We start from the raw sequence: 52886 nt of genomic DNA on the forward strand, positions 1-52886 counted from the left end.
GCGGGGACCCGGCTGCGTGATGCCCACTGCTGATAAGAGTTCGGCAACCTCGACTTCAGCTGACCCGGGGAAACAAGCGGGGCAAACCCAGCCCGCTGCTGAAGCGGGATTTTAGGAAGGTACTTTGCATGACAAAGGCAAGCAGGACTCTAGCAGCTCCTTACACGTGGAAGGCAATGATCCAACCCCCAGCCGTGCGGGGGGGCAACCTAAAATCCATCATTATTTAGGGTGAGAACAGCACACCTCGTACAGCAGCTGAACCTCATGTAACTGCTTCCATGAGGCTTAACACCAGAAACAAACAAACCTACAAGGGATTCAGGAGAACATTTCAAAGCACTGTGTAAAGTCTGTCAGATTGCTTCAGATCCCCTGGCTGTGACACACGCAGCTCGATGACGCTGATGCCAGTTCTTTCTGGGAGGTTTGTTTGTTTTTTGGTTGGGTTGTTGTTTTTTTTTAAAGTTTCCAGGTACAACGATATGTGTTAAAGTTTACTGCTGGGAAACACCTGAGCTAGCTGCATGCAGATGTTGCCTGTTAATCCTCCTGCACAGGGAACACTCTAATAACTGGATTGTAGCAGCAGAACAGTTTTTATATCACTTTTGGAAACACCACTCCAACTCAAAATGATTCCAAGAATGTCATCGACTTCCCCAGGTAAGTGTAGTGTGGTGCTTGCAACTTTACTGTAGAGCAGAGCTCCTCCACAGAGCATCACCCAAAACAGAGGTTTAAATATCATTGCTGGGCAAAACGTAGCATAGGAACTTTCTGCCAAATCCCTCCAGCACCGTTTGTGATGTGGAAAGGTTTTATTTTTAAGGATATGCAAATGACAGTATTAGTACCCTGGCGGCTCAGACTTTGTTGTAGTCTTTGCAAGCAACTGCCCCAGGGGAAAAGGAATTATTTTGCACATGTTCTTTCTCTTTACTTTTTTCTAAGCTTGACCAGGAAACAGTGAGCTCTATCAGGTTTTTATCCAGCTTGTAGGTAAAGGGTTACAGATTCTAGGAAGCATTAAATGCAAACTTTAAAGGATTTTATTTTCATCTACAGTCACATGATGCCTTAATAACCAATGACACTAACTACAGTGTCTCATTAAGAGGTCATGCAAACTCCCAAGCTAAACAAGGCATTCTTACATATTTAACATTCAAATGCAGAAGGCAAGCTAAGCCATGGAAGATTGTAATCAGAAAAAAGCTACACTTCCTGATCCACACAGAAGCTACAGGTAGGAAAAGTTGTTCTTCCTTTAAATTTGTCATGTTGTGCTTTCAAGAGAAACTGGCTAAAGGGAATATTTGGAACTCTTTTTCTTTTTTAGCTTTCAAAATACTCTAATAGTCTTATCCTGAAAATAGCTGATCTCACTTGTTCCACCTGTTGCAGAGTTACAATGCAGTAGGCTCAGCAGAAATAAAAAAAAAAAATAATTTTTTAAGCCTAATCTATTTTAAAAGTAATAATTTTTAAGATTGCTTAGTTATTGTAATGTTTGTGTTAGAGTATGTGGGGTGAACAGGGAGTTAATGTGTCTTTGATGTCTGAAACTAGGGGATTTAGAACTCTTCTGACTTTACTTATGCCATGAATTGTACATTGTTTGAGACACATAAAAGTATATTTTAAAGGGCATGGCTTCCTCACTGAACTACTCTGAGTTCTGATTTTCCCTCCTAGAATCTGGTACATTTTAAAAAAATTTTACAAAAAGTGAATGAAAGGCAGACGAGGAATATTACAGTGATCCATAAAATGAGAAAAAAATCTACAAAATAGGGAGTAAGATTAAAGTTAAAACTCAGTTAATTGAGAATTTTAATTACATTAAAGCATATCCATTTGCACACAGACTGATGAAGTTTCACTGACAATTGCTGACAATATTGCAGAAGTTCTTTTTTACTTGTGCTGAAGAATTTTTCCAGGGTATAGCGGTAGCATTTTTATCACCAGAATCTTTTTCTCATCACAGTTTTTCTTTAGACTGTAATTGTTTTCAGATAGTGTTCTAAATACTCATCCTTATAATACCTTTACAGGAAGTTAGTTAAAGACTATATTCTGAAGAGCTACAGGACCTGTATTTACTAAAAGACCCACAGTACATTGTAAGATTTCCACCCCCTGGGGATTCCCACTGCACAAAAGCAGCAAGTGGTGTCTATTGGTTTACTCCTACAAAGTCTGGATGGTGTTTGCAAGCAATGTATTTTTTCCTCAGCTTATTCTATAAAGCCCATTTTGTCTCCCTCTTCCCACATAATGATAGGGGATACTAAAAAGAAATGAAGAATAATAACATCTAGAGCAACTTGCTTCAGATAAGCTCTCAGCTTTCTTTGAAAAAAAAAAAAAAAAAGTGTTTTGTCATTACCAATACTTAAAATAAAATTTTAAAAATTAGAACCCAAACAAGTTTGCTGGTAATGCCACAAGAAATCAGTATTGTCGTTGCTTGCAGGATACCCATCTCAAAACATGTTAGGTCTGTTGTTGAGGAGGGCCAAGACCTTAGTATGGGCAAGTATGTTCAGCTTGAAACATCAGAAATCTTTTTAGAGAAGTAACTGTACTCCTAGCTTCCCAATAGAGTTACTCACAACTATGCTGGTGGAAATGGAGCAAAAAGCCACTGGTCTTTAAAATACTGGTCCAGATTTACTCTAACCGACCTCTGAACTTAAGTTATTTACCAAAATCTATTTGGAAACTTGTAGATAAGGGGCTTATTTGCTAAGCTAAATTTAAATCTCAGGGAAGTCAGGGGAATGCAGCAGCCATCCTATTACATGGGCTTTCACTGGGGAGGAGCATTGCACCTGACAGGATGGGAGCAGCCTGCCAGGGCCAGGATCTTTTCAGAAGTGTGTGTACAAACTGGGTGTGTCATGGTAAACCAGTGCTTAGCGCAGCAGTTAAACCTGTTGATTGTTAATTAAGCAAGGTATCTTTGTAGGATAGAAGGTAGAACAAATATTGAAGTTCCTCTGTGACCAGAAAGATGGACAGGGCACGGAATGAGAGGGAGCAGTGACTCCTTTCCTAAAGAAAGGAGTACAGATGAAGTATCTGCTGTCTAGCACTGTAGTAGTGCAGATGTTTTTTATGCCTGTGGTTCTACACTTGTTACATTTATTTGTACTGCTCTAATTATTACCTCTTTCTTTTGTCTAATTAAATAAACCAACCTATTCTGCCTTCTCATATAGAGTCAAATGTAGTGTTGTTTCATAGGGAAGATACACAAATCAAATACTTCCTGATCATAAACAAGGAAAAAGAGTGGTTCTTGGAAACTGAGATTACTGGAAACCTAAGAGAGTTTTTTTCACTTCGATGTTAGGGGAAGTCAAGATAATATAAAAATCAAAACACTGCCAGAAATTTGGAATAGTTTTTTCTTTACCCCAAAATCAGAGCTAAGACAAGCATTGGTCAAAAACCGATCCACATTTTCCAAAAGGCTTCCAAATCTCAAGAAACATGTACCATATTGAAGGCTAATACTGAAATAATCAATTTGATGATTTTTTAGCAGCTCTAGGCTGGTGGAAAGAGTAAAACCTGCAAGTGAAGGGAACTGTGGCTTCCCTGGAAAGTCCAGTTGGAAATGGTCACAAGGTAAACATTATTGAATGCTAAGGTCCTTCTCTAACCAGGCTGTTGTCTGTATCTGATTTCAAGGAAACAAACTTACTTAAAGTACCTGTTTGCTCTCAGGCTCTGAATAAAAGCCAAGAAAAGGCTTTGTTCTGGTCTTTCAGGAGGGGATGGTCTCTTGCTGTTTGCACAGGATCTGGTTAAACAAGGCCTCAGCACTGTCTGTATCTCCCGTTCATAGCACTTCACAAAAGACTTGGGGGGTGGACACACACAGCTCAACACATACAACGCAGGGAAACATGCTGAAACGTAGTCAGGTAATAAGTATTTGTTTGGAACTTACAATTTAACCTTCAGACCTGGTTTATACAAGAATTATATATGGCCACCTGTCAGCAGACCATGCTGGTGATTTCCACACAACAAGGTTGACATGGGGAGGGCACAGCTCATGCAGGGCAGGAGGCTCCATCACCAGCAGCACCTCATTGTGGACCCGGTCATGATAAAGAAGGTGCCAGTATCAAAACTTCAAGTCTAAGCAATGATGCATGGAAACCATTGATTTTGCAGAGGCAAAGAGGAGTGCTGGCAAGCAGGATGCATTGCTAAGGAGAATAGGTATAAAATACAATGTAGCTTTACTCATTAGAAGTTCTATGTCAAAATGGACAAAATGAGTTTTGGTAGAAAGGTCAAAAGAGATTACTGGAAAGAGCAGAGAAAAGGCACCAATTTTCTTATGAGATCTCCTCTGAGTCACTTTCACTTAGACATATGGAGGAACTTTAAAATTCTATTACGAGCAGAATACATTGTTTAGAAACTAAACATTTAATCACTTACAGCAGGAAGTGGGGGGGAAAAAGGTCCAAAGTTTTGTGTGTGTGTGTGTGACGTTTTTCTGTCTGCAATTTTTAGACAAGTTTATTTAACTTCCATTTTTTTGCTTTAACCACAGATGTTTGCTACAAAGCTTTCTGGTTAGAAAAATATTTGTGGTTGAATGTTCTATTACTAATTCACATAAGTTGCTTTTCCATTTGGGATAGTGAGGAGTAAGCCATATCCTTGGGACTTTTGGTGTTACCAACTGGGCCTGGCTCAACTTTGCATCATTTCCCAACTATTTAATATACTTGTGTATTTCTACAAAAGAGCAGTTAATTGTCTGATTTTATGTAAATAAGGTTCAATGCCTTGCTATAGCAGGCAAGCTGCTTTTCTGAAAGAGCTGAGTAACCAGGATAAGAGTATCTCATGTCAATAAGAACACACCCCCTACCCCAATGACTGAAAACCATTTCAACATGAAGTCCACCCTGGAAATGTTTCATACTAGCATCAGTGGGAACAGCATTAAATCCCCACACTGTCAACAGAAGCCAGGAGAAAAAGGAACAGTCTGATGCAAACTGTGCTGGTGCTACCCCACGCACCAGCACAACAGCAGAAACACCGTAGCAGCAGCACAGGTTTGCCTGTGCTGGACAGAAGCTTTCTGAAGTGCATCAAAATAGATCCTTTCACTTCTGCCCAGCCTCCTGTGCTCAGGACAGGTGCAGCCGGATATTAAGGTTTGCCCAGGCAAGTTGGCATTGATGTCCTCTTATGAAACACTCCCGTGCAGTCTCTGAAGGCAGCTTTAAGGCAGGAGAGGCAGGGAGTGTCCCAAATGAGTTAGATGGAGTCACATCTTTACAGTCCCAAGGACTTCTCAGGCTCCACAGCCTCTTTTCCTCCTCTGACCATCTCCCCTCCTTCATGGTATTTATTACAATGACTGCATTTATTGACCGAGCTGTATTTACTACACTTTCTTCCCCCTTCATCCTACACCCTCTTTGCAATACTGTTTTATCAACAGTAGCTGTGGGAGTGTCCAGTTTTATCTGCCTTATTAACCACCTGAGCTTTGTGCAGCAGTCCAGGATGCAAACCCACCCCTGCTACCCTGTGGGTCACTTCTGAGCTGCCTGCTCCCTCCTACAGCTGCAGTGGGACAGCAGCAGGGGCCTTCCCCAAAAAGGGGGTTTCCCTACTGGCTTTTACTCCTATGGTGGTGTGCGAGGTTGACAGTGATTCCATCTACATGAATTTAGCTTTACTGACTCCAAGGGAGCTGCTATTCTTATCTACTAGTTGTAAAAGAGGCATCTTGGGCAAATTCAGGCTTTTGAGGTAAGCAGGCAGTCCTGTTCACTTACAGCTCAGGGGAAAACAAGAAACTGTCTGCTGTCAGGAAGCTGAATAAAGCTTTGTTAAGGGCCCCTCTGCCTCCATTTTTGGTTTGGGTGTGGCATGGAAAAACCAATATTTACCATCACAGTAGCTGTGCCCTTTGTGTATTTGTTTCCATATTCCCTTTCCCCCTGTGAATTTAGCAGATGTTACACAGCTTGATTTTAGTCCTGCAGCTCTGTTGTCAGAGCACATCCATGTCTCCACTGAACATGAGTAATGAATGCACAATGTCTGTGCAGCAAAGATGTAGATTCAACTGCCAGGCACCATTTCAGAGGCAAATGTAAATAAAGATCAAAAATACCATAAAATTTCAAATTTTCAAAATTTCATCAGCCCTAAATGGGAGTCCTCCAGGGGTTCAAGAAGCTACAGCTATGTGCAATGTCCAATTTCTGTCCTTAAAATCTCATTTTAAATTAAAATCACTTGGGAATATTTTCCACTGCTGTGGATAAATGCACACAGATTACTAAAATGCTAGTCCATATGTACCAATGTACTTTAAAAACTAATGCTCGTTACAGTTATTTAAGAAGTGCAACTATGTCATTAATGGCCTTCTATAAAATCATTTCCATTCACTTTCTTTTTATTTAGAGCAAAAGCATATGGATGTGCTGCAGCACAAATGATCAAAAAAACTCCAAAAACTCCAAAAACTGTTTAAAAAAACAGAGCAAAGCCAAGGACAAATAGCTCCATGCCAGGGGAAGGCCAGCTCGCTGCTTTACAACCAATACCAGCACTAAGTATTCAGTAAACTACAGCTTTAGTTTGTTTTATTTCCCTGCCATCCCTGCATAATAAAACTTTACAGGGCAACAGTGAAATCAATGGAGCTGAATTTTCCTCCTGGAGAGAGTGAGGGAGCACCTGTTTAGCTCAGAGCACATTTTGTTACCCACATTTTGCAGGTGGGAAAGGCCAGGTTTGAGAAGCAAGGAACCAAGTCACCCCTGGGCTCTCTGCCGGAGACAGATTTTGAATCCAAGTCTCCCAAATGCTTCAAGAGCCAAACCTGCCTCTGGACAATAACACCCTTTAAAAATCCAGCCTAGTGTCAATAACCTTGTCATGGGGCAATCTGTCAGACTGTCCAATAAATAAAGTTCTAACACACAGGCAGCAGGTGTTTGCTTTATGATAGAACTACCTGAGACACCAGTTATAGCATTCCTGGCACAAACAACTTGAAAGGAGGAGTTCTGCCTGTTGCTAGCATCATTAGCACTACCAAAACACAGCCTCACAAGTCAGACTTAAACGTGCAATTTTCATTGATAATTTTGGTGAATACAGCCCATTCTTTTGCACAGGATTAAAATAAAAAAAAAATTAAAATAAAATTTAAAAAAAAGGAATTAGTAAGGTGGCTGAATGCCAGGCAACAGTTTTCTAAGGCAATGAATACTTTTCTATAGCTTTTAAGTATTGCTCTACTGAGAGACTGAAAGAGTTGCAATTGCATTCAAGATAAACAATTCAATAATACAACAGAAATGCAGATGTATTTCATTCGTATCTCACCATTACCATATCTTAGCCACATTTGGACCTTTTTAATGCAGTGGTCAATAATTTGTATCTGTCTTAGGTTGAGAAATAATTACTGTAATTGCAACATTAAAACTTCTGGTTCACAAAATCATTGTCTAATCATTCTCTTAGCCAACCATCATAACTCAATGTCTGTGAAGGAAATTGGATTAAAATAACCAAATGGAAAAGTTCACAGGCACTCTAAACAGCTCTAGATTATGTTATCTCCAAACTTTACTCATTAATCTAAGTGATGTATTTGAAAGGAAAACCCTTTGAGTCAAAAAGATCTCATATAATAGAAAAACTCACATCAGATAAAAGGGTCTAAATTAAGGTACTGAATCAGTTTTTCTTGAAGATTTTTCAGCGCGACTTTTATTGCTTTCTGTATTTTTCTGTTGTAAGAGTTTTGTCATCAATTTTCACAGGACTTTTTAACCAAGACTCAAATAATCCTCTGCTTTCCTGCTCCCTGCTGACCATTCTTCATATGAAATGTTCAGTAACAATGAGGTTAAAAATGCATCCTAGTGTGTTTCTCAACTTGTCATGTAGAAGCAGTACCATGAAGGGGAAACATTTTGAACAATAAAATTGGGGGAAAAGACCTCTCCCAAAAAAAGACCTAATGAAAAATAAATGTATCAGGTGTATTAACATCTTTAAGGTACTATCTGATCTGAGAATTGATACAGATACAACCTGACAAAGAAATTGATTTATACAACCTACACAGTTTTAGAAGGAATCCTATTTTTAGTGTATGTATTTGATCCTTCTCAAACATCCCTATAGCTGACTGGTCTAAGCAGCTCTATTTACAGGCTACAGTATCATCTCAGAAATAAGGAAGTGAGCCAGGCACATCATAGCCTTACCATTCACTGAAATTCCACATTCTAAACGTTTGGTACCTCTACATGCAAGGCATCCATCTGAGCTGTGGAACACCAGTATCTGACATAACTCATAGCATAACCATTTAGTTCCCAAAATACACCAGGTCTGCTCTCCTGACATGTCCAATTCTGCTGAGGAAAGAATCTTTCTCTGGCATCCCAACAAAAGTTATATTACTTACCTGGATTTCATGTTGTGATCTAATTATTTCTTATCCTTGTTGCTTTTTAATGATAAAAGTGATAAAATTGATTTTACCACAGTTTTCATACAGCACAACTGGGTAAGGGTAGTTAGAGTTTAAAGTTCATTTGTTTGGTTTTTAAGATGAGAAAAGTCATTTTTTTCTTTCAAACCCACTGACTCATCTGCACCAAATATATTGTTCTACAGGCTTTACATTTACTTCTCACACTTCATTCTTCTTTATATGCCTCAGCCCAAATGTTGTGCTCTATGCACAACCCTCTGACTCTCTGCTCTGCTAGCAGCCATGAAATTGTGCAGGAGGCCAAGTTGTTAATTTACGGTGTTGTCTTTCAGGCTTGCTAGGAAAACATATGTTTTGGCTGAAAAACAAACTTATGTGTTCTGGGGTCATACCTAGTCTTCTGTGTAGGATTCACTATCGGCTAGCACTAACAAACCAAGGATTTAACTCTTTCCACACTATTTTAAACAGGTTTCAGTCTCTCTTCCTTCTGTCTATATTCCAGTCTGAAGAGCCACTTATAACCTGGAATATTCTCAGATGATTTTTCAGTATACCAGCCACACAAAGTATTTTTTTCCTGTATCTACCTAAACTTTCTATGAACCAATGAAATCAACAACTCTTTCCCCTGTGGGTTCTGCTTGCCCTTCAAGGAGCTAAAGTTCTATGGTTTCCCTCCAAACCTATTGAGTTGCCTTAACCTTATAAGCTGCCACACATGTTAAATTAACTTTGTCACATGATTTTGAATTTTCTAAATCTTCATTTCTTCTAACTGTATAAAATTATTCTTCATTTTCTGTATCATTCCATCTTGATGCACAGGGATAAATCTGAAAAAAAATTGTTTCATAAGGCCAGTATTTTAGATGAGCCCCAGAAGCATGGCTTTGTCCAAACCTGTGGTTTGTACTCCTGTAACAGCTGCATTAAATGACTATTTGTCAGGATAAAGTAAATGTGACTGAATTTCTCTAAAGTGTATTTAGGACAGATAATCCAGCAGTGGTATGCTGCTCTCTGTGCTACAGGGATTGTACTGTTTAGTTTCATGGCACGAAAGAGCCTACATTCATATGGCTGACATGAAATAAAAAAATATAGACTGAGATTCTATTGTTCAGTAAACCAGATCTTTTTCTGGGCTGTTCAGTTCTACTTTACCTCACATTCCTATAGCCAGCAATATTTTTCTGTCCCAGACCTTACTGTGTAGTGCAGCTGAACATCTCACCTAGATACTGGCACAAATATTCTAATCCAAGGACTGAGTCCATCAAGAGCCACCTGTTTTCTAGGTTTGGCCTTCTGTTTACCAATCTGTGCAAGTCTGTAATGTAAACTGCAGGATTTGTACTTTATTCAGGTTATTTTGGTTTTTCTCACTTCCACAGCATCCCCAGTAAGAAGCATAATATTCAAATACACCACAAAAAAACTCTTTGGTGCACCAGAAGATATTCAGGTGTTTTTTTGAATGAGACTCAGGAAACTTTGCAAAAGAACTTACATGAGTATGTAAAAAGTCATGTTCCCTCTCCCAGACAAACAGAAGTGTTAAGACCATCGAGCTCTGCAGATTCCAGAGTCCTTCATCCTCAAAATGTCCTCATCATGATTCTTGCAGCTCATTTGACAAAAGGAAAATTTTGGCAAAGACCCAATTCATTTATGCCAAGAAAATCCCACACAATTTGGAATTAATCAATAGCACAGAAATTCCCTCCCACCGACCAAATGGAGCCCAGTCTTCAAAAATCTGCAGTGTCTCCCTAGGGGGGAGTTTGAAACAAACTTGTCTGCAGAACTAGCTTCACCCTCCTCCCATACCACCTTCCCACACACAGAGATCTTTCACTACTTTCCTTCCATTAAAAATACAACACACCTATGTGGCAAACAAAGGCTAGAACACCATAGAGCCTGGAAAAGCCTGATTTGAGAAAAATCTCCTTACTGAGCCAATACATTTTTCTCCCACTAAAACGCTGTATTTCTGGTCTAGAAAAAAACAGCACAAATAAGATCAAGCACGTGTCAATGAAGTCTTTTGAAAGGCCTGATAACAAAGGTAGCCTGAAGCCGGGCTTCATCTTTCTTCTTCCTCCAGGTGGCTATTTTGCTTTCCAGGAGGCCTGAAGATCCCTTTATGGAAGCAAAGATTGTAGTTGATTGACACAAAGCCTCTTTGAAGCATCCAGGTGAGATGCCTGGAAGACTCAGAGGTTTTTATTATTCACAGCGTGCAATTACCCATCTCCCATTATACTTCAGGGCTTTTGCCTCTTCCATTCCTCAGGATTCTTTATAAAAAAGGAAGCTCTAGGTGCTTTGCCTGGAGCAGATTTTTGCAGTTGTTTCCTTGTTTGTGTTACAGCAGCATCTACAGGCACCAAAAGTGATAAAGGCCTCATTGCTCTGGCTGTCATGGTGACACCTGATAAGATGTACCCTATTTAAATATTTATAAGATTCACAGATCCAGACTGAATCCAGACTTCTGGCATCTGCTTACTTTAGGGAGAATAAGGAAGCATAACCCAATCCCATCTTCCTTTTCAGTAAAGAATACACTATGCCTGAAAAATAAATGCTCTTTGCTGTAATCCCTTACACCTTTGGATCCAAGGGACACTTAACCATGGGTACCTGAAATCCCAAATTACATCAGCAGATAATTACACAATGTGTGGTAGTCTCTGCCTCATATGGCACTGACAGCAGTGGGGTTTGTTGTCTTTCTTGTGTGGGAGTTCACCCAGAGACATAGGTACTCTTCAAGGTCACAGAAACATTGTGTTTGTGAACCTTAAGTTGCTTTGAACAACGTAACTGCCAAGATGCTTTGCTTAGCCAGAAGGGTGCTTGCCCTGAGCACTTCGCTGTCAGGCCCAGTAACAGGAGTTTCAACTTACAGGCAGATTTTGTGGGGACAGATCATATACATAATAGGCACTAAAACCCCACACTGCTAAGGTGGGGCCCTTGTGCATTATTCTGCCATGATGTGACACTTGACTGCTGGAGCCAGACCAGAGCTGTGGCCTCTGGGCCACTCCTGCAGCCCAGCAGGAAAGCCTCAAACCAGGCTACTGGGTGTTGGTCAGGGCTCTTAATCACAGAGCTGTCCTCCCCACTCATGGCTCCACCCAAACAAGGCAACTAATTGCCATAATATTAATGCTTGCCACCTGTTTCCTTCTTAGGCTTGAGCTGCAGAGACATCCTTTACCTATGCCTAGTTCCCAGGTTTCCACACTTTTTTTCAAGTCTGTAAAACTTTCTGCTACCTGAAAAGCTAATAAAAAAAATATATCAGGGGATTTTCTAAAATAGCTTTTGCTAGTGCAGTTTTGTTTCTTTTGAGCAACAGTACACACAATGTATTCCTTTCCAGAGGCAACAACATGAAGAGTTTCCAGTCCCTCTCTCTGCAGGTTACAGCAGGGTTGGCATTTTCAAACAATGTCAGAACAGCACAGGTGTTGCAAATTAAACAGCAGACTTGTTGTGCACACTCCCTTGTCGTTTCTGGCTATTAAATACCGGCTGAATAAAGAGACTCCTTCCTCAGAGAAAGAAAGGAGGCAATCAACAGAGCTCTGCCTCTGTGTCCTCTCACCTCTGGGGAAAACTTCTCTGCCCCATTGCTGGAGGCCACCAGATGCTGCACACTCAGACCCAGTGCCCAAGGGCACACCTTTAAAACACCCTCAGCTCCAGCTGTTTTATGACAGTGCAATGGTTTCAGTGGGTATCAAGGTCACTGGTTCAGAGACTCTCACTGAGCTCAGATGAAGCTCTAGCCACAGCAGACCGGGTTGTTGTGTTTGTGGTTTTTTTCAGGACTTCCGTTCATCGTGAATATTCAAATTCACTTTCTTCCTTTTGAATACAGACAACTCAGCTTAAAGAATAGGTGAGAAAAGGGCTGTCTCTTGGCAGCAGTTCAGCATCACAGGAATTTAGCTATGACAGGAAATTACCCTACAAATTGTGTATCACTTTTGCTGGGAGGAATTTTTGCTACAGAGAAAATAAAAATAAAAGCTTGCTATATTTAAAGGATTTCAAGAGATAATATGCCAGATAGCACAGTGTGAACAAGCCTTCTTTTCTGTACAGGACAAAAATATTCCTTCAGACTCCTTCCTCACCTTATTACAATGGGCTGTGTAGACTGAAACTTGATCAGATAGCAGAAGGGTTAGAAAAGCACTGACTACATTTTTATGCAGATTTGCCAGTTCATCCTAGCTGAAATGAATTCTGGTGTCTTTTTGACATGAACAAGGCTGTATTTGATAGAACCTAACATCTCTCTGGGTATCCATTAGTAATTCAACCACTTCCCTGTCACTTCACCATCTCATCTTACCAACACTCTGACCCAAACTGGGCAAGCAGCTCGGTTCTTTGGAAATCTTTGGCAATCTGACAAGGAGCACATAAACTTAGCCCAGGGGTACAAGAACCTCCCTGCTTTCTTGAACTGGGAGAGATCACCACAAAGATCATCCTATTCACTTAAGGGGGAAATGGTTTTTTCACAGTTTTTTTTGTGCGTGTGTGTGGTTTCTGGAAACCAAACTTAGCATTCTCCTCTCATCTTTATTACCACATACTAGTTGAAAATATATTTGCAATAAAGGTGAATGTCTCTAGATGTCAGAATGTTAGGAAGTGTATCTGATGAGTCACCACACCAAGAGACCTAGAGCCCTGCAGTGCAAGGACAGCCCAGACCCTTATGGGCTCCAGTGTCCCCAGTCCATACAGACTTCCCTACCACTCAAACCTGAGAAACAGCTTAAAGAGTTGAAGGAAAAAAGTCCCTATTGTTAGGGATAATACTAATTTTTAGTGGCCATAGATCACTTGCATCCTCAACTAACGCTATTTTGTAAAAGAAGAGGACTGAATCAATATTGGCTTTAGGATGCATAATTGAGGTTCAGAATTTTAATTATAATTCATTTTAACAATAAAAAAATCTAAGGTTTGGCAAAGTTGGGAAAATATCCATTGTGAGAATCAAATCCCATGACTGAAGGAACTGTATCGGTTATATCTGATTACATTGCAGAAAAAGGAAGGCTTTGCTATGGTTTAACCATCCTTAGCAACCCAGAAATTTAAGTGCAGATCATTCAAGATCATCCCACTATTTAAAATTATCCCTTTGGTTTCAATCCTGAATATGCAGATTGTCAGTAAATACCAACACCTGGCAAAACACAAGGAAGCCAGACCCACATCAGGGCACTGCAGAGGTCTCACAGCACAAGAGATGTGAGAATACAGCCAGTGTTAAACACTTCAGCTCCAGAACCATTCCTTGGAACAGCTGATGGGAAGAGCAATGTGTACAACACACACAGCTCCAAAAAAAGAGGGTGTTGCACTGGCACAGTAGAACTGAAGCAGTTCTGTATGTGAGAGTGATGCTCTCATTCAATACGGGTTTAGCTTGATCAGTTTACTCTTGCTGTACAACATCACCTTTTCTGTAGGAAAAAAAGGCTTCAGTCTTAAGGTGATGCTTGGACTCGGAATCTCATAGGATTAGCAATTTTAAATTAAAGAATAGGTTGCAAGAAAAAAAATTTCATGCTTCAGAAAGAACTTTCATTTATTTCAAAGGCTTGAAACCTAGAACCATCACTCCATAATCTTATTCAAATGTTGATGTCATCATTGCATTTTAAAGCAGCTCTTAATTAAGTTAAATAAAGAAAACAGATGCTCCTGAAAAAATGACCCTTAAGAATTTCTGTTTCTAGATAAAACTGTTTTAAATCCAGAACCAGTTCTGCTAACTGTGGGATGTGATGCACACAGTTGAGTTTCTAGGTGTTTAGTTAGAGTTTTGTGCCATTTCATGTCACTGTGAGCAGTCAGCGCAGAGATAATTACATAAATACAGAGGAGTGGGCCTATAACTTCCACTTCTTCTAACTAAAGATGTATACAAATTGCATAAATCATAGCCATTTGCTCTGGGCTGCAGGAGCACTTAACTTCCTTCTAAAAAGTTTCATCTGCCCAAATCAAAAAGTCCTTTTCCAGTTTTCTTAGCTCAGATAAGAACACAGATGACACAGCCATTCCAGAAACATATTTTGTACTTAAACTCTGGCAATTAATGGTGCTGTAACCTAAGTCCTCATTCAGGCCAGAACACAGTCTTAAGGAAGTTTAATTGTACCAGTGTGGCAAACTGTAGCAGAGAGAGAATAAAAATTAGGTCAGTCTAATTGAATTGCAGCAGCTTGTCTGCAAACGACCTTTGCTACCCACTTTGGAAGACTTTTAGAGACCACAACAGGGAAATCTTTCATTGTCTTCTTCATTTCTGCCTGCTTTGCTCAGAGGACTCTGCTGATACACCCTCCTGAGCTGTTACTTGGCTGGAGGATGAAAATGATGCTAGCATTAAAACTTTCAAATGGGCCAGGAGCACCCAGCTTCAGTAAGATTTTATGTGCCTTTTAGGCCCTCAAATGCACATTAAAGCTTATCAAAATTGCCTAAGTTTCTCACAGAGGAACTACCCTACTGCAAACTGGTCTTGGTCTGGTTTATGCAGCATGCTGCCTGCACAGAAAACAGAGGGAAAAGAGGATAGAGCTGTTAACTGCTTTGGCAATGGTACTTTCTAGCCTTTGGGGACAGCTTTATATCTCCCTCACACAAGTTGAGCAACTTCGGGAGAAGCAGGAAGCCTCATACTAACACTTCACTCACCTCACTGACACCAACTCCAGCCTTGACTCTCCAGCATCAGGTGCTCCAGGAGCCCTGCAGACATCAGGATGCTGTCAGCCAAACCCCCTGAACTGCAGCTCCCATCCCCTACATGTTACAGGGTTGTCTGTGCTCTGGGTATTTCAGAAAAACTTGGGGAAAAAAAAAAAAAAAAAGGTAATTTTCAGCATGTACTGATTACACTGATTACTAAGATGAGTTACATAAATGTACAGTAACTATAAAAAAAGGGTCATCCATATGTTCCACTGAATATCATACTTCTTAAGCAAGAGAAAAAAAAAAAAAAAAAAAAGAAAGAACAAAACCTTGCTCGACCCTCTCCACAAAACTCCATTTTCCAAAGGAAAATATAGCCTGCCAAAACCAGGAAAAGAAGCAGCAGCAGCCATTTGAACTCACTTATCTGACTAGAGAAATAGAAACTATTAAAACTAAGTTTGATAGTTTAGGGCTTTCTACACACTAACCACATCAAGCAAAAATTAAAAATTTATATATATATACACACACACATATACACACACGCATATATGTGCATTTAATAAAAGTGATGGGTAAAACCTGGTCCCAAGACTGTGTTTGCTAGCACAGAATATTCATAATGTCATCTAAAGCACCCCTGGTTCCACATCAGTTCATTCTTTAGCTGTGTCACTGCAATATTTCCACAATTCTGAACTATAATGAACGAGTCTACTTTGAAGTTGGGGCCATAAAAGCTGCATATGTTAACCAAATATATAAGTGAATGTTAAGCACACTGGGGTTCTTTCAACCACAAATTTACATAATGAAAATTATTTCAGATGTTGCAATAGAAGAGTCATGGTCAACTAATTATAGCTCAGAACATTTTGCTACTCAAAAATGAAAGAAATACCAATTCTTCAAGTTCCCCAATTTTTTTAGCCGTCAGCAAAGTACATTTCTTACCTCCATTAGCATAATTCTTACTATTAAGCCATCTATATAAGTTAGTTTTTGACTGAATCTCTAATCTTCCAACTGACAGGATTATAGACATGATTTGTTTCCTCAAGGGATTTTTCTCCTTACAGAATCAATATGCAGTCTTCTCAATGTCTAAATTATAGCCCATGATTTAATGTCATCCATTTCTACATACTCAAAAATATGAATGGAGGGAAATCCCACAGGATTTCCACAGGAAGCTCCCTGTGCCTCTTTGCTGACAGAAGAACTTATGAGTCTATGAATGCTACACTTTTCAGAAACCTTTGTAATTTTTGTAGCTAAGTTCGATGTCTGCTTTGTCACCACTGCCTGAAAATAGACAGAAACTGGGAGATGGCTGGGAATACCACTTACAGAGCCAGGTCCTTAAGCAAGATAGCTGCAACCCAGCTGAAAGCTGGCAAGCCTGGCTAATCGCATAGATATATTTGCATCAGCTGGTGCATGCCACATCAGGCATTTTAAATTAAAAAGGTAGTGGAAAGGGAAGACATTCACAGCACACATATCTCCCCATCCTCTCCACCAGTAAATACAGGATTTGCTGTAAGAATGTAGACAACACGAACTCACTGGTAAGTTCAAGCAAGGCAAAGGTTTAAGGCAGGGCTGCAGAGAAGGGCTGCAGGGCAGCAGGGTGAGGCCAGGCTTACAGCATATCCTTGGCCAGATGTCAGTCACCTCTTACTGATAGGTGACACCACAGCATGATGGCAAAGCACTGAGCCTCAGGGTTCTCCAGTACAGCTCAAAAAGGCTGAAAACAAGCCTTTCCCTCAAAGTATGCCCATGAAATTCATGACACAACACTAAGACAGGCCGACAGCTAACAGCAAGACATGACTTGCAGATAACGCCCTGCCTTAAATTTGTTAGGAGCTTCAGCAATGAAGCAATAAAACAACAGAGCTATGTCTAACATTCAAATCCAAGTGATTCACAGTCCAGTTTTTATCAAGCTTGAGGGCTACACAAGTTTTTTCCCCTTGAAGGAAGGCCCACTACCACGGAAAAAACATGCCAGAAAATGCAAGCAATGGAGGCTAAACTACAATAATTTCAGTACACATAAATAAATGCTGTGAAACCTGGTAAAAAGAAGTGAGGAGATGCACCCTCTTCCACTTCCCCTATGCTGAAAACAGCCTCTCCCTGGCATGAGATGAGGCTGACAGCTGGGGATGATTATTTATTTTTTGAGACATTCCTATACAAGACCTCAGAGAATGCAACACAGCCTTCCAGAAAGTTGGGCCAATGAACGTTTCTTACAGGCTAAAATGCTGACAGGTATAGATTCAATAATAATTTAAGAAATTATTAAAGTATTTTGATTAAAGCTGTTACATATAGATGAGAAAGCTACAATATTTATTCTACAGTTCCATGAAAAAATATTCTCTTATACCAAAGACCTGGTGCACCAGTCACCCAGTGTTCAACATTCTTAGAAAACCTTTTCCAGAACTCCAAATGTCGGTGTCTGGCCAGTACAGTTATAAGTGGGTTAAAATATTTAAACTTAGAAAAGAAATAGCATTTTTTGACTGAAATCTGTTACAGATGTCCTTGTTTTGGCAGGGGTGTTAGAAACCAAGGATCACAGACCTTGTCAGGATATGAGCATGACAGCGAAAGGAAGAAAGGTCTGAGGGTTTGCCTGATTAAAATGTGCAGTGGGTTGCACTCTTAACACTCACTTTGAATATTAAGCCTCATATAATTATTCATTAATGCACTCACCAAAGACCCAGTAACTTTGTTTGGAAATTTAGAGTCCCTATTCTCTTTGAATCCCTAGATAGTTTTGGGGCAGGACTTCAACAACAACAACAAAATATACAACCAAAAGACCTAGAATTTATACTGTCAGTACAACATCACAGGATCCATGCAATCAAAGGACAGCGGATGCAATTCTGCACCTAAAGTTTCCAGGATGCTATCACTCTTGTATGCAAGACAGGGAATATAAACCAACATTCAGCCATATTTTTCAGTATTTTCAAGCTTATTTTTCGGTATTTTGATAAATTATCAGTGCTTTCCAACTTACTTAGAGATAAACTCAGCATCTCAGAGATAACCATGCTCAGCAAAACAACCCATTTATATAGATCTCAACTAATGCTCTGAAATAACTCCTTCCAAAAAAAAAAAAAAGTTTCTTTTCTCAGTATACAATTTTCAAAGTCCTCCAACTGTCTGAAAAAACAAATCTTACACTGAATTGTCAACTACAGGAAAGTGTAAACATTTTGTTATATAATATAAATATAAGAGAACATTCAATGAGGTAAAAAAAAAGACTGGCTCAGAATGGAGCAAACAAATTCTTCCTCCAGCATAACTAGTCTGGGCAATAGCTATCTATACATTTGTTACCAAAGGGAAAAGTGTAATGAGGTTTCCACAGAAAACAATAAAAACTATGCAGCATTACAACAGTAAATGTGACACAATCAAATGTGTTTAAAAGGTAGAAGTTTTAAGAGAATTTAAGTCTTCCAACTCAGAAACTTAAGCCATGTTTGATGTGATGTAAAAGATGCATAATACCAGCTCTCCCAGAGCTGTTGTTTTGTTGTTTTGTAGTTGATTTTGGTTTGGTTTGTTTTCTAAGTCACAGGATAAATCTACTTGATTTTTTTACATATAATTAAATTCCCAATCACCGAAAACAGATGAAAAACACTCTTTTTGTTTTCCCTTAGAGTTTTCTGTAGCAGACATTATGAGTGCCTTTGTTGAGCAGAACTCAGGTGGAACCAAAAAAACAGGAGCTAAACTTCTGCTCCCTTGTGGCCCCAAAAACAAGGATTTATTGCAGTCAATGGTTTGCCACCTGCCTGAGGCATTCAACTGTATCTAGCACAATGATGTTGGAAAGCATTCATGAGTAAACACACAATAACATTCCTGTGTTTACAGCATCTGTGAAAGGTGTGGGTAGGGTGATCTCCCTACTCTGTGTTTCCAGAGCAAGTCAAATCCATTAATTAAATTCATGCTCTTGTCCTGCTTCAGCAGGAAAAAGAGAGCTGATTTATGGGCATTGACAGCTGCAAGAACCAGGCACTGGTTTTGCTCATTCTCTCCTCTTAATTAATTTTTAAGCATCTGGTTAGGCTGATTTCTCAGATTCTGGCCATACAAAAGGCTGAATGTCTTCATCCTCTACAAAGAAAAAGGAAGCTGCTCTGCACAGTCCTGTCTGTCAGATTGTTTCTCAGTGCTGGTTGATGAATAATATCTGCAGGAACTGGATACCTGAACATCTCTATGCCCAAGCAACTTGCAGAATAAAGCTGTAAAAGGTCCCATTCATAAGACATTTCTTATCTAGTCATTATTTCACTGTCCCAACAACAAAAACTTTAAAATGAGAAAGTGGTGTCTGAGGAAAAATGTGATCTACTGCAATAAAAATTCCCTTCAAAACAGTGACCAGAAATTCCCAGAAATACCACATTGTAGAGGGAAGACAGCAATACACCAGTATGTTCTTTTGTACTTCTAGGTTCTTTCAACAGGAGACATTTTGGTAGCATTTTGAGCTGAAATCTGGAGGTAAGCAATTGGAAAACACTTAACACCCAGCCTAAGAAAAAAAAGCTGTTACAGAAGTGGAAAATTTTGGATGCTGAGCTCTCACCATAGGCTATGGGAGATTTTTGCTAATAAAGAACTAGACAAACACAGACAGAGTACATTGACACTGTATCACCTGCCCAGCAGAGCCATATGCTGCTGCTGCAGACAGTGCCCATAAAGATCAAAGCTCCCCATGCATTAATGAGCTAAAGCTGGGTGTTACCTGTTTCATACCATATTGTAGATCTATATTGACCTCTACAGAGTGGAAGATTGGGCCAGACAAACTCTGCAGCTGCCCTTCAATTTTATGAATCTGTGTAACACTTCATAAAACAAAAGATAAATTTACTTTTATTGTGATTCATAGTCCAGGCAGCAAAAAGCCTGCTAGGAACAAGGATACTACTATCTAAAACAGCACATGATCACTAGTTGCCAGGAAGAAATAGAAAGTAGTCAGCATGCTCTACAGAAGTGGGAGAACCACCAGAACATAAACTATCTCTCTCTGCCAGTGACTCATTGAAAAAACCATAACTTAGAAATCTAGACACAAATCAGCTCATAATAACAGACTGCAAGATCAACTAGACAGCACTACCTTAAGCTGCCTTAACTAACTGAAAGGTTGAAAGTAGTAATTCTCCAGAAATCTCTTGTACGTATTTGAATATACCACTTCTTACAGTTCAACACAGCAGGACTTTATGACATTCTCAAATTATGGGAAAATGAACATAGCTCAGCTCCCACAGATGACAGCAAGAAGTTCAATCCATGCACCCAGGATCTAGCAAGACAACACAGCTCTTCCAGATGATTACTGCCTATTTTTAGCTGTGCATCAAGATATCTCCTTTTGTCAGCTTGCTTTTACAACTCAGGAAACAACTTGTGGCTTTTCAATTATTTATCAGGCTACTGATCCACAAATAGGGAAGTTTGGTCAGATCTCTAAGAAATGTAAAGTGTTCATTCAAGTATTAACTGGTGCATGGTATCTCATTTACCTGTTTATGTTCTTCATGTTGTTAGTGACAAATTTGATATTTACAAGGAGTATAATGACAGAACTCAAGAACAAGCATACTGATAAATATATAAAAAGTCTTGGAAACCTTTCTGAATTCAAGAAACATGGATAGGAAATATTACCGTGTTCTGTTAATTATTCTAGGTGTTTTTCATAAAGAAAAGGACTATTCATTTCTCTTCTTCCTCAATTCTCCCAGTAAACCAAGATATCTATACTTACTTCATTATCAGTTCTCATCCCTGTAGAGCCTAGGGGAGAATGGTGCAGCTTTACAGTTGAAAAATTATTTCTTCACTCCAAGAACTCATTCAGTTCTGGATTTTTAAATCCAGTTTTGATTTCATAACATTTCTCCTTTTCTTGATCTTGCAATAGAATCTTCAAGACTTTGAATCTACTCCTATCAAGGTCAATCACAATCTTACCATCAGCATGCAGTGGGCCTACATGTTATGCAGTATCCCTCAGACAAGACACATCTCAGCTTGCCTTTTGCAAAGAGCACATTCATACAACCATATATAAACAATTAAACACATGGGTAGAAGTACAATGAATGCATGGAAATCAGAGGTTTGCTACACTGAAATTCAAATTAAGAGTTGAACTGATCAAAAAGACCTCAAAAAAGCTACTGGAAAACAGAGTTTGCAGCAGAGAAATAATCTGAACTATAACCACACATGGGCTAGGCCCAAGATGATTAGAGAAGAAAAGGAAACTGAGGGGAATGCAGACTTCAGGACATCAATTGAAACTACTGCTGATAGCTGAAGATTTTGTGAAACTATCAGGGACAGCATGGAGTTGTAATGTTTTTGACCAGCAAAGGAAAACAAGTAATGTCTACAACCAACTGACCTTTAGATCAGGTCAGAAGACCAAGTTATGAATTCTGGAATGAAAGAGTTAAACCCTGTACCCTTTGAGTAAAACATGTAAGTTGTCTTTGATCCTTACTGTGAGGGAAGCTCTTTTCCTGTGACAAGTGCTGGGTGACTTCACACACCACCATACAACAGAGAAGCTGTGTATGTTGCTTGAAAACTTCAGAGTGGGAGCTCCTAATGGAGTAGGACTTTAGGTGGAATAGAGCTACAATGGTCCAGCCTGCACAGAGAAAACAGCACCCCATACAGATTTCAAGAAGAGGAAAAATACAACTTTAAAAAACTAAACCTAGAAAGAGACCCAACACCAGAACTAGAAAGTAAACTCAGAAATAACTGGACAGTGTCCAAAAGATTCATTGCCTCACTGAGGGTTTGAAGCACACCATGATCTATGCCAAAGCAGACTTAGGGTATTTCATATAACATTTGACATTGTGACTTTGAGATAGAATGTTTTTCAGCAACTAAATGAAATGGAAAATGCAAATGGGAGCTTCAGAGAGCCTAATGATTTTGTTTAAATTCCAGGTTATTTTGCAATATGAAAAATACGTTCTCTTTGGTTCCATGACAACCACTTAGATGCTACACCCTCACTTTAATGATCCACATCAACATGGTAAGCTATAGTCCAAAGATTAAGTCTCAGGTCACATGTAATCATGTCATGCAATAAGTTGGAGTGACTGGGTGTAAAAAGCTTCATGTTTCTGTCTTAAATAGAGTAAAATAAAAAGTATTAAACAACATAAATGAGCAGGATGTGGTGACATTCCTTGATTTGCAAACACTGTTTTACATACCAGACAAGTATTAAGTTTCCCAGAATATCTCAAAAGGGATGTTGCTAAGCAAAGATGATGGTAAAAAAGAGTATTTAATGAAAATATCTGAGCGCAATTTGCAGGACTAACAGCCATGTTCCAAATTACCACACAGTAGAAGAGGAAAAAACTCCAAGTACAATGAAAAGGGGATATTTTTAACTTATGTTTGAGTACAAACAAAAAATGGTTTGAGCCTGATCCTGTCTGACACAGAGAAAATGAACTACTGCTTCAATTACAAGCCATCTGCACATACTCCTCTGTTGAACACCTAGCATTTGAGACTGAGTTTCCACACTCATTTTAACATTATAGGCAGTTTTACTAGTTCATTGAGTTTTCATTTCCTTAAAGTAAAAACCAACCTTACCAAAAGTGAGTCACATCCATCAGCCAGAAGTTCACAGTGAAATCAGTTATCACTTGACATAATGTACTGGGTAAGTTTAGAACTTACCAACAGCTATGACTCCCATCAATTCTCCTTTTTGGTAGTTTCATTTTAAATTTCCAGGGAGTTATAGAAACATACTTCCTGGAAGATTTAAAAGAAAAAAATAAAACACCACATCCCAATTACAAATTAAAGAAAAATGTATAGTGACCTCTCATTTCAAAATTTGTTAAACAGACAAAAGCAATTCAGAGGATTTAAGACTGCACTGTAAGGCTTAGTTAAGCAGGCTATTTTTCAAAATAAAACCTGTATCCTTTCAAAATGTGGCAAGAGGCCATGGTTTTTATTTTTCAATTTAGTATAAATATTTAGGACATAAGACAGAATTAAACTGCAAGACTAATTAGAGTTTGGAACAAAAATTATATGGAAGAATCTCCTTGATAATTAATAATGATGGCTATATGGAATAAGAATAGAAATAAGGCAGAAAGAGACACAAGTTATCCCCAGTAAAAGGTTGCATAAAAATAGGAACACAAAATGACTCATTCTACATAAGCTTTCTTATATACACTGCCTGAAGTATTGATACCACATTTAGCTGATGCACAAAAATATTCTCAACCCTTTGCAGTAGTATTATAAGACTGAATAGGGCTATAAGCTGCACACACATTAAGCTCTGAGGATATGAAATGGTAGCATACAAATCAAGTTAAGTGACTTTCTGTAGGGCACCAGAGCAACACAGATGAATCAAGGGTTCCCAAGCTCTCCCTTAGCATAAGTCACATCAGGTATCTGGGCCACCTCAACTTACATTTACTTTTCAGTCATATTTCAGGCTTTTAATAGAAAAGCTTCTAAATATAATCTATGCATTTGTCTGCTTGACTTTTTAGGCCAGCTGCAAGCATGAAACTACCTATAGAGACAAGGGTACTTTCAAACCTGAAAGCTAGCAGTAGCATTTTATGAGAACTCTTCAGAATTTACCCATAAATTCTGAAAAAATATAATTTCAAGTAGTATGTATGCAAAGACAGTGCAGCAAAAACAGCAGCAACAGCAATGACCATGAAATTGCCTTGCACTGGCCCTCCCTAGCCCTATTAGCTATGGATGCTGAATTCAGGAATAAATTGCCTTGGCTTAGAACCTAGAAAATTCCTGCTGAAAGGAATCTCTAGGCCAGTGAAAAACTCACTCTTAAAAGAAAAGCCTTGCAAGTTTCAAGAATGGTACGACCAAAACTCTATTTGGATTTGTGGATTGTAATGTAAGTTGCACTGAGATTTTTCAAGTTATTGCTACTCATGCTGAAAGATGCCAATAATGGAAGAAAGCACATGGCCCAGATTCTAAAGTCCCCAGCAAAATACATTGCTTGTTTCCCATAAGTGAGCTCACCTTGGTATTTAATATTAATTACAGGTTTGCATGCACATGCAAATCCTCAAAGGCATATGCCCACATTCCACTCACTTTAAGAAATACAGAAAACATTAATATTTTAAAGGAGAAAAAGCATCTGCATCAATTTAATTCTAGTACTATCATGATCTCTCAAATTTATCTCACTTTCTGTAAATTCTGAATAGAAAACATTTTTGCTTAATTTTCTATTTGTGCTGGACATACATATCTGAAAGAACAACAGCTTTACCAACACATGAAATGTTACTGCAGTGCTAGAAGCATTTAAGTTTCAAAGTTTGTGAAAATCCAAAGGAGAAAATTCTGACAAGCATACAGTAAAGGTGAAGTTTTAGCTGATACTATAAATATCCTGGCTCCCAGCAAAGAAAAAAGAAATCCCATAATACTGCATATTTGAAAATTTTCTAATTTCATTCTTGCTATTAAAAGTATAAACACTTCACATGAGTCCTACTAATCCACTGTTGCAGGCGAGCTCATGCTCACTATAAGCAGGTTAGCATTCCAGTTCAGCTCAAGGGGATGAGCATACTACTGAAGAGATTTGTTTGATCATTTTCTAAATTAAAAACTCACGATGATATGAAGAGGAGGTTGCTATATTTCCACACCATTCACAGTAGACAGCCGAAACCTCAGAGTATATTTCTTACTTGTGTGGACACTTGAAGAAACCACTTGTAAAGTGTTGTTTTTTACTATTGCAGGATTAAGATATTTAAACATTTTAAAGGAGTCGATGGAGTACCATCCAAAAGGTAGGGTTATTTTTTTTTATTATTATCCTTGTGTACATTTAACATCTTCAGGACATTCACTATTGCAACTTCAGGACTCTACAACAGAGAGCATCACTGGATTATTTTCTCCTCTCCACAGTATTCCACATCACATTTTCAAATAATGATGATTTGCTGTTATTTGCACTGGTGACAGAGCAGGTTCTGAACTGTGTTTCTTTCCAATCTCTAATACTTTTGATGTAGCAAATAAATTCTTTACAGTTTCCCCTTTGAAGTTTAGGAAAAGATACGGTAAAGAAGAGATATAAAAATATCAAGTTCACTCAACTTGGAGTCACTATGAAGTGACTCTAAGTCAGTTAACACAGGTGAAAAACGGAAGGAGAAAATGTGGAAATGCAGACAAATGGTACAGGAAGAACAACTGAGGCAAGAGGAGAAAGAAAGAGGGGGATTTGGGAAAGAGAACAAATTGGAAAACAAGGATTAATTTGGCTGGAGAAGGATATCACACTGGCTTCTAACAGTTCCCTTACAAAGAGATGCATTTTATTCTACTAGATGGTTAAACGCAATATCCTGACAATTTTAAGAAAGCCCCTTGATCTATTTGTTTTGGGTTTGGTTTTTTGTTTTGCTTTGTTATTTTTCTTGTTTTGTTTTTTTGAGAGGGGAATCATTGACTCATACTAACTGCTTACAGCTTTATCCAATTTTCTTTGTATATTAAGAGAGACTGATGTTCTGAGCAGTAAACCACCACCACAATACCTGCCACTAGCAATATTTCAGATGATATAAGCAAAGCAGAAGCATTTGAAATATTCAGGGCAAGATGTTTTTCTGGGACACAAAGCTACAATTGAATACCACAGCTGAGATCACATATCCTACCTATCCTCAATCCTGCCTAAAGGCATATAAACAAAAACCCTCAAATACCTATTTGAAACAAGCTCCATAGCTATCCCAGCCTACTTTCAGAACACTGCTCCTTTCAGTAAAAATGTATGGCATACATAGGATAGAGGCCTCCTAAATTCCAGCAGTTCATGCCCACTTCAAAAAATTCAGAGGGGAAAAAAAAAAAAAAAAAAAGCAAAAGTTTTCAATAATCTAGAATGCCAAAATCATGAGTAAATGTGTTCCACTTGGTGCACTTAATTGTTTTTTCACAAGTTTTATAATTTTCTTATTTCAGTTTGCAAGAATTTTACATCTAAACCATATGAGGTCTTCATCTTCCCTCCTTTTCCATCTTCCTCTGTTTACATTGTGTTTTACAGACCACCTAAAGCTTTGAAGTATTTCAGCATCTTATTTTAAAGGTTCTGCTATCTGTAGCCCTCAGATTTCTGCAGAATGCTAACAAGTCGTGCTTCACGGAACTCATGGGCAAATACAAGAGGAAACAGCTTCTAGTATATAACAGCTCAACCAAGAGCTTGATTTCAGAGCAGTGTACAGTGTACTGCTCTGCTGCAAGCTAGTGGCAGCTATGTGACACGACACATGGCATAACCACATAGCATAGCTGGGAGAGAGTCAAGCTTGCCAGATTTTTCTCAGAGACTAAATCCTGTGGCATTAGGCCTTCATGCTCACAGTTGGATATTTTCATATCAGTGCCCAGTGATACCTGATTTTTAGCTGAGTACCCAGGCTTAGTGCTATTTTATGTCTAAGTCACACATAGGTATTGACATGCCCCAGCTATGCCTCATTAGGCACTCTAATTCATCATCCCATGCACAGCCAAAAAGGGACATAGCCAAAAGTAAATCTGTGGAGAGCTGGATGCAACTGCAGACCCTGACATCCTCTCTTCTTCAAATACATCTTTCTGGCCTCACCAACTGCACTTCCTCATATTCAGCTACAATTCCAATCTAATCTTTTACCAGGGACAGCAACATCTTTCAATTATTTCTGTCCTTAATTACGTCTTTGACCTCTCAGCAACTGTTGAATTTTTTCAGTTCTCAAAATTTACCAGTTTTTAATATATCAGTGGATCAAGTAGCATGCTTCCATCCTCTCTCTGTTCTTTGAGACCTAGACCTGTTGAGACCTGGGAAGTTCAGTCCTTTTTTGTTACCTCATCTTTCATCCAAAGGTTGAAATCTCACTTCTTCAGCTAGCCCTGTAGGCAGAACTAGAAGCATCTATAAGAAAACTATCACAAGACCTTCAGTTTTTCCTTTATGAGGGACTCATCAAGATAATTTTTTTTAAGTAAATCAAAATGTCTCTCCTGATTTCAATGTATGGTTGTTTCTCAAGTAGATCCACAGAATATGGATGCACCCAGTGTAGAAGGCTCATGATCTTCAGGATGCTCAGATCAGGCCACTGAAGAGATTTGAAATGACAGAATATCACTGAAGCAGGACAGACCAGTTCATACTTAGTTTTGCTCCTCCAGCTAACATAACAAGGGAAAATACCTAGGACAGGCATTAGGTTAAAAGTTAAAGCAAGAACCAGGAAGGAGCCCCTTGTGAACATATAGCATATGGACCACATGAGATGACAAGGAACAGAGGAGCATTTTGGAGTATTCAAATATTTCAGACATTATTAGGAGCAAATAACAGCTTTTAGCAGCTACACTAAAATGGTGTGAACATGAAAGAGAATTTCCAAATTACAGATTTTATTTTTAAAACATCTTTATAAGCTACCTCATATTCTAAAACAAACAGAAAAATGAAACCTGGACTTTTACACCATACACCAATCACTATGACCTTTTCTTTCAGCAGCTTCATGCAACTGAGTAAAACAAGTTCTCCATAAGATGTCTTCCTACTAGTCCCTTGAGAAGTCCCTGAGGCATAAGAACATATGATTCATTGGCAGGATTTCAGTAGCTGTGCATTTCCAAAACTGGGGAGCAACTAATGAGACAATTTTACTAACTGGAAAACTGCTTAGACTACCGTGGACTTATTCCCAAATTAAGAGGGGTTTTTTTACTATAAAGTATGTGCATGACACCTATGGAGAGGTACATGTATACAGAAATACAGCCTTACAACCTAATTAATCTGCCATGCCATTTCTTCATCGCAAAGACTATGGCATAAAAATAACAATCTGCTCCCTCAGCTGGCCTGCAAGACTGGGCAAATGATTCAAATGAGTCACAGCCTTCTCTTGAAAAGATTGAGTGCATCATATCCATGATGCACATGAGGTCTCCACTGTCTTCAGGGAGCAAAGTCACAGATCATCTGCCTTCAATTTCTACCCATGCCACTGCTATGCCAATGGGACCCATCTTCTCTGTGGTGTAACGCTACCCAGCAGAAAAAGTTACCCAAATGGACAATGTGTCCTCAGATCCTTTTCAAGTTTCTATTTCACTAAGACCAGGACACTACTGGATAATCACTCAGATGCATCTGATCTGGACAGGATAGAGCCTTTTAAGTAAAGTCAGGAAAACTGAGCTTTTTAAAGGCTTTTTTATTCCAACGCAATTATTAATTGTGTTCACCCCAGCACTTTTAGCATGCTGGTGATGCTTTGGTGAATTTTAAGCACTCAAAACTGAAATCCACAGCACTCTGTGGAAGTCCACAGCCACTGCATTCCCTCCCAGGTGTCTATCTGGCTAAAGGTGTTTTGATGGACATACCAGAGCTCCTACCATCCTGATAAGTGCCTGCAAAATATCTCCTGCCAAGCTCATTAGGGAACTGTAAAATAAGCATACTGTTTGCATTAGGAATCAGGAAAGACCATTCAGCCAGATACATGATAGAACAGGGAGTCCAAGTTCAGAGCAAGGATTTATAATCAAATATCAACAGACATCTAAGCCAGGAGGGACATGGCACTTCAGCTGGATACCCAGCCAAGTCTGCTGAGAGCTTATGAACTCCTTGCCCAGGGGTTTGACTATGCCAGATTTCCTGTGGCCTGAAACCACATGGTGCTGGTGAGGCTCCAAAGCCTGGCAGGTGCACGAAGGCCACGTCTCACAGAGTCTAATAGCACAACGTTCAACCTAAAACAAAGAAGCCACAGAAACTCCCATTCAAAACCACAGAGGAAGCTGTGATTATTTTACATAGTATTCAAAGGGTAAGAGAATTCCCTGATAAATCAGGAGCCCTGGTTCAGTTTAACCCTCAGCCTCAAAGCCATGTCACACAGCTATCAAAGGCACAACCTTGATGGCATGCTTTGAAGAAGACTGCTGATGCCTGGCCCTGAGAAGGGAGGTGTTCCAGGCAAAACATAAGCAAAGAATCCCATGAATTGTACCCCTGTGTCAGTGCTCAGACCTTCATTCTAGGGCTGTTTTCTCTTAAGTGTTTTAAAAAGACATTGGATGCAACCAAAGATTTTCAGGCCAAGGGTTCAAATCCAAGAAACCATTCCCCAAACTGCAAAGTTGCACAAGGTTGCAAAAAACCACTTTGACCTCCCAAGAGAGATGAGATACGGTCCCTCTTTGTTACGTAAAAACTGGCTACAGGTATTTTGAAGTTTCAGCCATGCTCCCAAACACAGATGCCCACTTGGCCCTAGTGTAACACAATCAGTGAATCAAATACGTTTTCTCTGCTGATTGCTTCTTTCATAGATACACAACCATCTGCTGATCATCTCCATTTTTTGCCTTGCCACACATACAGACCATGCATCCTTTGGGAAGGAGCACGTGTCTACATTTGCTTCTGCACAATATGCCCCTAAACATAATTTGGGGTTTAGGCCTTACTAGAGTACAAGCTGTTATATTTTATAGGATTAACAATTTTAAAAGACAGGAAATAGAAATTCCAGTAACACAAGCACCAGACAGTGATGTAAGTTTGAAAAGACCAGATGTAGGGAATAAGCTTGGCTAAAGAGGAAATGAGTGTTTTTATGCTACAAGCTATATTTGTTTTTCCTTTGTGCAAACTGGCTAATGATTGTGAGAGTTCTACCCTTTGCCCCACTCTTCCTTTTAATCATCAAAAATAAAACAAACATTTTGTATGGTAAATAATGGGGGTAGGGAAATGCACTGTGACCTAGTGCTTTAAGTAATGAGGAACTAGTCAGAGAGAATGCATTTCCTCTTAAATATTTAAAATCAATTGCAGAGAGTGTAACAGGAAAAAAGGAAACATTCAGATCACCTCAAAGTTATGGCCAACATGCCCTCTAGGGCACTCTACTGCAGTAATAAGGGTCCCACAAAAAATGTTCCCCTTCCTTTGGAGCTGGCTTTACTTTCTCAGAGTTGTTTGCAAAAAAAGTCTACAGCTACCAGAAAGATTATTCAGTAAATGAAATAGTAATGACTTTAAAATAAAAAAGCATTGGTAAAGGGGAAATGATAATCTGTGATAAGAATAAAACATAGGACTTCATCTGCTAATATTTTTAGGAAGACACTTGGCTAAGTGGAAGATCAGGCTGACCTTTCTGGTTGGGAAAGAAAGATATTCTGAGGAGGAGCTAGAAGGGCTTAACATAGCTATGCATATTATTACACATTTTGGAATATCATCTTGAGCAATGAACAGTTACAACTCAAAACAAAACTGATAGCATCTACTTTTCATGACCTTCCCCTTCCACCAGCACACCTGCTGAACTGGTACCACTTGAGCTTCCATGCCTTGAGACCTCCCTGCCACTGCATCTGAATGTGGTGCAAACCAGCTGCATTAAAAAGCAAGGTGAAGGGGCAAGGTAGGAGCTGGAATACCATCAAGATCTGATAAAAACATACCTAGATGCCTGAGGAGAGAACACCTGTTTAGAAAGGGAGCAGTTTCTGATGTTGCATTTAAATTAATTCATATGACACTCATTTCAGGAAAAGTATTTACACAGTTAACATCTGGCAAGCACTGCCATTGCCACCTATACTGGTATGGTTTCATGGTATTACACATATCCAGGATAATTAGCACCTAATTTTTCTGATGCGAGAAGGAGAATCAGGATAAATCTGACCTCAGCTCTTATCAGTGAGAACATAAATTTAAGCAGATGTTTCCATGACTCTGAGCATCCTGAGTGCTGGAGTCACTTCTCACCAAAGTGCAGCTGAGCACCCCACTAGCAGGATGTGTCTCCCCACTGCTGAGCAATGCTGCAGCACAGGCCCTCAACCTGAGGACAGAATGGGCTGCTGCACAGCAGACACCTCTCAGCTTGGAAAGTGCATTCTGCCTTGGGTGCTCTTATGAATAATCCAAAGATATAATATGCAGCTTGTCCTATTTAATTTACATAGTAATTACTGTTGACTGCTAATGCTATGACCCTGGGACAAAGAGCACAGTAAGTGCAAATTTTTGTCAATTATTATTTTTTCAAATTTCCTGAATAAAAATTCAAGAGATACATACATTTTCAGCTGATGCCATGTAGATAGAGGTTAGAATCATGATAACATTACTCCCACTGGCTATTTGGTGAGTGGGCCAGCTTAGTGATTAGCTGATACGGTATTGATGGCTCATTGGGCAAGCATAGTGTTAGTTATTTGAGTGTTTGATATTAAAACATTTTACTCTGTAATCTCCTGAAAAGTGTGATATTTATCTAATTAGCAACAATTCTGTTTATGTGTCACAGAATGTCAGGGGTTGGAAGGGAACTCAAAAGATCAAGTCCAACCCCCCTGCCAGGGCAGGATCACCTGGAGTAGGTCACACAGAGCACATCCAGGTGGGGTTTGAATGTCAGTTGGTTTGCTTGTTGGTTTGAAGCAAAAACGTCATGATATCAGACCTACTTCCTCAAGAGGAAACAGAATTAACTACTCTGTCAGAATACAAAGCATCAAAATTGATGAAGTCATAACTGAGTCTTATAAATTCCCAGATAACAACACATGCTTCTGAGGCATGAGAAGCTCCAGTTTTTTATACTTGCCCTGATTAAACCCACTTTTCTCCCTTGAAAAGAGAAGTTTAAGTAATTTTGATGAGTTCATTGTGAAGAAGTATAAGTTATATCCTTAAGTCCCTACACACAAAGCCAACCCCAAACTTGATGCCTTGAAGAGCACATAGAATACATCATATTCTTATCCCATTGAAACCAATAACCATTGTTTGTACACAGTGCCAGTGTGTAATAGCACCCAGAAGTTTGACACTTCAGTCACAACAAGACAGAACCAGCCCATTGCCTTGAATAACATACCATCCATGAGCTCAGTTAAGCCTGGCCAAGGGTTAAAAAAGAAAAGAGTAATCTTCAGAAAATACATATTCTTTTCAACAACTGAAGACAGCATAAGGATTCTTTGCATTCATGTAAATGATGACATTTATCTGTGAAAAATAGGGGATTCAATTTGTAAAGGAACAAGCAGAGAGTGGCAACGGGAGTCAAGCTAAAGCTTTCTGCTGTAAGTCAACACTGTGGTGAGGTTGTGGTTGAAGAACTTTTATGAGCTCTTGATGGGTCCCTCTGTGTCAGCTTCTATTATCTTCACAGATAGGTGTACTAGAGATGCACGCAAACCATTCAGTCAGCAAATAAGGCCTCAGTGGAGAATGCAAGTGGCTGGTAGACTTGTGTAGCTCCCCAGATTTGTTTGTAAATTAAATGAACGACAGGCAACTATAATCTTGACAGTAACCTTGTGTGACAGGATAGCATAAGGCTCTTTCTAGCAGACACTGATAGTCCTTATTCCCAAATACAAAACTTGCCTCTCTCAAAACAGGAGAAAGCACCAGGAAAACACCCGCACAATTCCCTTTTCTTGCAGAGCAATACAGATTGACTCCAAGTCAACCCACAGGTCATACTCCATCAGTGAGATGGCATAGCTTGGTATCTCACTAGGGTTGGATTGCAGGATGTCTGAGACACTGAAATGACACTTAAGTGCTGTGCTTTAAGAAAGTAGGAACAAAGAGACTGAAGTCAATTCAGCTACAGAAAAACAGACAAAGAGACCATGAGACTATGAGGTGAAATCTGCTTCCTCTGAGGGAGCACATTACATATTTCTTCCGGTTATTTATTTTTTATTTAATTTCAATCACCCATGCCAATGCTGTTGTTCCCTAAGGCACCTTTAAAATATACTTCTAAGTTCAGTCAGCAGAAATTAAATTAGATAGATTTCAGTCCTGTTTTAAGTATTGGTCTCCATGTTAAGCAAAGACTTGTTATCGAACAGTTACCTCTGTAATAACTACACCAAGACAAGAGCTGTTAAGGACTCTAGAGAGGCAATGAAAAATATCAGGCATTCTATGCCAATTTTGTTTTCACAATATTTTGATTCTCCCCTATCTGCTAAATGGGACTGTTCCAGCCAAGTTGCTCTGTAACTTTCAGGGACAGGAGTAGAGCTGATCTGGAATTTTGTAGAAAAGTAATTTGTTTTCAGAAGACTGTAAGCTCCAAAGGTTTTATCAGTGGTGTTTAGTCTCCTCAGAGCATTATAGAATCATGGAATAGTTCAGTTTGGAGGGACCTTTAAAGGTCAGCTAGTCCAACATCCCCTGGAAGGAACGGGGATATCTTGAACTTGATCAGGTTGCTCAGAGCATTCTGGGCCCAGAATGTTGGCATTTTTCACCTCTGTCTCTTTCTCTCCCTCACTCTGGAGACCCTCTGGCCTCAGAATAGTGATTAAGGTCAAGAAAGAAAGCACAATATTTTAAATGTTCTCTGTATTTTAAGCAGTGAGACAGTTCTTACAGATGATATTTATCCAAAAGTAGTGATTAGCCTGCACAGTGCATGACCAGCTAAGTTATGCCCCTGATCTTTCTTCCTTTACAACCCTTTCCCTGTTATCCTCTCTCCCTCACTACCAAAGACTGGTTTTTTTTCTACTGTATATTTACTAGCTTTCTAAATTTCTATATTTAGTTCTCAGCTCTGCCATCTGTCCCATAATTTTTCTGTGCCTCTTTTATACTATCTGTCACCCAGATCAATTTTTCCTCTGCCTCCACCCCTCAGGAACATATTGCCCTTCTCTACTCCAACCCAGACACACCTTACCCTTTTCTCAGACCTTGGCACATGCTAAACACCCCATCTGAGATCCTCCAAGAGGTGTGACTGCCTATTTAGCACAGAAAGCAAACTGCACCTCCCACGAGGAGAAGCTTGCCAAGTGCTAGAGTTCTCTAAGGCTATTCCTGCCCCAAATTCTTTATCTTCTCTCTGTACATATTTCTCTGTAAGCACTTTCTCTTCCCACATTTGATTCTGTGAATATTTTCTAGCTGGTTAGCCTTTGGTAAGCAAAACAAAAAAACCCAAAAGAACAAGGAAACCCACCAAAAACCCAACCACAAAGTAAAACTGCATTTGTAGTGAGGCAGCCAGGTGTAATTTTGATGAGTGATGATTTCTGTCCATGGCAAGAGGTGGGCAGTTCAGGCCAGTGCCTTGAGGATGGACAGGTTTCACTGAGCAGCAAAACACAGCAGACTGTTGGAGAAGACACTGGCAGGTTAAAGTCTGAAAGGTGCCTCTACTAGAAACAGTGAGCAAGATGTGCTCCAGACCCCTGGGAGATGCCTCATTCAGGCTCAGCAGCCCAAATAACACATATGCAGGGGGAAAAAAAACAACCTCCTTACTTTGTTAATCTAGAGTGGGAATAGATGGAGGACAGAGAAAAGCCAAAGAAACAGCAAAAGCTCATAGAGCACCTGGATGCTGGGGAGAAAAAACTGAAACAAAACAAAAAAATCAAAACAAGTGGCTTAAAAAGAATGACCTAAATCAAAAGTCATCAAGCCAGACCTTATTGTGACCTACTAGAAAAGCTATTTTAATATACATTCCTCTCAGTTTTCTCCCTCAGGTTTTAAAATTTAAATTAAAACACACACAAAAAAATCAAGACAGAAGAAGAAAAACATCATGAACAAAAACAAGGTTGACCTTTTTTTGTCCCTATGTAAACTTGCAAGAATATCAAGAAAGGCTGTCAAACCATTTTTACTTCTCCAAAATATTTCTCCTTCCCTATCTATGACATTTTCTTTCCTTTGCCTTTTGTTTATTCATAACACAGCTATGGTTTAAACAGACAATAGAAGCTATATTATTACGTAATTTTAAATCAGATACATTGTGTTTCTCAAATCTGATAAAGCAAAGCAGACTTCTCTTGAAGCACACTGTGGCTTGAAATGCAAGGCTATGTTTTCAGTGTCAGATACTATTCTTGTTATTCTCAGCAAGGTCTCACACTGTAAGAAAAGTCCCATTTCATTCTTATCGAGTGCCATCAAAAATATTTAAAAGCCTCTCCTTTTTCAGTGTTTGCTTTGTTGATGGGATTGGTGCATTGATCTCTTCAAATTAAGTCTAATTACTACCTACCTAATAACCATGGTAGGATTTTTTCCAACTAATTTTTAAACGGTTGCTCTTCTGCATCATTTTACTTTAAAGGAAGAAATTCACTCTTTAATAACACCAGAACTTCCTGGTCTCTCTGTGAATATTCATTTAATTATATTGCAAGAACATCATAGCTAGACTATCTTGTGCGTGGTCAACTAAAAGTCTCCCGGGGTGGCTTGGGGGAAACAAAACTTTAACTTAAATTAACTTCATCTGAAGCAGTGACACTGAGTATGCAAACGATAATGCCATTATACTCTTTCATGCTGCAAGAATCTGATCAGCTTGTAGAACATGGAACAAAGTCAAACTCAAAGACACACTTCAGAAATTTCAGCATCTGCTTAAAGCTGGAAAGTAGAAGTTCAAAATTTATCAGAGTAAAAGCATTTAATTTTAGGCTTTCTTCATTCCTCTCACCTGAACAGCTAGATTTTCTTCCTCTAAATACTCCAAGTGATCCAGTGCATGTCAAAAAAAAAAAAAATCTCTATTTAACATTTTAGTAGAGCTTTAATACCAGATGATATGTTAGTGTTCATGACTGACTGCATAATAATTGGTGACAGAAATTTACAGGCCTTCAGGAATCTTATGACTGAGAAAGTCTCAGATTAATGGCAGTTTGATCTGAATACTGAGGATCTAAATGTTAAGGCCAAGCACTTTGCTGCCACTTTAGACAGACAGTCTTTTTCTGGGAGAGTATCTAGCCCCAGAGTGTTTTACAAGAGAGCATTGCACCCCACCTCATGTTCATCTGAGGTTATCACATCACTTTGCTGGTACAGAACATCTACCAGAATAAATGCCCTATAGAAGGCAAAAAAGTTTGAACATAAAAGGATGCAATGTTTCCAGAGTCAGTATCAGATAACATTTTATGCATTGCTTGGTCTCTCTCATCCTCTTTTGTTGCCAGCCTGTAGGATGTGCTTGATTCAAACTTCTCCAGACAGTCTATTAATACTGCTTATCCATTAATGGAACTGTGAACACCACACGATACACAAGTCATGGGTGTCTGACAAAAGATAAGGAGGATCAAAGCATGCCTTTTAATGCTATAAAAGCAATTTGTTCCCCAGAATTATTTTCCAACTTGATTTGAAAGATTATAAATATGGAAGAAAATAGCATGAAAAAAAAAACAAACAAAAAACCCCAAACTAATGTTCAGTGACACTGTAAAACCATATTCCTATTTCAGGGTTGTGAAATAATTTATAAGATAAAACACCACAGTGAATTTTCCATATGTAATAGTTTATTCATGCCACAGGACAGATTCAGTTCTAACTAATCAGTGGAAAAGCTTACTATAGTAGCCTGCAGAGGTAATTCAAACAGTAACTGTAATTTAAAAAGTAAACAACTAGGAAAGTGTTTCCTATGAAAACAGAAACAGTAATTTCCACTAACACTTGCCTTCTTTGATTAACACAAGGGTCTTTATAATAGAAAAAAGGACAGCAATCAGTACTTCCCAATGGTTAAAACCTATGAGCAAGATTTTGTGCTTTAAAAATCACAAAAAGTTATAAATAAAAGCACAGAGTTGGAAATTTGTCAGATAAAATTTTATATAAACATCCTGGCCTGAAGTGGCCCCACCCATCTAGAAGGAGTATCTGTTGTCTGGCTTGCACACAAACCAAGGCTGATTTCCCCCACCCTATAAACTTTAAAGGGAAACCAAAGGCTGTGTGAGCATTTCAGTGGGCTCACATGGCAACTGACAGCAGCTGAAGTCATCATGATTCAGCAGAGTTGAAATAATGTTTGCATTCTCTTAGCCCATGGCAAGCAGGAGGGATGATAAAAGCCTGTATAGAAAAAGGCATAACATGAGCCCAGTTACATTGCTTTTCCCATGAACAGAGCTCATACTGTGACTTATCTGACACATATAACCTGCCAGCCACTGAGACCTGAAGGTTGAATCTACCAGCAGCTGGTCAGCTTAAAGAAGTTTTTGTTTTTTCAGTTTAGAAGTAGGTCTAAGCTAAAACTTAAGATGCTAGTCAAACCAAAACAAGTGTCCACACAGGGCCTAGCTCAAGTGAATTAGCTTCAAATTAGTTCAAACCTAAGGATGGGCTATAGCTAATTCAGCTTTCAGCATGATCAAACCAAATCTTGTTAAGGATTCCTCCTTTGCTGAGAAAAATATGGTCACAGCAGCCAGCTCAAATAAGCTGCACAGCTACTCAAACCTGTCTAAACAGCTTTGTACCACAGAGCAGCTCCACATAAGGAGGGTCAGTACACATGAGCACCTCACCAATTAGTGCATCCTCTCCAGATGAAAGCCCATGTATCAGAATTCTTCCTATGACACAGCTGAGGAATGGGGGATGAGGACACAGCATGAAATCAGCAGAGATATGGAAGGGCAAGAGCATACAAGGAACAAGCAGAAGCAGCACCAAGAGAGAGGAAGCAATGAAACTGTCTTACAAGCCATCCCAAAAAGCACTGAGCTACAAGCTGGCTACTCCTGACAGAAGTTTCTGCTCTAAAAGAGTTCACATGCAGGAAAGGTATTCCCTAGCTAAAACCAGCTGCTAAATGATTGCAGGCCCGTAGAGGTTCTAGGAATGAGAGGCTTGACATTAAGCATTTTGTTCAATGCTAGAGGAAGTTAGATTTTATGGGGGGGGGAAAAAGTGAGACACTAAGCCCACACAACAGAGGTTTGATTGCAATTTCTGCTAACACAGTCACTGGCATGCAGGTCAGGCCATGCCTGGCAAGAATAAATCAGTACTACTTTCCTTTGGTGTTTTGTGAGTAAGCCACTCTAGAAAATACCCTGACCTTGCATCGTCAGTTCCTGTTTTATGGGAAGTGAGCTGCTCTTCTTGGGCAATGGCAAAAAGCACATGAGGTTGTAGAACATGAAAAGAAAAAGACCAGCTCTGAATACCAATAGACAAATCATATTAACAACCTGTCCTAACTTGGTTGGCCTGAAATAAGATAGCCCAAATCCATAAGTAATAACATTTTCTCTAGGATTTTTTGGATGATCAGCTCTGTTTTCACTTCAGCTTCAGAACACGAATGTTCCCAAGGGTCCAAATTAGCTTCCATCACTTCCCATGATAAGACTTGGGCATATGAACCATGCAGTAGATGATTCCTAACATCTCACTGGGACAAGCAATGACACGTGCACAGAGAGCTTGCAGTATAGAGAGACATAGCAAAATACACCCTGCTAGCTCTACTCATACTCCAAAGAATTTACTTGCTGTAGTAAAATGCAGGTGCAACATGCTGCTTACTATAGAGTGCCAGTCCCAGCAATATGTCTAAGAGTTCCACACCAATGTCACTTCAGTACTCAGTAAGTGTCACAGAGCCAACTTAGGAGGGACAGGAGTAACTGGAAAAGAACAGATCTGTGGTTCACCACACCTTGAGAACTCTGCATTTCTTGTTCCCACACCTCATCTCGGAAGGATGTTGAAATGCAAGAGACCCAGAGAACTGCCACAAGGACAATCTATAGGCATGAAACAATGTCAGTATGAGTAAAATTTTAAAAGATTACCATTTCTCAGGCTGCATATCAGAGTTGAAGGGGCAGCGCAGGACCTGCACTATAGTGACAGGAGGACATGATGCTCCTTGTCTGTACTTATACAGGAACTAGAGGGATTAAATACTACTAGCAAGAATCAGGTTTAAGTCAAACAAAAGGAGGTGCTTCTCCACACAGGCAAGTCTGGGCTATGAAACTCCCAAGTGAAGGATGCTGTAGATGCCATCAGTTTACTGGAGTTCAGAAAACAACTGGACAAACTCCTGAAAGAGAAGATGCCAAATAAAATAAAAAACAAACAAAACCCCATGCCAAAATACTGCTGTCTGAATTAAGAGTCTCCAAATTCTAAAAGTGCTTAAGAAAATACTCTGGGAAGTACACTATATTTCTAAGAACCTAATTTCTCTACCCAGATTTCTCCCCAACTGAAGGCCACTCTCAGTGCAAGATGGCATCCTAGAAAGATCTTCAACTGTACGGCATCCAGTCTTGTGTAAGCATTTTCCTTTTTAGCTAATAAAACCCTTCTAAATATGAGCATCATTTTTAATGCAATTGCACATTCATTAATTTCACAATGCTTCACTGACTTTCCCTCTCCCTTGCCTTCCCTGTCTCTCTTTTCAGATTAAAGAAAATCCAGATGGGGTGCAGGTGCTGCAAAATGATACAAAGGTACAACAGAACAACAGTTGCCCAGATTGAATAAAGTAAATGCATTAAAACATCAGCCTGTGTTCCCCTACACCTGTTGCTTAAATTAAGCCCATTTACAACATTACAACTGATTTCCTATGAATTTCCCTTTGACTTACCATAATTGAAGTAAATTGTTACAATTTTTATCTCTCAGAAAAATTGTGTGTCATAAAAACACATCTTCAGCAAAGATTTTTCTCTTTTAAGGTAGCATGAGCTCCCCTCCCTTATGCAGATCAAGTAGCACAGACTTTGTCAGATGCTCCCTCTCTCCCAAGAAATGAAAACTAACTACAGACCCTCACTTCCATCATACCATTTAAATGTAGTAAGTTGTTGGAACAATTCCCACATTAAAAGTCTCCCTGAAGAGGAAGACTAGCTACTTTCAGGAAGACAACACTCCAGCCCCACTTGACAATTACTCTTTCACTTGGCCACATCTCTAGTACAGGTAAGAAAGTGGCCAAGAGAACTGGTGCTGTGAGAGAAAGAGGGGAGGACAGAAACAAAGAAAGAGGCTCTGGAAGAAATAAGTCAAGGAAAAGTTACAAGTGAGAAGGAAAATGAATTAAGAAAGGAAAAAGGAGGGGAAAAAAACACAACAAACAAAAAAGAGAAGACAAGACTTGAAAGAACACCAGGGGGAAAAAAAGGGAGATATTTTGGCAGCTACATGAGTACACATTACATTAATTAACAACCCATGTGGTGACTCCTCATTGGCTGAACTATGACCCAGAGAAAATAAAAAATAAAGCTGGAAATATGCAACAACCAGCACATGGCTGTCTGACATCCTTTTTATGCTCCTGGTGACTCTCACTACAGGGATTAGTTATGGTCAGTCCTAGGAGACAGCAGCCTACAGGACAGCTCAGAATTTCCACTCAGTTTAGCTCATTCTCAGTATCCCAGTTAAAGCTTACTGACACCAGTTCTTCCAGATCTCTAGAATAAATTTTTGATTAATCAATATAATTATAAAAAGAATTAACATCATCATTAACATTTCTTCTACACTTCTTCCTTACTCCAGCTATATTTTTGATCCAGAAGCACCACCATCACCTGGATGCATTAATGAAGTAAACAGCTACAAACACAATGAGCAAGGCAGCAATAAATTCAAATTCAAAGAGAATAATGAAAATCAAGAACAAAAAAATGAACACCAGGAAGATGAGCTAAACGGTACAGAAAATAAAAATCAGGTAAATAGCATAAAAGAAACTCTCTGGGACCACGATGGCAATGATTTTCAAGAGGCTAAGCTCATAAAGTGTGTGGCAAAACTTGATGTTGCAGTCAATGGTGGCAACTCCTGCACTGGAGCACACCCCATGCTCAACCCCAGCATAAACCCAGGGAATAAAGCCAGTGAAGAGGGACCAGCCAGCCAGTCAGAGACTTCTTCAGCCAGTAGTAGAGACTTTCACACCAAATCAAATGGGTTTGGCCAGGAACTTGACCTAGCAGCAGTCAGGCAGAGGAAGGCAGCCTGCAAGGAGCCAAACAGTATTCAAGATGGGAACTCCTGTTCTGCAAAAGACAACATCTTTCTCAAAGGAAGTGCAGTACTGGAGACACAAAACAATGTAATTCAACTGCCAGACATTGATTATCCCCAAAATGGCAATCAAACCAGGAACTATGTTGAAAGATATAGTTTTTCAGTCCATTGTGCACATTCAGACCAAAACACTGGACCTTCAGCAATACAGGACCAAAACTTTTGCGTAACTCCACCTTCTCCTATAAAGAAAAGCAGTATTGAGCCTTCTAAAACTGATTCCACAAGTCTGAGTGAGGGCATTCCCAGTGGCATCACTACTATGGCTGTTACCAAAGTAGCACAGACACCCACACACCCCAGTCAAAAAGGCACCAGTGGAGAAATGGAGGAGGAAGACGCAGAAGTGGCAGCAGCTCTGGCTGCACTGGAAGCTGCAACTGCAGGGGAAGACATGGAAGATGACAATGAGTACTAGATGGTTTCTTTCTAATACACTGGGTAAGATCCAGATTTTATTTCTGGATCTATAGGAACACATGTGCAGCACATGTGGACAGCTGTTATGAACAGCTGGGACTAAACCTCTGTCCTTCCAGCTGTCCACGGTCCATACAGCTGTTAATTTCTACTGCCTGAGGTACAGAAGTGCTTCCTCAGCTAATGGTAATACTAAAAATCTTCTCTAAGGGTCCAACCAGGAGGCCAAAGCATCAGTTCTTCCACAGAGGATATTCTGCAGCATACCCACCTCCTATGGACTTATGCAAACATTTCCTTTAGGTTTCGACCCTTGAGAGAGTCTGTCCACACTTCATATTCCACATACAGAAAAGTTCCATTATTTAAAACAGAACTATAGAAGCCACAGTGTTATAAAGGGCAGATTTGTATCATGTTGGCACAAAAAGTATAAAACTGACCAAAATTTCTATAATCTACTAAAGAATGAAATGGGGAAGGCAGCTTGGCTTGCATTTCACTGTGGTTACAGTTCCCTTCCAGATTAAAGCCCAGTCTGTGCAAGTGCAGCTAGCATTGTGATGATAACCTCATCTCTTCCATGGACTTTCCTTGATACCCCAAGTGACCTGCCTCAGCTCATTAGCACAGCAGAAGCCCACCCAAAGCCAGTGGGTGGCTTTCTGTTGGTTAATGAGCTGAAGAAGCTCACATGGCAATGGCACATACACTATCAGAGGTGCTGGAAAGGGATGAAAACTCAGTCCTACCAGTTCGGATAGATTAAAACTGCTGTGAAATTACAGCCTGAGACTTCTCAACTCTAGTAAACTTCCCAGAGATGCATCACTTGCCTTAAAAATACAGTTTGTTAAGAGGTTGTCTCACTTCCCTGGTAAGATGCGTTTTGTTTATGTACAAAGAGCAAGAGCCAGTGTGGACTCACCTCTGGCTCTGCTGCAGCATTTAAACTTAAAGCAGGAAAGGAATTGGCCTTCCAAGTTGATTTAAGCAAAACAACTGAAAATATCAGAGCTGCATTCCTGGAGTGTTTACCCTTCCTCTTGATCTTCAGACTAGTATGTTAACCTTTCTTGTGTGAAGCAAAGGAGATAAACACCAACTTGGTGCTGCCATTTCATCAAAAGTGGGATTTTAATGGATGAAATAGGAAGTACTTGACATTTTATACTGAAATTTTGTAGTTTCCAACTCTGCTATAAAGTCTTAATAAATTTTCTTAATCATATGAAAAATCTGATGACTATTGTGCTTTACGTGTTTTCTGATTATGTAACAGTTACATAAAATAAGTACTATAAGATATATCCTTTATTAAATAAATGAAATGCACCAACTATGTATTTGTCAATAGTATATGCTGAATGCCAGTGAAACCATTAACAAAAAAGGATCAGAATACTAGGAGGTGGGTTTGAAGTTATTTCTAGATAATTCAAACTATTTCTGTTTAAATGCAGATTCTTTCTTTACATCAAAATAACTGGAAGAACAAATCAAAATTTCAGTTTCTCAAAACATGAACAGTATCCCTAAGAACAACTAAAAAACATAAAGTCTTAGCTTCAAGAGAACTAAACTCAGGTAGATGAAAGTCACCACGCTGCATCTACGCAATAAAAAAGCTTTATATGTTTTTGAAGTATTCCAGGACTTTTTATTTCTGTGCAACTTTCCTACTTTGGTAGGCCCTCCTAACCATGAGCACATACAAGTTTTATGTACACATTTGTGCATCAACGATTACTGTAATACTGAATACAGTGCGAGACTGCTTGCACATTACATGTCACTCATTATGGTCACGACACCACAGCCCCCATGCCTGGTTTTGTATCACGATGTCCCTGAGGGCATCACCAGGCCTCAATGTCCCTGCTCAGGGGCCAAGCCTCCTGGGACCACCAGACCCTGTGCTCCCTCATCCCTGCCCAGCCTCAGACCCCTCTCAGCTCAGCCTCCAGGCCAGCCAGCAGCCCAGAGCCCCCTAGGCCTGCTCCCAGAGACAGACATGGGCCTCAAATGCAGAGCCCCCAGCCTGACCCACAGCCCCCCAGTCTGACCCGCATCCCCTGGCCTGACCCAAAGCCCCTCAAGTCTGACCCACAGACCCCTGCCTGACCTGCAGCACCCCCAGCCTGACCCGCATCCCCTGGCCTGACCCAAAGCCCTAGGTCTGACCTGCAGCCCCTCAGGTCTGACCCACAGACCCCCTGCCTGACCCACAGACCCCCTGCCTGACCCACAGACCCCAGCCTGACCTACAGCACCTCCAGCCTGACCTGCAACACCCCCAGCCTGACCTGCAACACCCCAGGTCTGACCCTCAGCCCCCCGCCTGAGCCGCTGCCTGGCTGGGGCAGTGGGAAAGCCTCAGCTGCAAGGCCCAGCCCTGACACCCCCCATGGAGCCTCCACTGCAGCCCCTGGTGCACCATGACATCAACCATGAAAAAGTATTTAATAAACCTTAAAGAAACCTAACAGGTATCCCAATGAAGAGTGCGATTCTACATACCCACTCCGTGAGATTTTATCTCCAACCTGAACTTCGAGTGCAAACCATCCTGATTTGTTTCCTTGCTCTCCAAGCACTAATCCAGGCTGTAAGAACTCGCCATGTGCCCACAGAATGGACAAACCCAGCCAGTATCCCAGACACTCCAAACCAGGCACCTCTTCTGGGGGAAACTGCCCACACCTGTGAACTGCTGGACTTAAATCCTGTGCAAGAGATCAGCTGTGCCACGTCACATCGCCTGCAACTCAAGTTTTCATTGTCTTAAATGTGAGGAAAACAAAAGCAGTAAAAATCAAGTTTATTCACTGCATCAGGACTTACTGGTCAATGCTTCTCTTAACCTTAAAAACCACAAGGCAGGCACATGTATATCAAATCTTTTTTCCATGTGGAAAGCTTCCATTAATCAGACCAATGAGGTAACCCCAACATTCAGACTTCTCCTATCTGCTGTCTAAAAGTGCAGTTTTTTGGTTTGAGGTTATGTTGTTTGGAGTTTTTCTAAATCACTTATATATGTGGGGTTTATACCTATGTAAGCACTTATTTTCCTTAAGTTCTACGATGTAACAGCTGAGTGTTAGGAATTCTCAGCGATTTGTCAGACTTCAGAACAATTCACAATAAAGGTGAAAGAATCAATTATTTCTGGCATAATTTTTAAATAACATAATTTCTGCCATAAAAATCAGCTTTTAAAAAATTACACAAAAATCAAATCTTACTCAGTTCCCTCAGATACTGACACAAGGAGAAACACTGCCAGCTGGAAATTCCATTTTGCTCAGGTAATTGTGAAAGTAATATCTTGAGAAAACATGAGCAAATCAAGGAAAAAAAAGTTACTGAAATGAAAAGTAAACTGTGTATTTCAAGACTTCTTTCAAAAACTACACAGCTTTCAAGACACTTCTTCCCCTTTACCTCCCAACTCCATTAACTTCACATACCAATCAATTATGTTTCCTATATTCAGAAGGCTCACTAATGACATAGAGCTTAAATGTTTCATGTTTCCTTTGATACAAAAGGAATTAATGAGGGAGTCAGTTGGCCATATCTATTTTTAATGTTTCTATATTTGATGTAACTCGATATAGGTGAGAGTGAAGTAGCAATGAAGAACAGGCAATAGGATAGGAAAGTATTACAAGAGCTGGTATTTCTGTCAAAGATTTTGCACCTTGGAAGCTCATGTTTTATTCCCTATTCTCAAAAACTAATAATACAGCTTCAAGGGGAAATGTAATCTTTCTGTGTATAAGCACCTTCTCATTTAGCAGTGGGTCACCACTGGATTCTGAAAAAAATTTCAGATCATTGCAGAGATTCTAGATATGTCAAAAAGCACAGAAGACTGCCCAGTCCTCCCAAATCAAGGCAAACAATTATTTTCTAGAGAAATTATTAGGGGAGAAGTTTGTTAACAGAGCAAGAAAAGAACCCAAAATTCAATAATGCATAATTCTTCAGGTCAGCAAACAAAACCCTAGCAAGAAAGCAGCAGCCTGGAAATAGATAAGTTCCATGAGGATTTCCTCCCCCCCCCCTTTTTTTAAAAAACTAAGGCAGTCAGCTGGGCATGTGTTTCTATGGAGACTTCCCATTAAAAATTAAAATCCAGAAATAGAAAGTCTATTATTTTCTAAAAGATACTTCAGATCTGATTGCTTAAATATGAAAGTATCAACTTTTATCATAATTTAAATCACTAAACAAGAAAAGCTGACTTAAATATTTTACAACTAAATCTTGACCTTACAATGGTAAGGTGAAACTACTAATTGTAGTTTCAGCTTCCTAATTATTATTTTATTTTCCAAAAGATAAATTCTTGCCAATATATCACATTCTTTTAAATGAAAATAGACTATTTCAACATCTATTAAGGCTGTATAAAAGTATTTCACACATTTATCAAAATGCCTATACTGTACTTTTTAATTACATTGAAACAATTAAACTTAATAGATTATTTATCTTGAATTATCTCTCCCGGCATGTAGATAGAAATTGGAATCCTTCTAAATTGCACAAGAAAATAACTTCAAAATTAAATGTATTAAAAATTCTTTAGCATGCTGAAAACACAAGGAAGTAAATTTATCAAAGCCATTCCATATTAAAAATTAATTTATTTCTAAATGAAGTTTATCAACATAATTGTTTCAGATATCATGTCCTAGGTTTCAGAATACGTATCTTACAATGCTTGAGTAATTGTTAAAAGCAGATTAAGACTTTTTCATTGTTCTTTCCAAGACAAACTGCCCTTGGCAAAGACAATTTCTTTTCTTATCATCATGAAATCAAAATGGAAAATCCTCAGCTCCTTCCCTGGCTTTCCAAATTTTCATGTATCCACATACATTAGATCTGGAGACCTTAGTCTCAGGACTCCCTTTTCCATTAACAATTTCACTCAGCATCTCCAAAGAGGTTTGTTCTTCAAACTGTCCTGCACTTCAAGCTTTCCCAATAATTTTCTAAACTTCAGATCAGGCAATTCTTGAATCAAACAGGAAATACTGTCTGCACCTACCTATGGCATTCCTACTGACTGGCCACTTCTGCAAACTCTGCCCCCCTTGCTTGGTGCTTTTTCAGTCTCAACTAATGGGCTGCTGAAATTTTGGAAGAAGCTAAATGTTCATTCTGAATTCTGTAGGATACATTATAGCAATTGTATGCCTTAACATAAGCAGTCATGACTTTTTTAAAATCCTACTGTTAAATACAATTTTAATTTTGCTAACATGGTTTAACCCAACTTCACAGCAGAAATTTACTAAACAGACTTCTTCGCCAAAGTCCCCACCGCTTCCTCCTTTAGTAAGAGAAAATTAATATTCCCTTGTATGACTTAATTCAGAGAACAGTATTCTCTCCATGAAGCAGGAAAGACAATGGCTATCTGGATGCTGTTTTAATCCAACTGCTGAAGTACAGATCCCAAGCAGTCGTCTCACAACTATCATATAGCCTTGATCCAATAGAGGTTATAGGATTCTCTGCTCTGAATCTTGATTGACATTATAATGGATTAAATAGGATTTCAGGGTTTTGCTGTACTTCATGATTTGATTACTGTACATTGCCAACTGAAAAGCAATTTATTCTATAGCAAAACAGAAAAAACAAGTCTATCAGGAAATACAGAATCCCAGTATTACGTCAGGTTGCAGATGACTTAAGTACTGAACCAACCCACAATAAAAGCATGTCACATGAAGATTGAGCTCGCTTTTATTTACTCTGAGCCAGAGATTAGCTTGATGTTTGTAAGGGTGTAGAAGCAGAAAGAAGCAAGGTAACACCCTCAGCTACTCAACTTAACCTCAAGCATGGCCAGATTGAAAACTTGCTATCTCTTACTCTTAACACACTGAGTTGTACAAACTGAGACTTACCCAAAAGGAAAGGAAGGTATGTGACAAAGGCAAAATGACTACACAGCAAAAGGAATGTATGCATGAGATTAAAATACTGATTCAGTGTCTGAGAACAAATCCAGACAGAAATCTCGTGTACAGGTTTACGGCTAATTAAAGCTTTACTTTAGTTCTCATTTGAGAACCGTAATGATACTATGTGAATTTAGGGATATTTCTCAGATTAGTTTTGCCATACAGAGCAAAATAAGATCCATACAAATTTCCATATTTCCTAACAAGATATGTGAAACCAATAGACTGGACTGTTTCAGTTGGAAGGGACTTACAATGATCATCCAGTCTAACTGCCATGAGGAGACTTTGCTGTGGCCAAAAGTGGTATGTTTCTCCAGAACTGGAAAAATATTAGACTCTTAACCCCACAAATTTCAGTTTGGTGGATAAAAGCAACTGTACCTTGCCAGAACATCACACTCTGATTTTGGTGGTTATTATTTTTTAATAATGATTAGTCTCCTGTTTATGCAGAATTGCATGCAAAACTCATCCAGTTAGCATCTGCAAAAAAGAACTGCTTTAAAGAGCCAACATTAATCACAATCAAAAGAAATTATCTGAAGCCCTACAAACTAGAATTCACGTATTCCACCCTGACTGGGAATTACTTTTCCAGAGTCATGCATGACTGTTAATTAGCAGCTGATGCACACTGCTATTGTTTTTCCAATCACCAAACAGACCCTGTTCTTCCTTATTCCCCTGATTAAAAATTTGGCTTAGGGAGAAGTTTACATAGTTCCTTTTAATAACTGCAGCAGCAGCACCACTTTCACAGCTACCTCACCCTTTCCTTTCCTGGGAAAGAAAAGACCTGGTCTCTCACCTCCAGGCAGTGAAATACCGTGGCTAAGAAAGGGTAAAGCACCTCAGATCTCCGATTAAATTGGGGTTTTTTATTCTTTTTTTTTTTCTTTCCCCCCACTGAAAGCATTCTGAAAGTTTTTTGAAACATCAACAAAAGCTTCAATAGCTCCCTCTTCTGTCAGAAAATGTACATTTCAGCTGCTCTGTGCAAAGCCTGCTCGCAGTAGTCAGAAAACGTCTCGTTCCTGTATCTCTATGCATGTGTACTTACATGTATACATACACAGGTTGGTAGAAAAATTAGATTTGTTAAATACTATGTGTTTTTCATTTAAAAACAGAAATCTTAGGGTACTGTTACAGGATAATAATTTGACTGTAATCAAAGCACTTAAAGCCAGTAGTTGAATATTGACTATTTCCATGTTATTTCAATAGTATCTTATTCAATGCAAAAATCACACCACACTACCTGGGTATCTTGCTGGATACATAGCAACATCCATGGAGCAGGAAAAAAAATTTACAAGACAGAAAGAGATGAGAGTTTGTCTCAAACTGCTGCTGCACTTAACATCATTTTTTACTCTTGCTCTTATCTTCCCAAGCCTTCCATATGCCTGCTGCTGCTTCTGCCTCTCCATACTTGCCCTTCTGCCACCATTACCAGCAGGTATCAGGTGCAACAGCAAAATGCCTGTTTTGCTGCATGCTGATTGCTGTGAGAAGTTTCCTTAAGCCAATGCTCCCTTGACCACCACTTGGAGATCAATGGACCCGGCAGTAGGAACAGGAGTACCTCCTGCCCACCAGTGCTCCACACCCAGCAACTCTGCAGCAAGGCTGAGATGACCTACTGAAAACAGGCAAGGGAACGACAGCCAACAGGGGAACTAGGGGAAAAAATATCAGAGGGTTTACACATACAAAAGTGAGTGGTTGCACGGATAGAAAATTACATTTGCTAATACAGCCTCCTTTGTATGAGGCAGCTCTGCTGCAGCTCAATGCGATGCCATTGCACCTCAACAGCCCTGGAGGCTGCAGAGAAGTAATTGAAGGAGGTGTTTCAGTTAAGATACGACAGGCCTACTCCACAAAGACTTTACACAGTCCAAGAAAAAGCGAGCTCGATTACACATCCAGAAACAAATGGCCTAGCACTACACACATAACAAGCTCTGGACTAAGGCCCATCTACATCACAGGTGACTTGGTATCTCTTCTTACCTAAACTTACTACCAAAGTAAAGCAATTCAGAAGTCACTCACGTTAATCGCACAAACAGCTTTCAGATCTTGGTGGTTTCTCTCTTCACAGGCTTCCACCATCTTCATGCTTTCAGCACTATAGGCCTGGTGTCTCCCCTATCTTTTTTCTGGGAGTTAGAGAATTAGATTTTCCCAAGTTGCTCAGCTTCCCTTCCCTCACACTGCTCCAGCCTTAAGTATCTTTTTATTAGTTTTACCTCACCAGATGGTCAGAACCTGCCTTGCAGCTCTGTGAAACAGTAGTTAAAATAACCAGCCACAGGTGGTGCAGACAGGAAAAGAAATGGTGCATCTAAAGTAAGGGGTAGAATCACATTCTAGCAAGAGTAAACAAACCAGCAGCACCTTGCTGCCTACCACCTACAACTTAAGGGAGAAAAAAAAAAGCTATTTAAAAAAAAAGTCATATACAAAGTAAACAAAAGAAAAATTAAAATTTCACCCAGTCTGCCAGAACTTAGAGCCCAACTGCAACCTTCCCTCAAACCAGGTTCCCTAAACACTCAGAAAAACTCAAATCTAAATCAATCTTTATCTGGCCAAGTCTTAAGTATTATTCATTAGAATTGGATAACCAACATTTAACCACTCCATCTTGTTTATTTATTCGCAATATTATTGCACAAACAAATGGAAAAAAAAAAAACTTATGAAGTGCACAGAAACCCTAGTTTCAAAGCCACTAATTGATTCCCACTACAGATCACATCTGAGACACAGGTGAAAGCACTCACCACCCATTAAATACCCAGGGAACTTAACTGCTTTGAGAGACAAGAGTGTCATGTGCCATCCCAGTAAGTACGTTCAGCATTACCAAACTAGAGTAGCCTGTATGTCCTTCTCTCACCAAGAGATGAACCACCTCAGAAAAAGACATCTTTTAACCCACATAATTTTGTACTAGTGTGCAGTTACGTACAATCTCAATTCATTTGCAGAAAAAAAAGAGAAAAAAACTTACTCCACAAAAAAAAAAAAACAAAAGTGAAGCCAACAAACAAAAAAAGCCCCAACCCGCCAAAACCATCGGCCAGACTCAGGCAAACACGACACCCTTTTCTCCTGCATTCCTACTATGCTTTTAGTGCCCATCTCCCTCCTTCCACATCTTTCAGTTTGGCTCTGCTCCCCAGCACTGCAGGCAGCCTCATCCCCCCAGAAGACTTCAGAGCCCCCCCGTAAACCTCCCCCTCAGGAACCCCGGGTTCGACAGGAAGTGCGTCAATGCGACATCTTTCCACAAGTACACAAGAAAAAAAAAACCACTTGTGCTTTAACCTCTTTTTTTTGTTTGTTTTGTTTTTGTTTTTGTTTTTTTAAACTAGACCAGTTGGCTGGAAGAACACTGTCTTTCCATAATTGACACACAAAATACTTAAGTAGAGGGATCATGAAAGGTACCAATTTTGTCAAGGTTCCTGTGCCTGTGAAAACTGGGGAGATGGTTCAGAAAGCAAATGGTGCTGAGCTGCCCAGTACACTATGGCATTCTTTTCAACTGAGGTTGTTTAGGAAGAGATTCAGAAACTGGAGAAATGCTGTAATCCTTCCCATGTTTCAAAAATACTTTGCCCAGGTGCTGTGTTCTTTACAAGTAAAATCATATTTTGTTAATGATAGAAGTAGATTCCTCATCTGTTTTCCAGCAGGAGCATGAGGTAGGACCCTAAATTTTGGTATAATGCTATACTAAAAAAAAATCAAGTGTCTGTATTGGGGAGAAAAAACAGAATTATTACTCATGTTAAAAAAAACAAACAAACAAACAAACAAATCATAAGACTCACATCTGGAAAAATTCTTCACATTTCTCTTGAGGACTTCTCCATGTCAGTCCAGTATAACAGGATTTCTCCAACTTTAATACAGTAATCCCTGTATTTCAACATATGCATATAATATCCAATAAAAAGTGTATTACACAAAATTACAACCTTCTTTCTTCTGACATCAAAATCTGTTGATACAGTCATATTTATTACAAGTTAAAACTCAATGAAACCTGAAAGCATTAGAAAGTCAAAGAGAAGCGCTCAGGGAGGAAACGTGCTAAGGGAACAAGAGAAGTAGGATATCTATCATTGTCAGGTTATTTTGTTAAGAAAAATGAAAAACAAACAAAGCAAAACAAAGAACAAAAGATAAAAACCCCTGAAAATGAGAATCAGAATGTGTTCAGTTTTCAGAGGTTTCAGTATCAGCAGTGTCTCGATTCTCTGAAAATTAAGGCATGCCAGGATTTGTTTTTATTCTTTAATTCTGAATATAAACCACGGCTGCATATATAAATTCGAAATGCAAATACAGACCTAAAAATAGACCTTGTGTGATGCAGATAGGAACATTAAAGAACAAAAATCTGCCAACAGGATGGTACACTGATAATTGCATTTCAGCTAGACACCACAACTTCCTTTGAGCCTCTTTCACACCATTCATACAGCAAAACTAATTTTTATTGCCATTTGCAGACTGCAGTCATCTGTGAGAACAAAATGTAACAAAGCACTGCAGTATCAGAGAGGGACACAGGCTGCAAAGAGCTTCCTGTCATCTGTAATTTTGCATTCTGTACCTTGTAAAAACAACTGAGAACAAGGATAATGTGTATTTTTAAAAGCTCAACAAACGTAACAATAAGTTAAAAGATTTGATATTTTAAAAGTAAAAGAGCTTCAATCTAATCAGATCCAAGCTTGAATTAGAGCACAAATTTTCTTCTTTTCCCTATAAAATGGAAGTAATATTGGCAATTATGTTTTCTTAGAGAAAGGACAACTGCTCTGAACTACATTACACAATGACACAACCTTCTCATCACTCCATAAACAAAAACTTGGGAGTGCAAAGAGATTGCATTAAATGTTAAGACTGTGCAAAGGTTAAGTTTCTCACAGTGGATGCTTAAGAAAGCCACAGCCAAACTTAGGAATCAAAATTTTTTTATTTATTGCTTGGTAGTACAAAAGTTTATATATAAACTATGTTGTTAAAAATACATCTGATATGCAAATTTAAG

At 39.3% G+C, this 52886-nt stretch overlaps 1 protein-coding gene across 11 annotated transcripts; it reads left to right on the forward strand.

The window, feature by feature from the left end:
• Positions 1 to 367: 367 nt before the first annotated feature.
• C4AH4orf19 (chromosome 4A C4orf19 homolog) lies at positions 368 to 42463 on the forward strand. Of its 11 annotated transcripts, XM_030450139.1 has the most exons (7): positions 485 to 666; positions 1069 to 1249; positions 19794 to 19843; positions 22328 to 22418; positions 39532 to 39611; positions 39746 to 39793; positions 40857 to 42463. In XM_030450139.1, exons 4-7 carry the CDS (start codon positions 22401 to 22403, stop codon positions 41806 to 41808), a joined length of 1098 nt encoding a protein of 365 aa, XP_030305999.1. In that variant the 5' UTR covers positions 485 to 666; positions 1069 to 1249; positions 19794 to 19843; positions 22328 to 22400; the 3' UTR covers positions 41809 to 42463. The 11 variants fall into 11 exon arrangements, 10 of the variants coding, with proteins under 10 accessions (XP_030306003.1, XP_030305996.1, XP_030306002.1 ...); XM_030450136.1 differs by lacking the exons at positions 1069 to 1249; positions 19794 to 19843 and adding an exon at positions 386 to 427 and having other exon boundaries at positions 561 to 666; XM_030450142.1 differs by lacking the exons at positions 485 to 666; positions 19794 to 19843 and adding an exon at positions 410 to 427 and having other exon boundaries at positions 1179 to 1249.
• The last annotated feature ends 10423 nt before the right edge of the window (positions 42464 to 52886 follow it).

Source organism: Calypte anna, chromosome 4A (assembly GCF_003957555.1).
Source record: "Calypte anna isolate BGI_N300 chromosome 4A, bCalAnn1_v1.p, whole genome shotgun sequence".
Lineage (NCBI taxonomy): Eukaryota > Metazoa > Chordata > Aves > Apodiformes > Trochilidae > Calypte > Calypte anna.

Excerpts from the sequence above, each read along its gene's own strand:
- C4AH4orf19 (XM_030450143.1), top strand. Across the intron at positions 39,612-39,745 it reads TGTACGGCATCCAGTCTTGT|ATTAAAGAAAATCCAGATGG; the intron begins GTAAGCATTTTC and ends CTCTCTTTTCAG. Across the intron at positions 39,794-40,856 it reads TGCTGCAAAATGATACAAAG|CTATATTTTTGATCCAGAAG; the intron begins GTACAACAGAAC and ends TCCTTACTCCAG.